This window comes from Salmo salar, chromosome ssa01, assembly GCF_905237065.1.
Source record: "Salmo salar chromosome ssa01, Ssal_v3.1, whole genome shotgun sequence".
In the NCBI taxonomy this organism is placed as follows: domain Eukaryota; kingdom Metazoa; phylum Chordata; class Actinopteri; order Salmoniformes; family Salmonidae; genus Salmo; species Salmo salar.
The window spans coordinates 51,962,504-52,034,592 of record NC_059442.1 but is presented as its reverse complement, the minus strand read 5'-3'; the positions used below and the strand labels follow the sequence as shown (position 1 = coordinate 52,034,592).

The 72,089-nt window shown below is 42.4% G+C and overlaps 1 long non-coding RNA gene across 1 annotated transcript; it reads left to right on the top strand.

Moving 5' to 3' along the window:
• The first annotated feature begins 16,460 nt into the window (after positions 1-16,460).
• On the top strand, positions 16,461-70,451 carry LOC123743248 (uncharacterized). The gene is made up of 2 exons (XR_006770056.1): positions 16,461-16,675; positions 69,768-70,451. It is a non-coding gene; the product is annotated as an uncharacterized lncRNA (long non-coding RNA).
• Positions 70,452-72,089: the final 1,638 nt, after the last annotated feature.

Here is a 72,089-nt window from a genome sequence, read left to right as displayed (position 1 = left end):
TAATTTATCAGACTAATTAATGACAGTTATTGCCTGGGTTGGGTGGTTGACGGCACACCAGGCTCCTGCAGGAACAGATCAGTAAGCCACCGTTCTGCTTGGATAAAAAAAACGACTGTGTACCCATGTGAAAAGGCACATCTTTTTGATTTGAGTTTCAGTTCACCGTTCTCAAATCCAAGCCTTGTATACCCTTTATAAGGCCTATTTAGGCCTGTATGTTGAGGGAAATGTGCTAATAAATAAATAGTGAAGCATCTATGAAGGCCATAAAGCCGTTAAGGTTGTTGTTCATCTAAAGTGGGACCCTGGTCAACACCTTATAGTGCAAATAAGAAAGTCAAATTTAAAAATGTCATTGTAGCTGTTGTTCATTTCAAGTGAGACCATACAGTCTACTAAAATATTCATATTTGTATACATTTTTTTTTATAGATTAATAAGTGGGATTCATGTCTAGAGTGTAGGATACTGTATAATGTGGCATTTGGCATGTGACACTGATGCCTCCATGTGACTCCTCCCTAATTACCATTGGTCCCCTTAGTCCTTTAGGACAGGTTGTGTGTGTGTTAAAGGGATCGTGTATCAGCGCTCAGGCTTGTTAATCTGAATGACAGAAGAGCTGAAAGAAAGGACATTCTGTTCATACGCTATAACGACTGGTTTAGACCTGAACGACGGTGAGGTTACAACTCCATTTTAACTGAAACCAACCTACCACAGAAAGAAAGCATTTCAGTCACTCCATTTGTCTTGGAGGGATGTATTTTTATGAATAAAGAAGTGAAGGACTCTCTTTCAACAGGTTCTGATGGAGTCAACAGACAGTGCAGTATGACTGTGGCTTTGTCACCACGTCAACTGAAATGGGAGAGAAAGAGGGATAGTTAGACCCGCAAGGGTGTACCACCAACACATACCAAGAATCAAGCATTCACTACAATCCAAGTTAACTGCCAGTGTGTTGCAAGCTAGGTATGTTGAGAATGCAGCTGTTTGAATTTGCCTTACGGCTTCATAAACCTTTGCCTCGAAAATAAGAAGCGGGTGGAAACCCTTACAGAAAAATATGTGAAAAAAGCATGTGAAAAGAACAGGTGAATTGATAAACGCACGTTCTTTAACCTCAAAGGCAACTTGTTTTGACATCAAATTGTTGTTTTAAGCTGTACAGATAATGCATTTTGGATGTTTTCAGTGTATTTTGAATGCTTTCAGACAATGCAATAAAAAATGTGTGCTCTAAAATGACTAAAAGTTAAATTTAGTTAACTGATAACTCTGACAGCACAAATTTGAACATGAAAAAAAGGGTAAATAAGGAGCACGCTAGCTTCTTCCAACGATCACTGACCAATGTAAGAAGAAGAGAAGCATGCGCCTGCAGCAGTAACACTCCGGATGGATGGCTCAGAAATAAACAAGTATTATTTTTATTATACTCAGGTAGGCTAAGTTACTTTTTTACAGAATAGCATTACAGAATTTGCAATTCCATATGTGGAAACATTGCTACTGCAACATGTTAACAACACCCTTTCACATGTGAGGAGAATAACACTATTTCACCACCACATGTGAACTTGCAATGTGGAGTTTTCTTACATGTGAAACTGCAAACTACATTTTCACATGTGACTGATTTTCACGTGACTGATTTTCACATGTGAACTTGCAACTCCACATGTGAAAGTGAGATTTTCACGAGAAACTTTTTCACATGTTTTACATGTGCAACTGAAAGTCACATGCAAATACGTGTTTTTCTTCTCACGTGAAAAGGTGGTGTTAACATGTGAACTCTAAATTTGAAATGTGAAAATGCGATTTCAAATGTGTTTTTTTGTAAGGGAACATTCTTTCCTACATTGTGTACATGTGTACACATGTAATGTGGAGTCAAGTGAGGCACTTACTTACTACAACTACAGATTTTCACAGGGTGTTGACACGTGGAAGGGACACAAAGCTATGTTTACATTCAAGTCTTCAAAGTTTCTACAGTTTTATACACTGAAATAGGATTCCATTCCTCAAATTTGATCACCTATCCTTTATGTCCTAAAAGCTACACTATAATCATATCCACAGTATTTTATGTTCATGCTTATGAAGCAATACAACTTAACAGGGGGCATCTGGGTGACCGAACAGAATAAAAAAGAGGAAACCCTAGAAATTGATTAGCATGGTCACTTAAGTTCATTGTGCTATAGCTTGGGGGCGATCAATGCCATTAGTTTGATTTGTGGCACAACCCCGTTTCTCTAAAGTGGAAAGTAATTTGCACCTCTGCATGGGTGACACCTAAGCATTAGCCTGGGAGTGTGTCAGTACCTGTAATTAAACCAGATGGTCAAATGACCCTGTCAAGACGGTTAACAAAGTGAGGCCTGAACAAGCTCCTAATTCCCTGTCTGTTTGCAAAAGAAAAGCTTCGCTTACCTGTGTTCCTCAGGCCAATTCCCTCAGCACGTTGTTACAGTGAAGTTGTTTGTTGCTGGGCTTCGATTCTGTCTTATTATGGCTGTGGGTACAGTTACCTTGTATAGTAAATACTGTTGGGAGAGGACATCAGGGAAGACATTTATTCGGCTGTCTTGCTAACATGCCAGATATAACCTCAAATTACTGTTAGAGAAGCTTGTTAATTGTAATATCTTCTGTTTCGGGACTAACTACCCCATAACAAGTTATAGAAGGTATGCTAAATCATATTCTCCTATATATGTATTACATTTCCTTATGCCAGACAAATGTCCTTTTAATGAAGCGGGTTGCTCTGGAGAGATGTTTATCTATTGCTAATGCTGGCTTTAGGCTGGAAAGTCACTCAAGCCAGTGGTACTTCCATATCCGGCTTATGGTCAACAAAGACAAACGTTTCATGCTATTAAAAGGTTAGAAAATGTAGAAATTTCAACATGAACTCAACTTGTTCTTTCAATTTGTGAGACAGACACTTTTGAGTAATATAGGTATCCAAGTGAAAAGTATGAGACCATGCCTACTCTCTGTTGTTATTACTATTTTCCTGTTAGAGGGGAAAATATTGTGTATTCACTAACACTGTGCAGCCAGTTACTGTGCTTTTAGACATGATACGACATAATACAGTATGTAATTATCCATTTCCTGAAGGTGGCTGTATGAAAATGCTCTGAGCTCCTCTATGCGCTTCATAATGTTTGCTTGGCAGTCAAATCTACAGACTGACTCACAGAGCTTATAGCTCCACATTACCCATTTACCCAGCTGGATCCTTACCTAAGCAAATTAAGAAGCTTCACACCAGCAAGGACACCGGTAGCTAAACCACTCTCTATAAACAGACAATCTAGTCATGAGCCTACTATTTGTAAAAGCAGAACTGTACAGAATGCCTGTATAAATAGAGTGGATGTGAAAACCGTTGAGAAACAGCAGTGTTTAACCCATAACTGAGGGCGGTAAAGGATGAGGATCAGACTTAAAGCTGTAAAGTCTGCTGTACATTAGGCTTCCTTGGCATTAGTGCTTTGTAACTGACCGGACTACAGTCGAGTCAAGCTCTCATCAAGGCTACGTCATTTATTTAGTACAGGCTTCTACAGCAGGCTTTATCAGACCGCCTCATCCCTATATACAACTGTGAACTGGTAGGGCTAACATGATATCCACATATTGTTTTTTTTTCTTCTTCTGAATGCACAAGATTACAGAATCTAAATAAACATAATGAGCACAGGCAATACTCTTGTTGCCCATGTCTTAACTAAAAATACTCTAGTGAGACTCTGATAGCTAACTACTCGATTCTTGGAAGAAGCCCTTTCTTAATGACACTACAGCAGACACAGGGAGAGCGGGCGGGAGAGGGGGAGGGTGAAAAGGGAGGGAAAGAAGGAGCGGGAGAGTAGAGCGGGAGAGAGGGGGGAAAAAAACCTGAATTATTAGCCCCAGTGGGATCTCTTATATTCTGTCTAGCCTGGACAACACCAATTAATACAGCAATTATTATCCTGGCCTATAGCTAAGGGTTGACTAAGCTGCCTGCGCCATCTGACAATTGTGTGGTGGGGTGAGTGGATGAGAGAGAGAGAGAGAGAGAGAGAGAGAGAGAGAGAGAGGCGAGAGACGCAATGAAACCAGATTACTCATCTCTCCCAAACCCCAGCCTTAATTTATTATGTATGCATGGATGATAGGGGCGATAGAGGCAAAGAGTAATCATTTAGTCCGCAGATTTCAACTCAGCATTACTGCTACACAATCTCCCCTGAGATTATTTTCTGTTGGGTGTCATCTTCAGGAGACTAAAGGGCCACGAGTAAGATAATGAGACTACAGAGAAGATGACATATTTGAACTTTTAGGCTATATCCAGGCCTAAATTCATTGTCTGAGTCCACTTCCTAACTCTGTAGGACAGGTGCTTCTTACTACTTCCCCATAACATCTTATTCTGACCCAGTCCCCCCATACCCTCTCTCCCTTTACACTTGTTTCCCCGCCTCTTAGCCCACATTTCATTCCAAAACATTGTCCCCTCCCCTCTTGCACACTTCTCTTCTGCTCGTGTACACTCCCCTTCGCAAATGTCAAACGCCTGGGAAGATGTATCAGCAATAGCTCCACCTAGTTTCAGCCCTATCCATTCCCATCAGCGCTGCAAAGGAAAGTAAACAGGGACAGATCGGAGGGAACAATCGTCTGTAATAGAATGCAGCCCTCATCATCCTCTTACTCTGGGGTAGTTTTTCGATAGAAATATAATTACTGGAATGGAAAAGCCCTGCAGACCACTGCAATTTGTCATGGCTACATTGACTTGAATAGGGATGCATGTTCTAGTAATTCTATTTCTGTGGGTTATCTTCTGTCTGGTACACTTCCTCGTCGTCTTTTTGGACACAAAGACTCTTTCCTTTTCATGTTATATTTTTGAGGCTGTTGTCCCTGTCCTCCCTCTCCAGCAGTGGCAGCCCTAGCTGGAGAATAATATCCCCCTCTTCCCACTAGCCACTGTAGAATCTATTCTGACAGCCAATGAAAACAACACTGATGCTTGCATGTTATCTTGACATGGCCATGTTAAGCTTCGCTCTCGTGATGCTAAATGGTCATCATAAACCTTTTAAGAGCTGAGCAGCCTAATGTGACCTCCCATAAAAACATTAGGCTGTGTAACATGTTTATGTTCAGCAAGGACTGAGGAAGCTATCGCTTCACGCTATAGTTCTCAAGGACTTTATTTATTGGACAATATACTTAAACACACGTCTATTTTATGAGAATTCACGTGAGCTGCTTATGGATTTTAGAAATTCAACTCCCTGAATTATATATTTATTATCTATGACTTTATCATAGAATTATCTATCATAGATTTTCCAATTGCATGTACTAACAACATTTATTATGATCAAATCTGGTTATTTATTGGAGTGTATGAGTGAATTTCTCTCGTTCCAATTGCATGCCATTGATTTTGTTTCCTATTCCAGGAGTTATCTAGGCTTTTCTACACGATCAATTGACAAAACAATTACATTCTGTTATATCTTGTCTAACAAGCCCCTGGTATGCGAAGAATGATTAGATGGTGGGTATTACATTAAAAAAAAACATCTTTGGATTAGTGATGAACACAATCAATTCTGAAATAAGTGGAGTAAGTACATCCCTTTCATGGAAGACGCTTAGGTGATTGCTGCCACAAGAGGATTTGTCAGCATAACATAGGATCTCAAACAATACTGTGTGTGTGTGATAGGAGACCATGGAACACCTTGCTTGCTGCTGTACAAATGGATTTCTCTGTAGTATGACTCACACTGGTTTAACTAACCTCTGACAGAATGAACTATATCATCATCGCCATAATCTTCCTCATTATCGTCATCATCTTCATCATCAGCAACAACTGCAGCTACTACTACTACTACTACTACTACTACTACTAATCTACTTCTACAAATGCTATTACTAATCCATACCAATGCCCTCAACAGATCACCGTTTAGTCAGTCCCTGCTGAGGCAACTTTCCAGGAGGCAGGAGTCCCTTCATTTATTTGCAGGGGTGTGTGTTGCGTCACGGACCCCGTCCCTGGTTGTCACAAAGCCGAGAGAAGCGGGCTCCTAAGAGGAGGCGCTGTCATTGTCACCGTGAGGTGTAGGATAACAGCTCTTGAGCAGGTTCTAATTAGAGTGGCTGAGGTGTAATGAGGGTGCAAGATTGCCCCTCACTATTTCCAGTGCCAAACTGGACCCGGTTGGAGATGGCACACACCATGGACTGGCATCCCAGCCAGACGGGTTTGCCACCTCGGTAGGTTTAGCTCAGTCTGGTATTCTGAGCTCTCATGAGCTCCGAGGAGACCCAGTCTGAAACACATTGAGTCTGTATCATGTTAGAGAGGGCCTGGATCTAATTCACAGAATATTCTCACCACACTGTGAACTGGAGTTCACAACAGGTGGTAATAATGATCAAATGTAAACAATATAGAATGGTGATCTAAATTTGGTGATTCGCGGACCAGTAATGGAGAGGAAACATGTTGGCAGTAGTAGATGCAATTAGTAAAGAATTGAAGTTTCACAAATCAAGTCAAAATCATGTCTGTTAGAACGCGATAGCCAACTACTCTTTTCCCATGGTAACATTTTAACTTGTGTTCACAAGACGTGTGTACCCCCCATCCCCATGGCTTTTTTTTTTTTGCACTCTTGGCAAAACGAAAACTTCTGTCAGAGTCAGATTGAAATTTATATCAGTGTGTCAGGCGCAAGCCAAAAAATGATCTTACACCACATTATTTTGATAAGTTTGGTGCCAGAGATAAATAATAATAATAAATGGAGGAGAGAGGGAGGAAAGTGCCCCACGCTCCACACACCAGATAAGTGCCGAAGCCAAGATTCCTCACACTACTCCATCAGTAAGCTCTCGACCTGACCCTAAAAAAAACTTTGGTTGGGTACGGCAAACAATTTTCTAAGGAATTAAATATAATCGATCCCTCTCAAAATAGTCTTGAACTATAAGACTGAACACTGCACTGTGTTTAGCAATCCTGGGGAGAAGGGATTCAAATCGAACTTCAGAAGTTAACTTTGCACCATGATTCCAGCAGTGTGGAACAGAAATTATCTGGTTTTCCATTACGGAAATCCAAAACAAATGTAATAAACACCTTAACATTAGTGCTTTACAATCTGCTTACATGGAGATTTTACACATGCTCAAGTATTGTTTGCGATTTCTTGTCAAGCTTAAACCCACACTCCCTAATAACCATTCTCAGAAGCCCAATACGTGTACATTACATTGCATGCTATTAGGCACGCACGTGCCCTTTCAGTCTCCAAAGTGCCCTTTTGGGTACTGGTATCATTTCCACATAATAGTTTATTTTTGGTCATTGTTGTTTGGAACCCACTGCCCTCAAGTTGTCGTCAAGTTCGCCACCCTCCACCCTGTCCATTGGTTGCGCCTGTTGATCTGCCCTGTACGCCTTTTTCCCAGTCTGACCTGTATGGAGATTACACACGTACAGTATCCGAATGTACATGGCTCGAGAGATACGGTCACCGGTCAAGCATGCATAGCTAGCTACCTAGTTTAAATATCAACAGCACTGCCACAGCAGCATAACATTGTATTAACACTTGATAACACTTGATTTAGCCTACATCATCATCAGTATTTGGTCTGGTTGGCTAATATGCATAGCAGAAACAGGCAGAAAGACATAGAGGTAAATTACAACCAGTAAAAGAAATGAAGCTAGCTAACTAGCAGATTACATCAATCATCAACATCAATGATTAGCTGATAGCCCACCTTTTCCCAATGTCAATTTCTTTAAGAGGCACCACCACTAGATTGCTTACAATTTGTGATGATGAGTAAGTGTGTTGTTGCAGAAATAAATAGGCTTATGCTAAAAAATGTGCTACAGAGGCATTTGGTTTGTTATGAATTTCGAGATATGAATTATGAAAGCTAAAAACATAAATTCAAGTGGAATTACAGTGCCTTCAGAAAGTATTCATACCCCTTGACTTAGTCCACATTTTATTGTGTAACAGCCTGAATTCAAAATGTATTAAATATTTGTTTCTTCTCACCCACAATGACACAGTGAAAACATGTTTTTAGAAATGTTTGCTAATGTTTTGAAAATGTAATACAGAACTATCTAATATGCAAAAGTATTCACACCCCTAGGTCGTTACATGTCAGAATCACCTTTGGCAACGATTACAGCTGTGAGTCTTTCTGGGTAAGTCTCTGATAGCTTTGCACTGTCACGGTTGTCGTAGGATGAAGCGGACCAAAGTGCAGCGTGATTATCGTTCCACATATTTTATTGAACTGTGAAACTATGCAATACATACAAAATAAACTGAATGAACAAAAACAACAAACTGTGACGAAGAGTGTGGCAGTAGTATTGGGCATTGGTTTGAAGTGTTAAATGACCGCTGAACATCGATCATTTGGTGACTTGCCTGCCATGTGATTATAATTGGACATTTTATCAGTTAAACCTGAAAGTCACCAAGGTTAAACATACACAATCTCCCACAAACCCAGGTGGGAAAAACACCTACTTAAGTATGATCTCCAATTAGAGACAACAATGACCAGCTGCCTCTAATTGGAGATCATCCCAAACAAAACCCAAACTAGAACATAACAACATAGAAAATCTAAACTAGAAAACCCCCCCGTCACGCCCTGACCTACTTTAGCATAGAAAATAACAGCTTTCTATGGTCAGGACGTGACAGTACCCCCCGGTGACGTGGATCGTCGCCGTGGATCCGGCGACGATCCACGGTCCGGTGACACAAAAGCGGAGGGATCAGCGGGCGGAGCGGGGGCTACGCACCGAACCGGCGCCACCACCAAGGATAGATGCCCACCCGGATCCGCCCCTATAGGTTCAGGTTTGCGGCAGGGAGTGCGCACCTTTGGGGGGGGTACTGTCACGCCCTGACCTTAGAGAGCCGCTTTATTTCTCTATTTGGTTAGGTCAGGGTGTGATGTGGGGTGGGCATTCTATGTTATCTATTTCTTTGTTTTGGCCAAGTAGGGTTCCCAATCAGAGGCAGCTGTCTATCGTTGTCTCTGATTGGGAATCATACTTAGGCAGCCTTTTCCCACCTGTGTTTGTGGGTAGTTTTCTGTTTTGTTATCTGTACCTGACAGAACTGTGCGCTTTCGTTTTTCCCGTATGTTATTTTGTTTGAGTGTTTTTTGAGAATAAAAATCATGAACACTTACCACGCTGTGCTTTGGTCCACTCCTTCTGACGAAACCCATTACATGCACACCTGGATTGTAGAATATTTTCAAATGATTATTTTTCAAATTCTTAACCTCTATGGGCTAGGTGGGACGCTTGCGTCCCACCTACTCAACAGCCAGTGTAATCCCGTGGCACGTTATTCAAATACCTTAGAAATGCAAAACCTTAAATTTTTCAAAAATATGACTATTTTACATCATTTTAAAGATAAGACTCTCGTTAATCTAACCACACTGACCGATTTCAAAAAGGCTTTACAACGAAAGCAAAACATTAGATTATGTCAGCAGAGTACCCAGCCAGAAATAATCAGACACCCATTTTTCAAGCTAGAATATAATGTCACATAAACCCAAACCACAGCTAAATGTAGCACTAACCTTTGATGATCTTCATCAGATGACAACCCTAGGACATTATGTTATACAATACATGCATGTTTTGTTCAATGAAGTTCATATTTATATCAAAAACCAGCTTTTTACATTAGCATGTGACTAGCATTCCCACCGAACACTGCCGGTGAATTTACTAAATCACTCACGATAAACGTTCACAAAAAGCATAACAATTATTTTAAGAATTATAGATACAGAACTCCTCTATGCACTCGATATGTCCGATTTTAAAATAGCTTTTCGGTGAAAGCACATTTTGCAATATTCTCAGTAGATAGCCCGGCATCACAGGGCTAGCTATTTAGACACCCAGCAAGTTTAGCACTCATCATAGTCAGATTTACTATAAGAAAAATGTTATTACCTTTTCTGTCTTCGTCAGAATGCACTCCCAGGACTTCTACTTCAATAACAAATGTTGGTTTGGTCCAAAATAATCCATCGTTATATCCAAACAGCGGCGTTTTGTTCGTGCGTTCAAGACACTATCCGAAAGGGTAAATAAGGGTGGCGAGCATGGCGCAATTCGTGACAAAAAAATTCTAAATATTCCATTACCGTACTTCGAAGCATGTCAACCGCTGTTTAAAATCAATTTTTATGCAATTTTTCTCATAAAAAAGCGATAATATTCCGACCGGGAATCTGCGTTTAGGTAAACAGACAAAAGAAAAGAAAGCATTCGGTCGACTCGGGCACGCGCCTAAGCCCATAGTACTCTGAGCGGCCACTTGCCAAAAGCGATAAAGTGTTTCAGCCAGAGCCTGCCTCGATATCGTTCAGCTTTTTCCCGGGCTCTGAGAGCCTATGGGAGCCGTAGGAAGTGTCACGTTATTGCACAGATCCTCAGTCTTCAATAAAAAGAGCCAAGATGAAACACTACTTCTCAGACAGGCCACTTCCTGCATGAAATCTTCTCAGGTTTTGGCCTGCCATATGAGTTCTGTTATACTCACAGACACCATTCAAACAGTTTTAGAAACTTTAGGGTGTTTTCTATCCAAAGCCAATAATTATATGCATATTCTAGTTACTGGGCAGGAGTAGTAACCAGATTAAATCGGGTACGTTTTTTATCCGGCTGTGTCAATACTGCCCCCTAGCCCTAACAGGTTAAAGCTCTGTCAAGTTGGTTGTTGATCATTGCTAGACAGCCATTTGCAAGTCTTGCAATAGATTTTCAGCCAATTTAAGTCAAAACTGGAAGTAGGCCACTCAGAAACATTCAATGTCATCCTTGGTAAGCAACTCCAGCATAGATTTGGCCTTGTAGTTTAGGTTATTGACCTGCTGAAATGTGAATTTGTCTCCCAGTGTCTGTTGGAAAGCAGACTGAACCAGGTTTTCCTCTAAGGTTTTGCCTGTGCTTAGCTCTATTGTTTTTCAGTTTTTTTATTTAGCTAGGCAAGTAGGTTAAGAACAAATTCTTATTTACAATGACGGCCTACACCAGCCAAACTCGGACGACGCGGGGCCAATTGTGCGCCGCCCTATGGGACTCCCAATCGCGGCCAGTTGTGATACAGCCTGCATTCAAACCAGGGTGCCTGTACTGATGCCTCTAGCACTGAGATGCAGGGCCTTAGACTGCTGCGCCACTCCATACATCCTACTCCATGCCAATGGCAAGCATGCCCATAACATGATGCAGCAACCACCATGCTTGAAAATACGAAAAGTGGTACTCAGTGATGTGTTGTGTTGGATTTGCCACAAAATGTAACGATGTGCGCTGAGAGTTGGGAAGCAAGTTCAGGGAGTGAGTGTTTTAATAAATTAAACATAATACAAAACAAGAAACACGAACAATGCACAGACAAGAAACTGAAACAGAAACAATGACGCCTGGGGAAGAAAGCAAAGGGAGTGACATATATTGGGAAGGTAATCAGGAAAGAGATGGAGTCCAGCTGAGCATAACGATGGTGACAGGTGTGCGGCATAACGAGCAGCCTGGTGACCTATAGACCGGAAAGGGAGCACACGTGACAGTACCCCCTCTCTGATGCGCGGCTCCAGCCGCAGGACGCTGACCAAACTGACAATCCTGGGGATCAGGAGTGGACCGGCCACCTCTGCTGAGGCACGGGAAACCTGTCAGTCCGACTGAGACGCGGGAGCATGGCGACCTAGAGCACCGGAGAGAGCACACGTGACGGTATCCCCTCCCCGACGCGTTCGGCTCCAGCCGTAGGACGCCAACCAATGGGACGATCCCAGGGATCAGGAGCAGACCGATCACCCCTGCTGATGCGCAGGAACCTGTCGCCTGCTGGGTTGTGGGAACCTGACAGACCGGCTGAGGCAGGGGAGCATAGCGATCCGGCTGAGGCATTAGAGCCTGACGAGCCGGGGGAAGCAGGGGAGCCTGGTGATCCGGTGAAGGCATGAAAGCCCGACGAGCCAGCTGTAGCAGGGGAGCCTGGCGATCCGGCTGAGGCATGAGAGCCTGACGAACCGGCGGAGGCAGGGGAGCCTGGCGATCTGTCGGAGGTATGAGAGCCTGTAGCTGCTCCCGGACCCGACGTCATTCCCACCGAAAGAAAAAAAAACACTCCCTAATGCTTTCCTTTGTTGAGGCGTCATTCTGTAATGATGTGCGCTGCGAGTCGGGAAGCAAGTTCAGGGAGTGAGTGTTTTAATAAATAAATGAAACATATTACAAACCAAGAAACACGAACAACACACAGACAGGAAACTGAAACAGAAACAATGATGCCTGAGGAAGAAACCAAAGGGAGGGACATATATAGGGAAGGTAATCAGGGAAGTGATGGAGTCCAGCTGAGCATAACGATGGTGACAGGTGTGCGCCATAACAAGCAGCCTGGTGACCTAGAGGCCGGAGAGGGAGCACACGTGACACCAAACATAATAACGCTTTGTATTCAGGACATAAAGTTCATTTCTTTGTTACATTTTTGGCAGTTTTACTTTAGTGCCTTATTGCAAACAGGATTCATGTTTTGGAATATTTTTTATTCTGTACAGGCTTCCTTCTTTTCACTCTGTCATTTAGGTTAGTATTGTGGAGCAACTACAAAGTTGTTGATCCGTCATCAGTTTTCTCCTATCACAGCCATTAAACTGTTTGATAGTCACCTTTGGTCTCATGGTGAAATCCATAAACAATTTCCTTACTCTCCGGCAACTGAGATAGGAAAGACACCTGTGTCTTTGTAGTAACTGGGTGTATTGATACACCATCCAAAGTGTAATAACTTCACCATGCTTAAAGGTCTATTCAATGTCTGCTTTTTTTACCCATCTACCCATAGGTGCCCTTGCCGAGGCCTCCCTGGTCTTTGTGGTTGAATCTGTGCTTGAAATGCATTGCTCGACTGAGGGACCTTACAGATAATTGTGTGTGGGGGGTACAGAGATGTGGTAGTCATTCAGAAATCATTGTAAACACTATTACTGCACACAGAGTGAGTCCATACAACTGTGACTTAGTAAGTAAATGTTTACTCCTGAACTTATTTAGGCTTGCCATAACAAAGGGGTTGAATACTTATTGACTCGAGACATTTCAGCTTTTCATTTGGAATTCATTTGTAAAAGATTCTCAAAACATAATTCCACTTTGACATTATGAGGTATTGTGTGTAGACCAGTGACACAAAATCTAAATGTGATCAAATTTAAATTCAGGCTGTGTGGACAAGGTCAAGGGGTGTGAATACTTTCTGAAGGCACTGTAAATAACATGAAAGAATAGTCTGAAGTACTCCGCACACAGTGTGTGTGTGTGTGTGTGTGTGTGTGTGTGTGTGTGTGTGTGTGTGTGTGTGTGTGTGTGTGTGTGTGTGTGTGTGTGTGTGTGTGTGTGTGTGTACACGTACGTACATGCATCTGTTGTGCGTCAGGGAGTTCTCAGAAGTTCAAAGCACCCATTACAAAATACGATCAAACTTTTAGTTTGATTAGTTGGAGCACAATGTTCCATCTGAATTTGGGGGGGAAAAACACCGCTCTGAAATTGTAATGAGACAGAAAAAAAAGCCTTACATAAAATACGTGTTGACATATCATTTTCTTCCCCCTTTCACTTATTTATTTTTTAATGAACAGAAACCTTTATCTGTGGCTGAACTGCCACCATGAAATTCATTTCAGCTCCTTAGTGGAGTCAACCACAGTCAGGCGTATCACAGTCACAGTAAAGTCACAACGGCAGCACACATTGCTGCTCGATACTGCTGTGCCAGTGCCACACATACAAACACAAACATCCATCCCATGTACATAGCAATCCCATACACCTACACATAGTGGGATTTCAGAGACGATTCACAAATATTGTACGTCCACAGTTATGACCTCTTATGTTGCATACAAAATAAAGTAACTCTAAAAGTACTCAAGGTGTACTTGTAATGTTTAAGCCCTGTAGCTCAGCAGGTCTGTACAGTCATCTTTTGCACAAACAATGGTAAGGTAGCATTGGGTATGGGTGTGTGAGGATGCTGGTTCGGCAAAGACACAGATTGATTTTCTCACCAGGCAGATGTAGTGATGCTGGATCATGTCTGACAGACATGCTGTAAAAGTGTAAAGAGTTAATGTCGAGATTGGCATGTGGCTAAGCCAGACAGGGGAAGGTATTTTACTATCCCATTGTGCAGGAGATAGCAGCCACCCCCAATCCCCCGTACACACACACATACAGTACCAGTCAAAGGTTTGGACACATCTACTCATTCAAGGGATTTTCTTTATTTTTACTCATTTCTACATTGTAGAATAATAGTGAAGACATCAAAACTATGAAATAACACATCATGTAGTAACCAAAAAATTGTTAAACAAGTCAAAATACATTTTATATTTGAGATTCTTCAAAGTAGCCACCCTTTGCCTTGATTACAGCTTTGCACATTCTTGGCATACTCTCAACCAGATTCATGAGGTAGTCACCAGGAGTGCATTTCAATTAACAGGTGTGCCTTGTTAAAAGTTAATTTGTGGAATTTCTTTCCTTCTTAATGTGTTTGAGCCAATCAGTTGTGTTATGACAAGGTAGGGGTGGTATACAGAAGATAGCCCTATTTGGTAAAAGACCAAGTCCATATTATGGCAAGAACAGCTGAAATAAGCAAAGAGAAATACTTGTCCATCATTACTTTAAGACACGGTCAGTCAATCCGGAAAATGTCAAGAACTTTAAAAGTTTCTTCAAATGCAGTTGTAAAAACCATAAAGAGCTATTGTCACGCCCTGACCTGAGAGAGCCTTTTTATGTCTCTATTTAGGTTTGGTCAGGGTGTGATTTGGGTGGGCATTCTATGTCCGGGTTTCTATGTTTGGGATTTCTTTGTTTCGGCCGGGTATGACTCTCAATCAGGAACAGCTGTATATCGTTGTTGCTGATTGGGAGTCATACTTAGGCAGCCTGTTTTTCCTTTGGGTTTTGTGGGTAGATGTTTTCCGTATAGCTACTTTGCCTTATGGAACTGTGTAGTCGTTGTTTTGTTTATTTTGTAAGTGTTACATTTTCTCAATATTAAAAAAGATGAGCATTCATATTCCCGCTGCGTTTTGGTCCTGTGTTCACGACGACCGTTACAGCTATGATGAAACTGGCTCTCATGAGGACCGCCACAGGAAAGGAAGACGCAGAGTTACCTCTGCTGCAGAAGATAAGTTCATTGGACTTAACTGCACCTCAGATTGCAGCCCAAATAAATGCTTCACAGAGTTCAAGTACCAGACACATCTCAACATCAACTGTTCAGAGGAGACTGCGTGAATCAGGCCTCCATGGCCGAATTGCTGCAAAGAAACCACTACTAAAGGACACCAATCGGAAGAAGAGACTTGCTTGGGCCAAGGCACATGAACAATGGACATTAGACCGGTGGAAATCTGTCCTTTGGTCTGATGAGTCCAAATCTGAGATTTTTGGTTCCAACCGCCCTGTCTTTGTGAGACGCAGAGTAGCCGAACGGATGATCTCTACTTGTGTGGTTCCCACCGTGAAGCATGGAGGAGGAGGTGTGATGGTGTGGGGGTGCTTTGCTGGTGACACTGTCTGTGATTTATTTAGAATTTAAGGCACATTTAACCAACATGGCTACCACAGCATTCTGCACCGACACGCCATCCCATCTGGTTTGCGCTTAGTGGGACTATAATTTGTTTTTCAACAGGACAATGACCCAAAACACAACTCCAGGCTGTGTAAGGGCTATTTGACTAAGGAGAGTGATGGAGTGCTGCATTAGATGACCTGGCCTCCACAATCACCCGACCTCAACCCAATTGAGATGGTTTGGGATTAGTTGGACCGCAGAGTGAAGGAAAAGCAGCCAACAAGTGCTCAGCATATGTGGGAACTCCTTCAAGACAGTTGGAAAAGCATTCGAGGTGAATCTGATTGAGAGAATACCAAGAGTGTGCAAAGCTGTCATCAAGGGAAAGGATGGCTACTTTGAAAAATCTCAAATATAAAATATATTTTGATTTGTTTAACACTTTTTTGGTTACTACATGATTCCATATGTGTTATTTAATAGTTTTGATGTCTTCACTATTATTCTATAACGTAGAAAATAGTAAAAATAAAGAAAAACCCTTGAATGTGTAGAGGTGTCCAAACTTTTGACTGGTACTGTATGCGCACACACACACACACACACACACACACACACACACACACACACACACACACACACACACACACACACACACACACACACACACACACACACACACACACACCCCAGCCCATAAACGCCATAATGTAAGCCATCACAGCAGCTAGCCCGTGTAAGTTGGACTACAGAGGAGCTTCCAAAATACCAGGGCAACTCTTTATTTTCCCTGTGCTCGCTTGGTGGCAGTAAGAATGTCAATAAGAGTGAAAGAATGTCTGGGGGAAATGTCGAGAGGATTAATCAACACCTGCACTGCACGGATGTGGATTTACAAATGGCAGATAGACTAAGAGGAAGGGAATGAAGGAAAGGTAAACAAAGAGCAAACTCAGCAGCATCCACCTCCTCTTATTCATCATATGCAGATAGATGCAGTGAGTAAACTTTACTCTAATTTGCTGCGGCATACATTGCAAGGGAAAGGTTTGTTTGTCAGACTTTTGGACTTTTGTCATCTTTGCAAGGAGATGTCAGTGCACCGGTTACTACTAAAGTTAATGTGTATGGAATGTACTGTATGTGAAGGACTGAGACTGAAATAGATTTAGCCATCCACATCAATGGACCTCTGGTAATGTGCTTTTTAAACGTTCTGGAACACGAAAGTGGTCTCCTGACTTGATGCATACAAATGTGTTGTTTGGACATCTATGACGTGACAAGATTTTGTGAGACTGTACTGAGCTTTATCACTAATTAGCATTACAGTTTCTTACAATTGCTAACAAGCGTTTACCTATACTTAAGATACTTTTTCTAAACTCTTAAAACAGCAACACACCTACATCACACAATTGGCCAAATAGTTAATTTTCTGCTCAAAACCACATTTTGTTCATTAAATACCACCTCTACATTTCAAAATGCTGAAAAACTTTCTCTACATACACTAACTCGATCAAAACATGGCAAACCCGACTCAATATCTAATCATTCTGTCAAAACACTAGCACATATTTTCTGTCCAAGAGGAACATATAGTCAATCATAGCACAACGACTTTCAAAATACTAACAGTTGATGGCATTACAAAAACTGCATTACTTTTCATGTTTAAGTTCTACCTGCATACAATAGACAATATGAAAGCCATAGTTTTTTTTATAATTCAGTTTCCTTTTACTGTAAACCACTCTAAATGTTTTTGGTTGAGTGTTGTTTATGTGCATTTTTGGCAACATACTATCTAAAAGTGAATGAGTCATCTTTACTTTATAGAATGTACAGTTGAAAAAAATAGCAATTGACAGAATTGCTGCAGTAAAAGCTTTATTAGCAACATGAAATTCCTGCCAATGATCAACAAAAAATCTAGCATACATGGCCTTTGGTTCCAAATGTGTAAAAATAAAACACAATTACAGTAAAAAAAAAAGGCACAGAAGGAAAAAAAAAAAATGCACAGTCCTTTTTGAATCTATACGATCTTCAGTATTTGGCCACATGTTCTCAACCACATCACATCTTATGTCGTCTCTCGCTATGCACCTTGGATGGAAACGCTTGGCATGCCTTATGGCAGTCTTCAGCTGAGATGTCTCTGCAGCCGGCATCCATTGCATTCAGGAGGGACATTTGGTCATGTGGCCGTTGATCATACACTTTCCACCTCCAGGCAGGAAACAATTCCTCAATGGGATTGAGGAAAGACGAGTAGGGGGGGAGGAAAAGGGAAACCGTTCTTGGATGTGCTGCAAACCAGTTTGTGATTGCATATGAATGGTGGAATGTTACATTTTCCCATGCAATCACAAATATCCTCATGTTTCATCCCACCTGTTCCCTTTCTGCTTCTGGCACCAGTTGTTGGTGGAGGTCATCTAAAAACAAAAGAAGGAGCTCAGTGTTGTAGGGACCCATCTGGCATTTCTGCAGGACCAAACCAGCACTCGAGATTGTAGTACACATTGTGATATTTGCTCCTCTCTGACCTGGCACATCAACGGTGGCCCTTCTCCTGATGACGTTTCTTCCCCGCCGATGTGTTTTTGCCAGGTTAAACCCTTCCTCGTCTACATAAACGATTTCATGTGGTGTCTGAATAGCTTCCAACTTCATGACTCTCTGAAAGAAATCAAACACAGTATGTGTAAATGCTTTTCAGTATGTCCTACTGTATGTACTGTAACCCATGTTAACATGTAGAGTAGCATAGTGTAAAACTCACTATAGAACAAGACATATTGGATAGACACCATACCTGGACTTATTGGTGCTGGAGTTCCCTGACCCGCTCACAACTGTACAACTGTTTCATTCCAACTCTGTGTTTGGTCAGAGTCTGAGCAATGGTAGTCAGGCTGATGCTTTCCACATTGTGAAATACCAGGTTGTCCTCTACAATTATAATCTGAATTTCTCTCAGTTTTATTGCATTGTCAGCAATGACCAATCCTACAATGGCATGCTCTTGGTCTTCACTGAGGAGCATTCCTCTTCCCCCAGAGGGAGGAAGATGTTGCGTCCTTTAGAGGAACAAAAATACAACACATGTATTTGCATTTGGACTGGTGGCCTACAGTTACTGTGGGACATAGCAACAGTAATGATAGAAGAAGCCCTTGTGAAATACATTACTTACCGGTTGGTTTGTTGAAAATGCTGGATAATGGAAGCCACGGTTGACCGTCTGAGATTAGTCTGGACTCTTTCACTAGTCTCTCTCAGTGATAGAACATGGTATTAGGCTGGACTCTTTCACCAGCCTCTCTCAGTGATAGACCATGGTTTATAACATGGTCTATGATGGTGGCTCTTATTTCATCAGTGACAACAGCTCTTACTCTCCTTTGAACATCACCATGCATTCTTACTCCTCTCCCCCTACCTCTCCTTCTCCCTTGTCCTGGTCCAACTACTCCTCTGCCTGGTCCAGCTACTCCTCTGCCTGGTCCAGCTACTCCTCTGCCTGGACCAACTACTCCTCTGCCTGGTCCAACTACTCCTCTCCCTGGTCCAACTACTCCTCTCCCTGGTCCAGCTACTCCTCTGCATGGTCCAACTACTCCTCTCCCTGGTCCAACTGCTCCTCTCCCTGGTCCAACTATTCCTCTCCCTTGTCCAACTACTCCTCTCCCTGGTCCAGCTACTCCTCTGCCTGGTCCAACTACTCCTCTGCCTGGTCCAACTGCTCCTCTCCCTGGTCCAACTATTCCTCTCCCTTGTCCAGACATATTTTGTGTTGTTCTGTATCCACATTGAACAAAATCAATCCAGAGTCCCTTTTCACTGTGTATGTCCATGTAATTGAAAGAACTTCAACACCTGGCTATGTCGCCGATTTAAGATTGGAATCAGCTGTGGTTGGTCTATTTTACACAACTTACAGTAAATCAGCTCTTTCTCAATGTTTCAATGATCTGTTCATTCGAAAATGCTTATCAGCTGTTTCAATATAGCTTTTGAGCTGCTGTTGTTGCAGAATTAGAGGCTTTATACTATATTTAAGGTTTTGAATATTAAGTCTTCATTTCCGCCATGCTGTGTGCAAGCATTTGTAAATAAGACAAGAAAGATCCATAATTTTGGTATTGGGTAAGCTTGTATGTAAAGAAAATGTAAGCATTTTAGAAACTTGTTAATTGGCTGCATGTTCTGTGAAAAAAAACACAAATTGTTTTAATGGTGTGGTTCACAACAGATGGATGTTGTGCTAATAGTGTTTAGAGTTTTGAAAATGTGACTACAGATTAGACAAAAGGATGTTAGCGATTGTAAAAAACAGTAATGGTGTGATAATGTAATGAACAATGCTGATATGGAACAGGTGAACTAAAATGGACTTGGAGGATTTGTGCTAGACTTGAGAAACAGTGACAACTGTTGGTGAACTGCTAGGTTCATTTATGCAGTATGTCACTTTAAAAAAATCTATGTAATTCATATTAAATCCTATTTGATATTACAGTGAAAAAGTTAGACGCATTTCACTTTCCAAGAAAAAAAAACATTACATATTGTCAAGATTTCAAATGTGGAATTTCACTTAATAAAATGAAAATAATATTGATCGCTGTTTCTAAAAAAAAGTAGGTTGAATTTAGCAAGGTTGAATCTGGTTAAATCTGGTTTGATCATAAAAGATAACATGGAACACTTGTCTTGCTGCCTCACTTAACATGGCAATCAGCAGTAAATCAAAGAAAATCAAATCAAATGTTATTTGTCACGTGTCAAATACAACAAGTGTAGACATTACCGTGAAATGCTTACTTACAAGCCCATAACCAACAATGCAGTTCAAGAAATAGAGTTAAATATTTACTAAATAAACTAAAGTGAAAAAAATAAAAATATTTAAAAAATAACACAAAACAAATACATAATTGCCTATAGCTCAGGCCCTGAAGCAAGGATATGCATATTCTTGGTACCATTTGAAAGGAAGCACTTTTGAACTTTGTGGAAATCTGAATTGAATGTAGGAGAATATAACACAATAGATTTGGTAGAAGAAAATACAAAGAAAAAACAAGCGTTTTTTTTTTCTACCACCATCTTTGAAATGCAACAGAAAGGTCCCAGTTCTAGCCATCACTCTGGTTGTAATTCCGATGGTGTCCACCAGATGGGAGCAGTGTATGTGCAAAGTTTCAGACTGATAACTTGAAGTATGAGTGAACTACATGACATTTAGTGTTAAGTGGGGTGGCAGGTAGCCTAGTGGTTAGAGCTTTGGACTATTAACCAAAGGGTTGCAAGATCAGATTTCTGTGCTGACAAGGTAAAAATCTGTCATTCTGCCCCTGAACAAGGCAATTAATCCACTGTTCCTAGGCCATCATTGAAAATAAGAGTTTGTTCTTAACTCACTCGCCTAGTTAAATAAAGTCACCCAGGTACATTTAGGCAATCGTGAAGGAGACATTTGCATTCATATACATTTTCTCTTCAAGAATATCGTCAAATCTGTATACATGGACTTTGATTTAGCTTTTCCAGTATTAGTAGCCATATTATAAGTTCCCGTAAAGCCCAGATCATTGGCTATTTAGCTTTGGTGCTTATTTGACAAAGTTAGAGCTGTTCAAGTGAAGACTGCCCGCGTCATCGGCGTGCCATGAAGGCGTTGCTCTCTGACCAAATATGGTGTCCTATAGGATATACTACACTCCTAATGATATAGTGAAGTCTGGTTACGTTCTAGGATCTCTGAGGAATACATACGAATGTGATTTGACTGGTTGAAACAACGTTTAGGGTTAGATTTTCACAGATTCCTTTCTTTGCAAATTGAACGAGTGGAAATACAAAATTGATCGTGCATGCTATATGGACCTTTTTAGGATATGAAAAATGATTTTATTTAACAAACGACACTTCATGTTATCTCTGGGATCCTTTGGATGATAAATCAGAGCAAGATTTCGGAATGTAAGTACACATTTCACCTTCAGAGGTGAATTTATCAAACCTATCGCATTGACAAAAGTGTTTTGTTGTTTGGAGCTCACCTCAAACAATAGCATGGCATGTCTTCGCAGTAATAGCTACTGTAAATTGGACAGTGCAGTTATATTAACAAGAATATAAGACACTTATATGTAGCAACATTTGTTGTTTCTCTAAAATCTGCGATCTTGACACAAGGCGCTGCATGATTTACAACTGTCCCGCCTTTTGGTCCTAGACTTGGCGCTCCGGTACCGCTTGCTGTGCGGTAGCAGAGAGAACAGTCTATGACTTGGGTGACTGGAGTCTTTGACAATTTTTTGGGGCTTCCTCTGACACCACCTAGTATATAGGTCCTGGATGTCAGGGAGCTTGGCCCTAGTGATGTACTGGGCCATACGCACTACCCTCTGTAGCGCCTTACTGTCAGATACCGAGCAGTTGGAGGTGATGCAACCGGTCAGGATGCTTTCGATGGTGCAAATGTATAACTTTTTGAGGATCTGGGGACCCATGCCAAATCTTTGAGGGGGGAAAGGTGTTGTTGTGCCCTCTTCACAACTGTCTTTGGGCCATGATAGTTCGTTGGGGATGTGGACACCAAGGAACTTGAAACTCTCGACCCGCTCCACTTCAGCCCCTTCGATGTTAATTGGGGCCTGTTCGACCCTCCTTTTTCTATAGTCCACGATCAGTTCCTTTGTTTTGCTCACATTGAGGGAGAGGTTGTTGTACTGGCACCACACTCCCAGGTTTCTGACCTCCTCCCTATAGGCTGTCTCATCGTTGTCGGTGATCAGGCCTACCACTGTTGTGTTGTCAGCAAACTTAACCCTTGTGTGGTGTTCGGGTCTGTGGGACCCATTTTCAATGTTTACTAAAAGAAAAATGATTCGATTAATTATTTTTCAAACCTGAGACTCATTGGCCTTGGCTCATTTTCTGTGATGAATATGTAAAATAACACATTTTCATTGAGTGCACACTGTGCACCCCCCTACACATTTTTATTACATGTGTGGTGTTCGGATCCACTGGACCTGAGGGTAATAAAAGTGTGGAAAAGTGTGTGTGTAGGTGAAAACAAGTAAAAATGAAACAAAAAGGTTTACTGTGTGCCTTCACTCTGTCTTCCTCCTCCCTGGGCCTGCTGTTTCAACATAGAACCAAGAACCTGTCTGTCTCCCTGCCTGTCTGCCCGTGTCCCGCTTTTCTCGCACTCTTTACCCTTTGAAGTGTGTGAAACTACACAATGTCTTGCGGGAACCTGCACAATGTAATTACAGTTCATTATTTTGATACATTGTAAAAAATTCTGTATTTTCCCACACTCTACCCCAGCCATGTGCAAATTGGGGGAGGGACACAACAAATAAATAGCTTTGCATGTTTGGCTCCTTACCACAATCAATCAGTATGGCAATAATAATCTCTTACATTTACATTTTAGTCATTTAGCAGACGCTCTTATCCAGAGCGACTTACAGTAGTGAATGCATAAATTTCATTTCATACATTTTTTTTCTGTGCTGGCCCCCCGTGGGAATCGAACCCACAACCCTGGCATTGCAAACACCATGCTCTACCAACTGAGCTACAGGAAAGGCCCTCTTCTCAGAGGGCCTTACAAATAATCTTTGCAGAGAGAGAAGCTAGTGTGGAAGGAGCCTCTTCCACTTTGGAAGATGAAGAATTTTCAAAATATGAGGATCATGTCTCTGTCAATTCGGAGTCTGACAGTGAGTGGGAAAAAGAGGATGAGATTAACCCTCAGCCAGCCCCAGGACCAGCCAGTTAGCAGCCAGCCCCAGGACCAGCTCATCAGCAGCCTGCAGGAGGAGAAATATGGATGTCAAAAAATTGTGAAATGTAATGGTCTTCTTGCCAAAGGAATGAGCCACATCGCATTGCTGCCAATATGATAAGGATGCAACCAGGACCAATGAGAATGGCGGTTACTCATGTGAGGACATAAAGTCTTCTTTTGAACTGTTCAGAAACTGTTCAGACACCATACAGAAAATCATTCTGGACTGCACTAATTTGGAGGGAAGGTGTGTTTTTGGAGAGAGATGGAAGGAGATGGACCAAACTCATTTACATGCATACTTTGGGGTGCTTATCCTTGCTGGTGTTTTCAGATCCAATGGGGAATCCACTGATCAGCGGGCGGTGTGGGGGCTACGCCCCGCAAACCTGAACCTATAGGGGAGGGTTCGGGTGGGCATCTATACTTGGCGGCGGCTCTGATTCGGGGCGTAGCCCCCACACCGCCCGCTGATCCCCCCGCTTCTGTGTCGCCGGAGGAACCAGACCGTGGATCAGCGCCGGAGGCTCTGAACTGCCGAACGCCGCTGAAGACTCTGGGCTGCAGGCCGCCGCTGAAGACTCGGGGCTGCAGACCGTTGCTGAAGACTCGGGGCTGCAGACCGTCACTGAAGACTCAGGGCTGCAGACCGTCGCTGAAGACTCGGGGCTGCAGACCGTCGCTGAAGACTCGGGGCTGGAAAGCGTCGCTGGAGGCTCCGGACTGGAGAGCGTCGCTGGAGGCTCCGGGCTGAGGAGCGTCGCTTGAGGCTCTGGGCTGAGGAGCGACGCTGGAGGCTCCGGGCTGAGGAACGTCGCTGGAGGCTCCGGGCTGGGGAGCGTCGCTATAGGCTCCGGACTGGGGAGTTTCGCTGGAGGCTCTGGACTGGGGAGCGTCGCTGGAGGCTCCGGACTGGGGAGCATCGCTGGAGGCCTCCTACGTGGAGCTGGAACCGGTCTCACCGGACTGGGGAGACTCACAGGAGACTGGGTGCGCAGAGCAGGCACAGGGCACAATGGGCCGTGGAGGCGCACCGGAGGTCTGGAGCTCAGGGCTGGCACACCCCGTCCTGGCTGGATGGTCACTGTAGCCCAGCAAGGGTGGGGCGCTGGTACAGGACGGACTGTGCTGCGCTGGTGAACGGGGGGTACCGTGCGTAGAGCAGGCGCAGGATAACCTTGGCCGTAGAGACGCACTGGAGACCAGATACACTGAGCCGGCGCACTTCTTCCTGGCTGACGGCCAACTCTAGCACGGCAACGGTGAGGAGCTTGCACCGAGCGCGCCGGGCTGTGATTGCGCACTGGCGACACAGTGCGCATCACCGCATAACACGGTGCTTGCTCGGTCACTCGCTCCCCACGGTAAGCACGGGGAGTTGGCTCAGGTCTTAAAACCGCCTTAGCCAATCTACCCGTGTGCCCCCCTTCCGTTGTTGCCTTGCCTGTTGATCTCGTCGCTGTACCTCCCTCGCTGCTTCCACCTGTTCCCATGGGAGGTGATCCCTTCCGGCCTGGATCTCCTCCCACGTCCAGGATCCTTTGCCATCCAGGATGTCCTCCCATGTCCAGTCCATCGGCCCACGCTGCTTGGTCCTTTGGTGGTGGGATCTTCTGTAACGTCTGCCCACCCCACACCCTGACCTAACCACATAGAGAAACAAACCCTCTCTCTCAGGTCAGGGCGTGACACCTGAGGGGCCACAGTGTTGAGGAGCAGCGTGGCAGATATGTTGTTGCCTACTCTTACCACCTGTGGGTGGTCCGTTAGCAAGTCCAGGATTCAGTTGCAGAGGGAGGTATTTAGTCCTAAGGTCCTTAGTTTAGTGATGAGCTTTGTGGGCGCTATGGTGTTGAACGCTGAGCTGTAGTCAATTAAGCATTTTTTTAGAAGCATTTCGCTACACTGCTAACCATGAGTATGTGACCAAAAACATTTGAACAGCATTCTCACATAGGTGTTCCTTTTGTCAAGGTGGGAAAGGGCAGTGTGGAGTGCGATTGAGATTGCGTCATCTGTGGATATGTTGGGGCGGTATGCGAATTGAAGTGGATCTAGGGTTTCCGACATAATGGTGTTGATGTGAGCCATGACCAGCCTTTCAAAGCACTTCATGGCTACCGACGTGAATGCTATGGGGCGGTAATCATTTAGGCAGGTTACCTTCACTTTCATGAGCACAGGGACTATGGTGGACTGTTTGAAACATGTAGGTGTTACAGACTCAGTCAGGGAGAGGTTGAAATGTAGGTGAAGACACTTGCCACTTGGTCCATGCATGCTTTGAGTACACATCCTGGTAATCCATCTGGCCCCTGCGGTTTTGTGAATTTTGACCTGTTTAAAGGTCTTGCTCACATCGGCTATGGAGAGCGGGATCACACAGTCATCCGGAACAGCTGATGCTCTCATGCATGCTTCAATGTTGCTTGCCTCAAAGCGAGCATAAAATGCATTTAGCTCAATCTGGTAGGCTCGCGTCACTGGGCAGCTCGCGGCTGGGTTTCCCTTTGTAGTCCGTACTATTTTTCAAGCCCTGCTACATCTGACGAGTGTCAGAGCCGGTGTAGTAGGATTCAATCTTAGTCCTGTATTGGCGCTTTAACTGCTTGATGGTTCGTCTGAGGGCATAGCGGGATTTCTTATAACCGTCCAGATTAGTGTCCCGCCCCTTGAAAGCGGAAGCTCAAGCCTTTAGCTCGGTGTGGATGTTGCCTGTAATCCATGGCTTTTGGTTGGGAAGTGTACGTACGGTCACTGTGGGGATGATGCCGTCATTGCACTTATTGATGAAGCCGAAGACTGAGATGGTATACTCCTCAAGGCTATTGGATGAATCCCGGAACATATTTCAGTCTGTGTTAGCAAAACAGTACTGTAGCTTAGCATCCACGTCATCTGACCACTTCCGTATTGAGCGAGTCACTGGTACTTCCTGCTTTAGTTTTTGCTTGTAAGCAGGAATCAGGAGAATAGAATTATGGTCAGATTTGCCAAATGGAGGGTGAGGGAGAGCTTTGTATGCGAGCATCTGTTTGTGGTGGTAAGTAGACGGCTACGAATAATATAGATGAGAACTCTCTTGGGAGATAGTGCTGTCTAGTGCTTATCATGAGGTATTCTACCTCAGGTGAGCAATACCTCAATACTTAATTAATATTAGATATCGTGCACCGGCAGTTATTGACAAATGACACACACCCCCGCCTCTCATTTTACCAGATGTAGCTGCTCTGTCCTGCCGATGCACGGAGAAGCCAGCCAGCTCTATATTATCTTTGTCATTGTTCAGCTACGTCTTGGTGAAACATAAGATATTACAATTTTTTATGTCCCGTTGGTAGGATAGTCTTAATCGTAGATCGTCAATTTGTTTTCCAATTATTGCACGTTCGTCATTTACATTTTGAAATGTTTTATTTATCTAGGCAAGTCAGTTAAGAACAAATGTTTATTTACAATGACGGCCTACCCTGGCCAAACCCGGACGATGCTGGGCCACTAATTCGGAGGGAAGTGGTGGTTTACCTACTTGTCAGCGAATTCTTACAAGGCACCCCTTGTAAGAATAACAGCAATAACAGCGATTCCTCGTCCCTGTTTCGGTAAAAGGCTGAGGGATGGGGTAAAGGAAATGTAACCACTGTCAAGTTCATTGACAGAGATATGGATGCAGGGATTAACCATCCATGATATCAAAATTATTGTTTTAACCTTGTTTTGAGGCTGTAGTATTTGTTTAAAAAAAAATTGTTTACAAACATTGGAATAAAACAAGCTTATATTTTGGGTTCTGATGGGGTACGACAGTTGGATTAAGCTCATAAAGCATTCATAAGTTATATTCTTTAAGAATCAATGGGCACATATCATTAACAACAATTTAGGTAGCGGGGCGTCAGGTAGCCTAGCGGTTAGAGTGTTGGGCCAGTATCCAAAAGGGTGCTAGATTGAATCCCTGAGCTGACAAGGTAAAAATCTGTCGTTCTGCCCCTGAACAAGGCAGTTAACCCACTGTTTCTAGGCTGTCATTGTAAATAAGAATTTGTTCTTAACTGACTTGGTCTAGTTAAATAAAGGTAAAAAAATATAAAATAACTGCTGAATGTCCTTTTCAAGGCTTAGTGCAGTCAAAAATGTGATTTTTCTGTGTTTTATATATATTTCCAGTTTCCACACTATGCCGTCAGAGTAATACTTTGAAATTGTGAAAATGATGATAATGCTCTTTCAGTGTAAGCGCTGCTTGAGAAGACTGTCTGAAATTTCTGCCTGCTTTGGTGGGATGGAGTTTTGGCCTGCCTGGTGACATCACGAGTTAATAGACCAATAAGATAGAGAGTTCATAACCTCTCCGCCAATAACAGCTAGCTTTCAGTTTTTCCCTCCCCACTCACAGACAGTCCTAGCAGAATTCTTGCTTGAGAAATAGCTTTTTGCTAAGAAAGGTATTTTTGTTTATTTTTGACCATTTTAATTGAGAACAATCACAGTACTTAATTTTTACCCAGAAAGGATTTGATATTGAGATAAAAACGGCTGCGTTGGACCTTTAACTGCCTTTTCACCAGAGTCTATCCAAAGGTCAGTCAGAGTGGTGAGAACATTGAACAGAAACGTGGAAGTCACAGGACACCAGTCAACATTTCCTGGAGGCTTTCCCAAGCAAGGTGCAGCCACTGCACTGCTGTCACTGCCCACCTCTTTATTGCTTGCACCTGCTAAAACATTTTAGGTATTTGAGCAGCAGGGCAACACATTTGCTTTTCATTTAACCTGCCTTTGAAGTACATAATGGCAGAGTAGCAAAGGTTTCTCCCCCCTTAATCATTCACCTAGTGGAGGCGCATTCTCTGCAGCTAACCCATCAAGCGGAAAACGAGTTTGGCCCGCTATTTATTCCTCCTCTCCACCCCCCTCCCTTTCTCTTTTCCCTCTCCCTCCCTCTCTCTCTCCTTTCTCTCTTTCTCTCTCTCTCTCTCTCCATTTGTGTGACCCTGCGTATAGAGTCAGAGGTATGTTGGTTGGCACAACATGGTTAATTATCTTTAGCAGCCACTCATGGACTAGTTTATTGGTGCAGCCTACACTGGCTTTCATTTGATGCAAGATAATGATCCTTTTGTGCCTTCACATTAAATGACGAGAAACATGCAAAGATCTGGAAGTAAAGTCGAGCTGGGAATAGAGCCAAATTTGACATAAATGTTTAATCATCTTCAATGATGATAGCATACGCTTCAATTTGGGCTTGCGTCTGCCCTTATTAGACAGATGGGGTTTTGTGTGTGTGTGTGTGTGTGTGTGTGTGTGTGTGTGTGTGTGTGTGTGTGTGTGTGTGTGTGTGTGTGTGTGTGTGTGTGTGTGTGTGTGTGTGTGTGTAGGGGGAAGAGGGAAAGTAATTAATGTAATTCAATCATAATTGTAATTTGATTATTCTGTACTGGATGAAGCTTTTGTCTTTCCTTTTCTCTGTTATCTGTGTGTGTTCCATTAACCCTTGGAAGGAGAGGAGCTGCATTCATTTTGGATGAATCAAGCATTACTATATCACCACTTAATGAGTAGTCTTCATTTGGTGCAGATGCCAATGCACACTGCATATACATATGTCAAGGAGGCTACTTTATGACATTAGACAAGAAAGAGGAAACATAAAGATGATTTGTATGTTTGGAGAAACTGTTGTTGCTACATCCATTGTTTGTACTTTTAAATGAATGAATGATGTACTGTATGTACCCATTAATTCTTGAATAATATAACTTAAATGCCTCATGAGCTTAGTTCAACTGTTGTAGTCCATTAGAACCTAAAATATAAGCTTGTTTTAGTCCATTGTTTGTAAACAATGTGATCGTAAACAAACACTGTACAGCTTCAAAACTATACTTTTGATACCCTGGATGGTCAGTCCTTGCATTCATAACACTTTCTATGAATTTGAGAGTGGTTTCATTTCTCCAGCTCAATCCCTCAGTCGATTACCAAAACAGTTGAGGGGTAATCCGCTTTGTCATAGTTTGAACTGCAGATTTTCCCTTTCAGTAGAAACAAAATGCACAGAAGGTGTGTAAAGCATGAAACACACCGAGAATTTGACAGCCGATAGACTGGACGATAGACTGCCGATAGGTACTTATCACAGTAGAAGGCCGTTCCTTCTCTTGCCAGAACAGACGTACCTACTGCGTACCGACGAACCTGCCGTTTCTACTTGTAGAATCGCAATGCTCTGCAGCGGCCGACAACTTGACTTTGAGCTAATCAGAAAGCACAAACTTTCACGTGGAGGAGCCGACAGGAGTGACAAGAAAAAGGGAAATAAACCACCTTTTCATCAAAATTATTCTAAATAAAACAATAAAGCTGCATCAGTCTACAACTTTTTTTTTTAGAAAGCAAGTCTTTACATCTTTTACGTCTAGCTGAGGAATTTTGTGCTTGCAGGCTTTTTTGGTAAGGTTTGATAACGTGCACTAGCTTATTAGTTAGCTAACATTTGCTTGCTAAATGAGCAAAGCTGTCACACACATGGATGGGGTGGAAAGTGCAGCACAATGCACACAACACTAAATGCTTTACCAAGCTAGATATTTGGCTACTAAGATCATAATTAAATCATGGATTTGTTTCCATGAATCAGCTGTAGCTAGCTGCTGAGAGTCAATGCACTGTTTTTATTTTACCTAGCTAGCACAACAGCTAGCTAGCAGAACAGCTAGCTAGCGAATCATGCTAACCATTTAGCTAACGTTAGCCAGCTGGGACATTCCTACTGGGACATTCCTACTGTGCAGTGATTTTTCAGTCCCCAGGAAATATCTCTTCTTATTTAGTGTAAAATGTGGATTCCAAAAGGCTTTAAATACAAGGTCAGGTATCCTTTACCTTAACTTTTTGTCAGTGGATGTAAGCGTTTTTGCCATGTCCCCGGATGTTATTCATCAAGAAATATAAGCCACAAAATAATACAATATTTTAAATCTTTCTTTATAACTTTATAGTGGGCTCCCGAGTGGTGCAGTGGTCTAAGGCACTGCATCTCAGTGCAAGAAGTGTCACTACAGTTCCTGGTTCAAATCCAGGCTGCATCACATCTGGCTGTGATTGGGAGTACGATAGGGCGGTGCACAATTGGCCAGGGTTGGCCGTCATTGTAAATAAGAATTTGTTTTTAACTGACTTGCCTAGTTAAATAAAAAAAATAGTGCTAGTTAAATTCTCTCTCATCAATGTTTTTTAATTGTTATTATTTAATTTTCCATCCTGTTAGTTTGTTGTAATTCTCCATTTAAGAAAACAACCCCTTCCTACAATGGTCAAATTCGTAAGTTCGCTCTGGCTATCTACTCCGATTTCAGAGAACTCTCGTCTGAGTATGCCAGAGCGCAGAATAACTGATGAATTTACAAATGCTCAACACCCATTGAATATGGCCGGTGTCAGTAAACGTCGGCAAAAAAGCGTATTTAAAAAGTTTCCAGCAGCACAGTTACAGTCACCAATGCTCTAGATAACATGCTCTGCTAGGATGAGTAAAATGGTCAGAGTGAGGTGTTCTTTCATTTATGTCTGGAAGTAGCTAGCAAGCTAGCCAAACTTAGCCAGTTAGCTTGGGTGCTTGACTGCCATTGTGTGGTCAGAAAGCTCGGATCAACCCTACTCCTGGGCCAGAGCGTCCAATGTGCGCTCTGAACGCCCCGAGAGCGAAACGCTTTGAATTTATGAACGGAAAATATGACAACGCTCTGAATTTACAAACGCCCAGAGCACACTCTGAGCGCGCTCTGGCACTCCAGAGTGAATTTACTAATGCACCCAGTGACACCACATTCAGGAAGTGTCATCATTTCTTTGGTGGGAAAACAATGGTGCAAAGATAAATAAATATAAACACTCAGTTTAATCTATTTTTCCATGTTTCATGTTGTTAGTCTGTAAATCTCATAAATCTCCACCTTGTTAGGCTACATTATAGAGAAAATGTAAATATGTTTGAAAGGGAGATTTAAATACTTGAAAGGGAAGTTTAAAGTTTTCACTATTATGCTAGCTCAATCTTGCTCACTCACAGAGCTATGGCTAATTTAGGCTCCAAAAGTCTAACCTGTTAGGTTCCACCCTGTTAGGATTATGCACCTAACAGGTTGGAAAATGCACCCAAAAAAATGTAAATGCCCTCGCTTGACCAATATGTTTTTCTTTTTAAAGATATACTTTTTCCCCAAAGGTTATGAGGTCCAAAAGGCACTGCACAGTAGGAATGACCCAGCTAACTAAAATGTATCTATGGGCTGTATGCGGTTATGGAGAGTGAATTAAATAGTTTCTCTGTCATCTTGCTAGCTAGTTATATCGCTGTGGCCATCTGGCTAGTACATACAAGAGCTTTCTACAACAATAGCAACATTAGCTCAGCTAGCTAGATAGCTAACATTGACTAGACCATAAAGCAACACATTTCCAAACAACGCTACTGCCACCTTCTGGTTTGGAGTATTTTAACAAGGCTGAGTCGCTGACGACATCAAGGTCTTTGCTGTGTGAACATAAACGAGATTGACTGCCGACACTCTGTTCAGAGGTGCTAAGTACTGTCAGCAGGCAAACATTTGACAAAGATTGTCTGAGTTCCAACATAATTTAGACACACTAAACTCCTGATATGTCTTTAAAAACAGGCAAGGTTTAATTCATGTCCTAAATGTAAATATGGGCTAAGGAGAGAAAATAAGCAGTCGCATTTTGAGGAGTATCTGTTCACACCGGTTCTTCCAGCACACACAGGGTTTTTTTGCCCTATCATTGTCAATCACATCTCCACATTCACATTTTACCAGGATTCTTGAGTGGTTCCTCTGAGGTCTCAATTTAACGCAATCACCACACGATAGGATCACCTCCACCTTGGCCAGCTGGCTCAGTCCTCTCACAACCCCAGTCCCCAATGTGCCTAGTTATGACCCTGTACGTAGTTTAGAACAACTAAGAACTGCAATCTCACCGAGACTCTTAAAGCGAAAGTTAGAGGCACTAGTAGCGGCATCCCCCGAAGTGGAGGCTGCCTGACTTTTCCCTTCTTGGTACTTGTTTGTGTTGATAATGCACGACTCCCTCTCTTTCGCTTATGTCAACCAGAACTAAAGGGACAGTTAATAAGGGCCAATCTTCCTCTTATCTATAAATCCTAAATAATAGGTTGAGGGGGGGAAAGATCAAAAAGGGACATGGGGCTCAAAATCAAATAAATCACACCTGGAATCCGTGGTAGAAACTGGCACAGGGCTCCTTATATTACACTCAAATTACTTCATTTGTTCCTGGAGATATTTTAATCCCGACTGACCTCAAACTTCCCATGAACCAGGGCCTGAACAAAAGGCCGCCCACTGTCCTTGCAGTAAATCTGTTGTCTCCCTTCTGGGCCCTCAACCGGGGATCATAGATCACCACTGCGCTGCAGCTTGCTTCAATTTACTCAATTAACTCTGGTAAAGCACTTGTAAGTTCTGCAGATGTTGGTTTATTATCAGGTCTAAAATGAACAAGTGAGTTCAGGAGCCCAGGGTTGTGGCAAGGTTGACGGAGGGGGGATGGGCGATCAACCCCTTTCTCATATTAACTTTCTGTGTCTGAAGAGAGAGAGAGAGAGAGAGAGAGAGAGAGAGAGAGAGAGAGTAAGCATGGGTGTGTTTGTGTGCACAGATGGTGAGAATTGTTTCATTCCGCGTAATCTAGAATGCACTTAATTTGCTGTTCATTCGGAAAAGCTCATCTCAGATCAGAACATCAAGAGAAACCATGTTCCATGTTGTATTTGGAGAGTATAGGCTACACAGGTTGAGAATTTTCCATTGCGATATTTAAGGTTGGTGATTAACAGAGATTTAATTGAGCCATCGGAATGACAGATAACTTCACTAAAGATGAGCACAGACCAAGTCAATTATTACCTGTGGCGCAGCTGTTGGACTTCCAACCCAGCCTCCACGGATTAAATGTACCTCTGACGATCTTAGTCACGTGAAATGGCTTATTCCTGAGTTTGAATCATTTGCAGATGACAAATCTCGAGAGGCTGCCCGTAAATCATTATCAGGATATTATTGCAATGCTCACAGTTGTCTTAGAAATGACCTTGAGCAAATATCATTTGTAAAATATAGATGTTTATTTATTTAGTGCGAGCTATCGGAAAATCAGCAATATGATTAAACATAAAACATACGTTTTATCTCCTGCTAACCTCTCTTTGGATAAATCAAAGTAAAATGGACATGTGGAATGTAAAGTATACAGTAGGGAGGATGCTAATATAAAACAGGTGTGGTCACCATCACCATAAACCATTCTGCCGACACCAGCCATGTGTGCCCATTATTGCCCCCACTCGCCAACTACATTTCAATTAAGAGCGACAGCACAGGATGACATTCATGGTGCTTTAAAATACGGTTTTGACAAATTATTTTCCTTTGTCAAAGTAAAACACCAACTGCAGGCAAGGCTGCGCAGAGACAGAGGCTTTATCTTTGGCCAGTGGGTGATACAGTGCAATGGAAAGTTATTTTGGGGAGGCTCTGCACTAGTTTAATGGCTTGCCAGTTGATTTTTTTATGAGAACAACCTCTTTATGTGCGTGGTTAGCCTCCGCGAGAGAGCTGACTTCTATTACTTTGGTTCTTCACACACAAATCAAACTTATGTCTTGGTATGGTATTTATCTGAGCTGGCTCATTTTCTCGGTCAAGACGACTGGTTTTATCAACTTGGAAGGCACCCCCAGTTTTTTGGTTGGAGACTGTCAGACAGGCAGACGAAGATAATCACTTTCAGGGTCACTCATTCAGTGCTAAGTTGATCCTTCATGCATAAATCAAGAATAACATATCAATTATATTCTTATATGAATGCAAGTAGCTCACATTTTACATTTTATATTAGTGACCCCACTACCTTTCATTGGGATGTTTAGCTTGCAATTAAGAGGATATGTTATCCAGAGCACGCACTGTGAAATTGATTACCTCTATGCAAATACACAAACTTTGACAGAGAAGGCATTGTAAAAGAGTATTAGATATTTTTCTTCTCTTTGAAATATGAAATGTGTTGCCAAGTCTTAGGGGGAGGCAATAAGATGAAATTCACTGCTAATGATATTCCCTGTGGGAAGAATGTTAATTTATTCATGTTAATGCGCCTTATTTTCTGTTCGAGGTATATTCTGCCGAATTACCAAACAAATTTAATTGTTAATCTATCTGCATTGAGACAAGCAACATCTTGTTCAATAATCCGTGAGTCAGCTTGATCCAATTATGCTAGAACGGGGACATTTGTAATCATTCGCCATCCATCCAACCAAGCATCCAACTAACCCCCCTCCCCCAACCAACACACACGCACACACACACACACACACATACACACACCATTTTCCATTCCTCATCTGTTTGTCAGAGAAGAAGCATCAAAGTTGCGCTTTGGGGAACACAAATTAATACAAGTTGAAGTTGAAAGAAGAAGCTGACCCTTTTGAGAGGAGGTCAAGGGTGTGAGGATTGTAAATGGCATTCTTACCCCTGGGCCTCCACTAATAGGTTTTGGAGAAGAGGACAGGGTCTGCTCATTTCTTCACTGTCTTCATTGACAGGTCCTCGGGGAGTGATAGGGAAGTATGTAGAAGTGTAATGAACTTGTTTGCCTTTTCTAAAGCCCTAGCTGTCATCTAAATCACGGCTTCAGCGAACTGGCCACCATTCTCTCTTTCACTCAGCTATGGGCGCCTTACAGCGTTCTGCTGCAGGAGCAGCGTCCAATCCATACACTATAGAACTGAACTTGGTCTGAGCACTACTAAACTGACCAAATTAGGAGAAATTGTGCACAGAAATGTCATATTTGATGAATAACCTAGGTGTAATAATCATCAACCAATCATCAACCAATATTTACAATGATTTGAAGTCCTAGCATATACAGTAAATAAAACATTTTAGATGAAGGTTTATAACTCAGTAAAATGTTTTTAGCGATATAGGAGATATCAGTTAGTCTGAAGTGTCAGATTGCAACTGAGGCTGTTTCACACCCTACTTAGAGGAGAAAAGGAATGGGATGGAGTGTCATGAACATAATAGGCTGGCAGGTCTGCTCTTGGTTAGCAGGACAAATCTTTTTCTGAGGGTGGACTGGGCCCAGCATCTGTGGTATTCCAAGCGGATTGATTGGCAACATTCCTCTGTGTTCCCTCCTCCCCTCCCCTGTGCCCCTCCCATGATGTAATGGTATTATCAATTAGACGCCATCAATTTAGCAAAACCAAATAAGCACCTCAGTGCACCTCCCTTTGAGCATATGGTTCTTGTTTCCTGATCTTTATCAGTTGCCGCTGTTTGGTTAATCCTTTGGCCAAATTGGCCTGTCTGGGAGAGGTTATGCCTTCCTCCTCTCTCTGTTCTCTTCTCTTTCCCTGGACTGCTGTCCTGAGGTCTGCAGCCCTTGGGATGTCTGCTCTCCTACCCGAGTCATTTTTGTTTGCTTATCCTTGCAGTAATCTGAAGTGAAGCTGGAGGCACATATTTGTACATTTGTGATTGGTTTGCTATTGCCAATGAATCTTAATTGGGTGTTTTTGAGTAGGCCTCTTACTGTTGCCATTACTTCCTTTTTGAATTAACCAGATGTATTACGTCAAAATGTTTTATGTACAGCTGTAGTGACAAGAAAGCATTCCTCTACATATTTTTTTTTATGTGAGTGGCCTAATACAAATTTACGCCAATTTAAATCATCATTATCCAAGTAGATTATTATGAAAAGAGATAAAATCATTAATGACTGTGAACATTTACTCATAGTAATCCTGAATATGGTATGAAATATGTCATGGGTTACTTACAGTGTCAATAGGCAGTCACTGTGGAGTATGTATTTGTTTTACGCAATATCAATGTGAATTAGAAACGCAAAAAAGAGCCTGAGGAAAGTTGACAACCTCCTCTGTTGAACCCCAAAGCTCCCAGAGGGACTGTTTCATAAGTTAATACTCCACCCCTGCAGGAGACTTGGGCTTTTCCCCCTGTATCTCACCAAAACATAAACCAATGGCACAAAGGGTATAGAAAGCACAGGAAAGCAGCCTGCTTTGTATACTAATAATGAGGTTAAGACTGACGTTACTAGATTAGACCACAACGTCTGGCTGTATCGTTACACAAAGACCAGAAATGGACCCCCTTCTCCTGATTGCGAAGTGTTAGAGAAGAAAAGGAGCTTCTGATCATTTGATTCTGGCTGCTGTTGAAATAAACTCACCCGCTGGCTCTGCTCTGGACTAGGCTCCTTTTGGCTGGTTCAATCGGCTAGCCGTTTTGACCGCTGTTAGAAGTCCTTTCTTGTAAAAATTAGGCTACGTTTTTGTTGTTTATTCCACAACTTTATTGCAGTTTGCCAAATAACCAATATACCTTGTTTAAGTTTATACTTGTATTAAATGTGGTTTCTCTTTTGTTAATTTTCTCCCTGTGGGTGCACAGGATGAAGCATATTTAATTTAGATGTCAATCTATTGACAGAAAAATTGTAATAGTTTAATTTCAGCTGCAATGTGTAGTGAACAATTTTTTTCTTTTACCTTTATTTAACTAGACCAAGTCAGTTAAGAAGAAATTCTTATTTACAATGACAGCCTAGAAACAGTGGGTTAACTACCTTGTTCAGGGGCAGAATGACAGATTTTTACCTACCTCGGGGGTTCGATTTTGCAACCTTCCAGTTACTAATCCAACACTCTAACCACTAGGCTACCCTACCGTACCACAATTAATGAGTCATACAGTGAATTTTCCACATTTTGTTACGTTACAGCCTTATTTCTAACATTTATTACATTGTTTTCCCCCCTCATCAATCTATACACAATACACCATAACGACAAAGCAAAAACAGGTTTGTTGACATTTTTGCAAAAAATAAATGAAATATAACATTTACATAATTATTCATACCATTTACTCAGTACTTTGTTGAAGAACCTTTGGGAGTTTGGGAGATTTTCCCATTCTTCTCTAAAGATCCTCTCAAGCTCTGTCAGGTTGGATGAGGAGCGTCGCTGCACAACTATTTTCAGGTCTCTCCAGAGATGTTCGATCGGGTTTAAGTCTGGGCTCTGGCTGGGCCACTCAAGGACATTCAGAGACTTGTCCCGAAGCCACTCCTGCATTGTCTTGGCTGTGTGCTTAGGGTTGTTGTCCTGTTGGAAGGTGCACCTTCACCCCAGTCTGAGGTCTTTTTATTTTTATTTAACCTTTAGTTAACTAGGTACAGTGAGGGGGGAAAAGTATTTGATCCCCTGCTGATTTTGTACGTTTGCCCACTGACAAAGAAATGATCAGTCTATAATTTTAATGGTAGGTTTATTTGAACAGTGAGAGACAGAATAACAACAAAAAAATCCAGAAAAACGCATGTCAAAAATGTTATAAAATGATTTGCATTTTAATGAGGGAAATAAGCATTTGACCCCTCTGCAAAACATGACTTAGTACTTGGTGGCAAAACCCTTGTTGGCAATCACAGAGGTCAGACGTTTCTTGTAGTAGGCCACCAGGTTTGCACACATCTCAGGAGGGATTTTGTCCCACTTCTCTTTGCAGATCTTTTCCAAGTCATTAAGGTTTCGAGGCTGATGTTTGGCAACTCGAACCTTCAGCTCCTTCAGCTCCCACAGATTTTCTAAGGGATTAAGGTCTGGAGACTGGCTAGGCCACTCCAGGACCTTAATGTGCTTCTTCTTGAGCCACTCCTTTGTTGCCTTGGCCGTGTGTTTTGGGTCATTGTCATGCTGGAATAACCACCCACGACCCATTTTCAATGCCCTGGCTGAGGGAAGGAGGTTCTCACCCAAGATTTGACGGTACATGGCCCCGTCCATCGTCCCTTTGATGCGGTGAAGTTGTCCTGTCCCCTTAGCTGAAAAACACCCCCAAAGCATAATGTTTCCACCTCCATGTTTGACGGTGGGGATGGTATTCTTGGGATCATAGGTAGCATTCCTCCTCCTCCAAACACGGCGAGTTGAGTTGATGCCAAAAAGCTCCATTTTGGTCTCATCTGACCACAACACTTTCACCCAGTTGTCCTCTGAATCATTCAGATGTTCATTGGCAAACTTCAGACGGGCATGTATATGTGCTTTCTTGAGCAGGGGGACCTTGCGGGCGCTGCAGGATTTCAGTCCTTCACGGCGTAGTGTGTTACCAATTGTTTTCTTGGTGACTATGGTCCCAGCTGCCTTGAGATCATTGACAAGATCCTCCCGTGTCGTTCTGGGCTGATTCCTCACCATTATCATAATCATTGAAACTCTACGAGGTGAGATCTTGCATGAAGCCCCAGGCCAAGGGATATTGACAGTTCTTTTGTGTTTCTTCCATTTGCGAACAATCGCACCAACTGTTGTCACCTTCTCACCAAGCTGCTTGGCGATGGTCTTGTAGCCCATTCCAGCCGTGTGTAGGTCTACAATCTTGTCCCTGACATCCTTAGAGAGCTCTTTGGTCTTGGCCATGGTGGAGAGTTTGGAATCTGATTGATTGATTGTTTCTGTGGACAGGTGTCTTTTATACAGGTAACAAACTGAGATTAGGAGCACTCCCTTTAAGAGTGTGCTCCTAATCTCAGTTTGTTACCTGTGTAAAAGACACCTGGTAGCCAGAAATATTTCTGATTGAGAGGGGGTCAAATACTTATTTCCCTCATTAAAATGCAAATCAATTTCTAACATTTTTGACATGCGTTTTTCATGATTTTTTTGTTGTTATTCTGTCTCTCACTGTTCAAATAAACCTGCCATTAAAATGATAGACTGATCCTTTCTTTATCAGTGGGCAAATGTACAAAATCAGCAGGGGATCAAATACTTTTTTCCCTCACTGTAAGTCAGTTAAGAACAAATTCTTATTTACAATGACAGCCTACCAAAAGGCAAAAGGCCTCCTGCGGGGACGGGGGCTGGGATTAAAAATCTAAAATATAGGACAAAACACACATCACGACAAGAGAGACACCACAACACTACATAAAGAGAGACCGAAGACAACAACACATCATGGCACCAGTACATGACAACACAGCATGGTAGCAATACATGACAACAACACGGTAGCAACACAACATGGCAGAAGCACAACATGGTAGCAGCACAAAACATGGTACAAACATTACTGGACACAGACAAGAGCACAAAGAGCAATAAGATAGCGACAACAATACATCATGTGAAGCAGCCACAGGTCACAAGTCAGTCTAAAGTCTGCGGTGTGTGTGTATGTGCGTGTGTGCTGGAGACGAGCAAAAGCTTGGGAGAGAGGGGGGAATGTGGCGGGGGTACCTGTACCAGACAGGGGGAGACAGGCCAGGGAACAGATTGCCAGGTGGGATCAGCAGCGCAACAGGCAACGGGAGTAGGTGTCACACCCGCTTGGGAGAAGCTTTTTCGGGAGGCTGAGGAGGAGAGGCGGCGTTCAACCTTACCCGACAGGTGCATGGTAGAGCAGATAAAAACGTCCAAAGCGAAAAACTTGTTGAAAAAAAGTGCTAAAATTGGCTTGAGTTTCGATATTCGCCAGACATTCGGGCCATCAAACATCAGCTCGCAAACGATTTACTGAGATGTGGATATTCTACACGCATCAGACTGGAAGCGCTCTGGAGCAGGTTTTCATCAAGGATCTCTCTGTGCTTTGCTGCGTTCATCTTTCCCTAGATCCTGACTAGTCTCCCAGTCCCTGTCGCTGAAAAACATCCCCACAGCATAATGCTGCCACCACCATGCTTCACCGTAGGGATGGTATTGGACAGGGGATGAGTGGTGTCTGGTTTCTGATTGGTGGTGTGCTGCACAGATGGTTGTCCTTCTGGAAGTTTCTCCCATCTCCACAGAGGAACTCTGGAGCTCTGTCAGAGTCACCATCGGGTTCTTGGTTACATCCCTGACCAAGGCCCTTTTCTGCCGATTGCTCAGGCAGCCAGCTCTAGGAAGAATTTTGCTGGTTCCAAACTTCTTCCATTTAAGAATGATAGAGGCCACTGTGTTCTTGGGGACCTTCAAACCCTTCCCCAGATCTGTGCCTCAACACAATCCGGTCTCGGAGCTCTACGGACAATTCCTTCAACCTCATGGCTTGGTTTTTACTCTGACATGCACTGTCAACTGTGGGACCTTACATAGACAGGTGTGTGTGCCTTTCCAAATCATGTCTAATCAATTGAATTTACCACAGGTGGACGCCAATGAAGATGTAGAAACATCTGAAGGATGATCAATGGAAACAGAATGCACCTGAGCTCAATTCTGAATCTCATAGCAAAGGGTCTGAATACTTACAGTATGTAAATAAGGTATTTCTGTTTATATATATATATATATGCAAACAATTCAAAAAAACTATGTAGATTGATTAGTTTTTTTTATTAATCCATTTTAGAATAAGGCTGTAACGTAACAACATTTTTAAATAATGAAGGGTTCTAAATACTTTGCATATGAATACACTGTATATGTTATTGCTCTTGAAGACATACTCTGGGAGCTTTGGCGACTAGCAGTAGTTTTTAAACCCTCGCTTTGGGCTGGATGTATCAATATGTAGTTCATGCATAATCAATGAGCAGAATTACTGTCTTACCTCAATTAAAATGAAATCTGTCATTTGAAAGTGACTGTGTACTGGAAGCATTTTCCCCACATTTTCCCCCTCGTGTAATAGGCCCCTAGCAATTCGATTTCCAGCCAATGAGCTTCAGCCCATCGCCATATGAGTGACAGCGAGCAAGACGCACACTCAGCAGAGAGAGAGAGAGAGTAATGACGTGGTGCACATATCTGAACATATGTGAGTACGCAATTTTTGGGGACCACTTTTGGCTCGCGAGCACTAGTTTCAGAACAACTTGCTAAAAAGTGCACAAAAGTACCGGAGAATCTCTTTAAGTGCTCTTGAGTACATGACATTAAAATATGTATATATACACACTCCAGTCTCCTTTTCACCCCATTTATCCTGTTGAGGGTAGGGGGCAGTATTTGCACGGCCGGATAAAAAACGTACCCGATTTAATCTGGTTATTACTACTGCCCAGAAACTAGAATATGCATATAATTATTGGCTTTGGATAGAAAACACCCTAAAGTTTCTAAAACTGTTTGAATGGTGTCTGTGAGTATAACAGAACTCATATGGCAGGCAAAAACCTGAGAAGATTCTGTACAGGAAGTGCCCTCTCTGACCATTCCTTGGGCTTCTTGACTCACTTTATTGAAAATGTAGGATCTTTGCTGTAACGTGACACTTCCTACGGCTCCCATAGGCTCTCAGAACCCGGGAAAAAGCTGAATGATGTCTTTGCAGCCCCTGGCTGAAAAACATTAGCGCCTTTGGTAAGTGGTCTATCAGAGGACAATGAGACTGAGGCGCGTGCACGAGGCGACCCCATGTTTTTATTTTCTCTCTCTTTGAACGTAAACACGGTTTCCCGGTCGGAATATTATCACTTTTTTACGAGAAAAATGGCATAAAAATTGATTTTAAACAGCGGTTGACATGCTTCGAAGTACAGTAATGGAATATTTATAATTTTTTTGTCACGAAACGCGTCGGGCGCGTCACCCTTATTTACACTTCGGATAGTGTCTTGAACGCACGAACAAAACAGAGGATATTTGAACATAACTATGGATTATTTTGAACCAAACCAACATTTGTTATTGAAGTAGAAGTCCTGGGAGTGCATTCTGACGAAGAACAGCAAAGGTAATAACATTTTTCTTATAGTAAATCTGACTTTGGTGAGGGCTAAACTTGGTGGGTGTCTAAATAGCTAGCCCTGTGATGCCGGGCTATCTACTCAGAATATTGCAAAATGTGCTTTCACCGAAAAGCTATTTTAAAATCGGACATAGCGAGTGCATAAAGGAGATCTGTATCTATAATTCTTAAAATAATTGTTATGTTTTTTGTGAACGTTTATCGTGAGTAATTTAGTAAATTCACCGGAAGTTTGCGGGGGGTATGCTAGTTCTGAACGTCACATGCTAATGTAAAAAGCTGGTTTTTGATATAAATATGAACTTGATTGAACAAAACATGCATGTATTGTATAACATAATGTCCTAGGATTGTCATCTGATGAAGATCATCAAAGGTTAGTGCTGCATTTAGCTGTGGTTTGGGTTTATGTGACATTATATGCTAGCTTGAAAAATGGGTGTCTGATTATTTCTGGCTGGGTACTCTGCTGACATAATCTAATGTTTTGCTTTCGTTGTAAAGCCTTTTTGAAATCGGACGTGACACTTCCTACGGCTCCCATGGGCTCTCAGGAGGCGGCAAAAAGCTGAATCGTGGCTTTGCAAGCTCTGGCTGAAAAAAAGTAGCTCGTTTGGATAGTGGCTGGTCACAGTACTGTGAGACTCAGGCTCTTGCCCGAATTGACCCCATGCTTTATTTTCTTTCGTCTTTTTACCTAAACGCAGATTCCCGGTCGGAATATTATCGCTTTTTAGCTCCCCGCACTAGCCCTGAGGTGCGTGTTACTAGTCTGGCGCCTCCAAAGCCAGCCCTACGCATCAGGCCTCTAGTGCGCCTGTCCAGTCCAGTACGTCCTGCTCCTGCTCCGCGCACTAGCCCTGAGGTGCATGTTACTAGTCTGGCGCCTCCAAAGCCAGCCCCACGCATCAGGCATCTAGTGTGCCTGCCCAGTCCAGTACGTCCTGTTCCTGCTCCCCGCACTAGCCCTGAGGTGCATGTTACTAGTCTGGCGCCTCCAAAGATGCACTGGTGGCCAGATGCGCTGCGCCGGCGCACTTCTCTCTGGCTGCCGGCCAACTCTCGCCCGGCAACGCTGCAGAGCCCTTATTGACCGCACTGAACTGTGTGTGCGTATGGGTGACACAGTGCGTATCTCCGCATAACAAGGCGCTTGCTCGATCCGTCGCTCCCCATAGTAAGCACGGGGAGTTGGCTCAGGTCTCCATCCTGACTCTGCAAAACTCCCCGTGTGCCCCCCCAAAATTTGTTTGGGGGATGCCTCTCGGCCTCAAGTAGCTCCCTTAATTCCCTCTCCCAGAAACGTCGTTCTGCCCTTACTGCCTCCACTTCTTCCCATGGACGGCGATTCAATCCCTTCTGGATCTCCTCCCATGTCCAGGATCCCTTGCCGTCCAATATTTGCTCCCATGTCCATTCTTGCTGCTCCTTCTTCCGCTGCTTGGTCCTCTTTTGGTGGGTGGTTCTGTCATGGGCATTGTAAGGATTGGACCAAGGCGCAGCGGGTAAAGTGCTCATCTTTTTCATTTATTTAAAGAAAACACTTAAACAAAATAAACAAATGACGAAAAACAGTTCCATAAGGCTCCCAGGCTATACAGAAAATAACCACCCACAAAACACAAGTGAAAACAAACCCAACTAAATATGGCCTCCAATTAGAGACAACAACAACCAGCTGCCTCTAATTGGAGGTCATTGCCAAAACCCAACATAGAAATAGAAAACTAGATATACACATAGAAATAGAAAATATAGAACCTAAACCAAAAACACCGAAACACACAAAACAAACACCCCCTGCCACGCCCTGACCAAACTACAATGACAAATAACCCCTTTTACTGGTCAGGACGTGACAACCGGAGCATGTCTTTAATTCTTAATTTAATTATTCCGAATAAATACGTAAACTTAACCATGGAGTTAACCTCTTACATCTAGACGTTCCGCTAGCGGAACACCTGCTCCAATATCCAATGATAGGCGTGGCGCGAATTACAAATTCCTCAAAAATACAAAAACTTCAATTTTTCAAACATATGACTATTTCACAGCATTTTAAAGACAAGACTCTCCTTTATCTAACCACACTGTCCGATTTCAAAAAGGCTTTACAGCGAAAGCAAAACATTAGATTATGTCAGCAGAGCACCAAGCCAGAAATAATCACACACCCATTTTTCAAGCTAGCATATAATGTCACAAAAACCCAGAAGACAGCTAAATGCAGCACTAACCTTTGATGATCTTCATCAGATGACACACCTAGGACATTATGTTATACAATACATGCATGTTTTGTTCAATCAAGTTCATATTTATATAAAAAAACTGCTTTTTACATTAGCATGTGACGTTCAGAACTAGCATACCCCCCGCAAACTTCCGGGGAATTTGCTAACAATTTACTAAATTACTCACGATAAACGTTCACAAAAAGCATAACAATTATTTGAAGAATTATAGATAAAGAACTTCTCTATGCACTCGATATGTCCGATTTTAAAATAGCTTTTTGGTGAAAGCACATTTTGCAATATTCTAAGTACATAGCCCAGGCATCACGGGCTAGCTATTTAGACACCCGGCAAGTTTAGCACTCACCAATATTAAATTTACTATTATAATATTCCGACCGTGAATGTCCATTTAGCTTAACAGAGGAAAGAAAACAAAGCTTTCGGTCGACGCGGGCACGAGCCTGAGTCTCACAGTACTGTAACCAGCCACTACCCAAACGCGCTACTTTGTTTCAGCCAGAGCCTGCAAAGCCACGATTCAGCTTTTTGCCGCCTTCTGAGAACCTATGGCAGCCGTAGGAAGTGTCACGGGACAGCTAAGATCCTCACTCTTCAATAAACAGAGACAAGAAGAACGACACCTTGTCAGACAGGCCACTTCCTGCATGAAATCTTCTCAGGTTTTTGCCTGCCATATGAGTTCTGTTATACTCACAGACACCATTCAAACAGTTTTAGAAACTTTGGAGTGTTTTCTATCCAAAGCCAATAATTATATGCATATTCTAGTTACTGGGCAGGAGTAGTAACCAGATTAAATCGGGTACGTTTTTTATCCGGCCGTGTAAATACTGCCCCCTATCCCCAACAAGTTAATTTGTTTTAACGTTATCCCAAACCACGAGCTCCGGCTCCGAGGGTTGCTTATTCAATCCCAATACTGGACACTTTTTTTGTAGTTTTTTTACCCTATCCCAAACCTGAACCCCTTAGACCCTTGGGAATTGGCCTATATGGATAGGGCTAAATCGAAATGTTTCTTACAGAAGAAATATGGAAAACATATGCACAATCATGGTAGCAATTAAAAGGGAACAAACATAGATTATGGGGAAATTATTAGACTAAAGGTGAGGACACAACAGTTCACCTGACACAATACTGAATCCAAACACTACACTGTTTTTGATTTTATGTGCGTTTTACATTTATTGTACTTTTCGCTGCATTTGTTGATAAAGAAATCTGAAAATACTCTGGATACATTCACTAATATGATAAAAAATATTTTTTGAACATTTGGGATAGGTGCAACATCAGACCAAAAAATTTGAAGGGTTTAAGTGAGAGATCTAACTGGTGTTTCCAAGGTGCCACACACCTCTCCAAAGTGTGCACAGTTCCTAAGTAATTTCAATGCACTTTTATGACTCAAAGAAGAGTCTACAGCTATAAGGTGCTTTTCTTTTTTTTTTCTCTCCTAGCTGTGCCGTTGAGGAGCTAGAGCAAGCACACTTGTAGTTGTTTTCTTTGGAACACAGCCCTGCATCCCTGTCTTTAACACAATTACTGTTGTTGTTTACACAATCCAAAAACGGTCCATTATAAATCACTATCTGGGTCAGGTGGCCATAATTTCATAGCTTGTTCTATTGCCAACATGACTACAGTAGCTAAATTATAAAATACAATCTTACAGTATTAGACTTTCACTAGGCAATTCGGAGAAGCAGATCCTAATTCTGGTGCACATATAATGGAGTCATGAGTGCATTCAAATCAAATCAAATCCAATCACATATTATTTGTTACATGCTTCGTAAACAACGGTTGTAGACTAACAGTGAAATGTTACTGGCCCTTTCAAACAATCCAGAGAGAAAAAAAGACAAATAAAACCAAAATAATAACACGAGGAATAAATACACAATGAGTATTGATAACTTGGCTATATACAAGGGGTACCACTACCGAGTCGATGTGCAGAGGTACGAAGTAGTTGAGGTAGATATTGAGTGTACATATAGGTCGGAATAAAGTGACTAGGCAGCAGGATAGATAATAAACAGTAGCCGCAGCATATGTGATGAGTCAAAAGAGTTGCCAGTGCTTAATATGAGTCGGATCCTGCCAGAACATGATCCGGCACTTCTCCATTTTGGACGGTTTTGTTCCTGAACCTATTTGACCGGATCCGGTACCTCTCCTGGCATAACGTTTGTTTCTCATTTTGCAATGTAAAAATTCGAACAAAAGAGATCAAAGATCATTCGAGTTGACAATTCGTTATTTATCCAGCGCCCACAAAAAAAGTCATGTGAAAAAGTCCATTTTCAGCCCATGCCTAATATTCTAAGAGTTCATTCGGTTTGGGCAGGCCCGGGTTTATGGTTTGCGCAACATTGTAACCTATGTTTGAGACCAACGGGTGGCTGTGTGAGAAGCGCGCCAGTATCTCTCACATAACTAGAATGAGATTCACTTTCTATGATCCCTCCCTGCTCTGATAGACATGAGTCTGCAACTCTCATCTTTCCAGGGTTGCACTTCATCAGGGTTCTGCGAAGGGTTCTGAAGGAACTGCAGCACCCCTGATGAATTTAAATACATTTGCCAGTTATATAATCACTGCTGTCTGTTCAGATATAAATTAAATAATTCAGAATTGCCTACTACAACATGAGAAGGCCTATAATTTAGCCAAATAGGATCAATCGTTTAAAATATATACACTGCTAAAAAAAATAAAGGGAACACTTAAACAACACAATGTAACTCCAAGTCGATCACACTTCTGTGAAATTAAACTGTCCACTTAGGAAGCAACACTGATTGACAATACATTTCACATGCTGTTGTGCAAATGGAATAGACAACAGGTGGAAATTATAGGCAATTAGCAAGACACCCCCAATAAAGGAGTGGTTCTGCAGGTGGTGACCACAGACCACTTCTCAGTTCCTATGCTTCCTGGCTGATGTTTTGGTCACTTTTGAATGCTGGCGGTGCTTTCACTCTAGTTGTAGCATGAGACGGAGTCTACAACCCACACAAGTGGCTCAGGTAGTGCAGCTCATCCAGGATGGCACATCAATGCGAGCTATGGCAAGAAGGTTTGCTGTGTCTGTCAGCGTAGTGTCCAGAGCATGGAGGCGCTACCAGGAGACAGGCCAGTACATCAGGAGACGTGGAGGAGGCTGTAGGAGGGCAACAACCCAGCAGCAGGACCGCTACCTCCGCCTTTGTGCAAGGAGGAGCAGGAGGAGCACTGCCTGAGCCCTGCAAAATGACCTCCAGCAGGCCACAAATGTGCATGTGTCTGCTCAAACGGTCAGAAACAGACTCCATGAGGGTGGTATGAGGGCCCGACGTCCACAGGTGGGGGTTGTGCTTACAGCCCAACACCGTGCAGGACGTTTGGCATTTGCCAGAGAACACCAAGATTGGCAAATTCGCCACTGGCGCCCTGTGCTCTTCACAGATGAAAGCAGGTTCACACTGAGCACATGTGACAGACGTGACAGAGTCTGGAGACTCCGTGGAGAACGTTCTGCTGCCTGCAACATCCTCCAGCATGACCGGTTTGGCGGTGGGTCAGTCATGGTGTGAGGTGGCATTTCTTTGTGGGGCTGCACAGCCCTCCATGTGCTCGCCAGAGGTAGCCTGACTGCCGTTAGGTACCGAGATGAGATCCTCAGACCCCTTGTGAGACCATATGCTGGTGCGGTTGGCCCTGGGTTCCTCCTAATGCAAGACAATGCTAGACCTCATGTGGCTGGAGTGTGTCAGCAGTTCCTGCAAGAGGAAGGCATTGATGCTATGGACTGGCCCGCCCGTTCCCCAGACCTGAATCAAATTGAGCACATCTGGGACATCATGTCTCGCTCCATCCACCAACGCCACGTTGCACCACAGACTGTCCAGGAGTTGGCGGATGCTTTAGTCCAGGTCTGGGAGGAGATCCCTCAGGAGACCATCCGCCACCTCATCAGGAGCATGCCCAGGCATTGTAGGGAGGTCATACAGGCACGTGGAGACCACACACACTACTGAGCCTCATTTTGACTTGTTTTAAGGACATTACATCAAAGTTGGATCAACCTGTAGTGTGGTTTTCCACTTTAATTTTGAGTGTGACTCCAAATCCAGTCCTCCATGTGTCGATAAATTGGATTTCCATTGATCATTTTTGTGTGATTTTGTTGTCAGCACATTCAACTATGTAAAGGAAAAAGTATTTAATAAGATTATTTCATTCATTCAGATCTAGGATGTGTTATTTTAGTGTTCCCTTTATTTTTTTGAGCAGTGTATATATAGCCTAGCTGTGGATTGTAGCCCAATAACAACGAATAGCCTACAGTCGGGAACGCGCAGCAAATCTGTCAGTGAAAAAACAACATGCAGACAGAACATGCCTTTCGCAATATTTCAAATACAATCGAGGGAAATTACAGGTTGGAAAGCAAATGGCTCCTGCTGAAAAGAGAAGACTATGCTGCACGGGCTACCAAAATATTTGATAAACTTCCAAAAATAGTTTTACAAAATAAAACAAGAGAGTTATGTTGGCATGAGCGCATCAGCCATCACCAGCGAGTGAGCTACGCATCATTGGGTGAGTCAGTGAAACTGGAAAGCAATTTTAGGACTATAATTTCCTCCTCATATTGTAGCCTACAATATGTATATCCACACCCCTAGGCCTAGGCTATTGATGGAGTTAAGACAAGGTCGTTTTTATTGATCTCATAATCTCAGTTTGTTTGTGCCAAAGTCTCCTGTCATGTAAAATGACGTAGAATTGCATGAAATGTGTTTATAAAAGGCCAAAAATGCATTACAGTACCTCAGAACTCCCCAGGCCACCCTCCTCTTGCGCTCACTTTTTGTTCCGGCACCTCCCGATTTACAAATTGCAAAAAGGGCAATGCAGATTGTCAGGGTAAGTATTGGTTAACCCTATCAGTCCCAAGACCCCGGCAAAAATCGGCTTTTCATTTATCAGACTTTCATTTATCTGAACATCCAGCCCTTATATTCAGCCTCATTATGAAATGTTTTTACACATTTTTTTTGAGGACAACCAGGTCAAAACAATTTGACATAAACAGATGTATTTATGAGTTTTACTGACAAAAAAACAAGGTCTGCCAATGCAAAAACCTGACAAAAATAATTGAAATGAATTCTGTACATACAGACATTTTTGATCAGTGGGAAATTAATATCCAACTAGTCAATGACAACTGTGTGGAGTTTGTAGTTTGTGACAGCAATGATATGACTTTATTACAGTATTATAGACACTATGTCCTGGGATTTCCTATGATTTTCTATGTAGAAGAACTACTTACCTTCTACTGACTCTTGTGTAGCTTGTGCGTGTCATAGAGCAAGACATGTTCTTGTAAATGTGCATGTTCATGAGCATCTCAGCTTTTTATGAATAGCATTTTATAGTTTGTAACTCAAACCATTCTGACTCACAGATGTTTTTGTAAAAAAAAACAGCCCAGGGCTTCGGGAGCCGCTTTTTTCTCACAAACACCGCTCCAGCTCAGCCCTCGTTAATCACATAAACTAGTGGTTGGTATGTGCGGATGCAGAAGAAATCGCTGAATCCAATGGTAAAACCCAGAAGTCTCAAGCACATAATGTTTAAAAGTGCAAAATGAACCAGTGTTATGGTGGATCTCATTGGATTAACTATTTAACCAACTATTTAGCAGTCTTATGGCTTGGAGGTAGAAGCTGTTCAGGGTCTTGTTGGTTCCAGACTTGGTGCGTCAGTACCGCTTCCCGTGCGGTAGCAGAGAGAGCAGTCTATGATTTGGGTGGCTGGAGTCTTTGACAATTTGTACGGCCTTCCTCTGACACTGCCTGGTATAGAGGTCCTGCGTGCTCAGCCCCCTCCTGTACTCCCTGTTCACTCATGACTGCATGGCCAGGCACGCCAGGCACGACTCCAACACCATCATTAAGTACCAGGCGGTGTCCACATCACCAACAAACTAACATGGTCCAAGCACACCAAGACAGTTGTGAAGAGGTCACGACAAAACCTATTTCCCCTGGGAAACTGAAAAGATTTGGCATGGGTCCTCAGATCCTCAAAAGGTTCTACAGCTGCACCATTGAGAGTATCCTGACTGGTTGCATCACTGCCTGGTATGGCAACTGCTCGGCCTCTGACCGCAAGGCACTACAGAGGGTAGTGCGTACGGCCCAGTACATCACTGGGGCCAAGCTTCCTGCCTTCCAGGACCTCTGTACTAGGTGGTGTCAGAGGAAGGCCCTAAAAATTGTCAAAGACTCCAGCCGCCCTAGTCATAGACTGTTCTCTCTGCTACCGCACGGCAAGCAGTACCGGAATACCAAATCAAGTCCAGGTATTTGCATTGCCCCCCCCCTCTTTTACGCTGCTGCTACTCTCTGTTTATTATCTATGCATAGTCACTTTAATAACTCTACCTACATGTACATATTACCTCAATTAACTCAACTAACCGGTGCCCCCCGCACATTGACTCTGTACAGGTAACCCCTGTATATAGCCTCGTTATTGTTATTTTACTGCTGCTCTTTAATTATTTGTTACTTTTATTTTGGTATTTTTTTGGTATTTTTTCTTAAATCTGCATTGTTGTTTAAGGGCTTGTAAGTAATCATTTCACTGTAAGGTCTACACCTGTTGTATGTGACAAATAAAATTAGATTTGATGGAAGGGAACTTGACCCCAGTGATATACTAGACAGTACGCACTATACTCTCTGTAGTGCCTTGCGGTCAGATGTCAAGCAGTTGTAATACCAAGCGAAGATGCAGCCAGTCAAGATGCTCTCAATGGTGCAGCATTATAACTTTTTGAGGATCTGTGGGCCCATGCCAAATCTTTTCAGCCTCCTGAGGGGGAAGAAGTGTTGTCGTGCCTGCTTCACGACTGTGTCAGATATATATATATGAAATGTATTACATTTTGAGTTTACATCCAATATTGGGTTCCTGAGGGGCGCAGCAGTCTAAGGCACTGCATCTCAGTGCAAGAGGGGTCACGACAGTCCCTGGTTCATATCCAGGTTGTATCACATCCAGCCTTGATTGGGAGTCCCATAGTGCGGTGCACTATTGGCCCAGGTCGTCCGGGGTAGGCCGTCCTTGTAAATAAGGATTTGTTCTTGACTGACTTGCCTAGTAAAATAAAGAACTAATTAGATTTTATATACATCACAGCAGACTGAAATATAACGAAACTGTTTGACATAGAAACACCAGATTTTCATCATTTTGTTTTTTAAATAATTGTTATTAATTATGAAATTATTAAAAATATTAATAACATTCCACCCATGAGGCCAAAGAGGGCGCTTTTGGTCATTGACTGCAGGAAAGGGCTACAGAAATGTAACTCAAATGTTTTTCAAAGCATGACTCCAACAAAATATAGTTTTCTGAGTAGCAGTTTGATGGTCAGGGTCATCTGCTATCCCCCTACTAATCCCTCTCTAAATGTGTATGTCAGTCATTTGCACTCCATTTTCCTATGCTGATGCCTCTCCTGTTCTCTGAGTGGTGACTCACAATGGACTGACATACTCAGAACACCATGACCCTTCTCTACACTGAGAGAATGAGAGATGATTATTCATGGTTCATTTGTGAATCTATAGGCATATTGCTTGTTTTAAAAAAAGCTGTGTCTAAGAAGTGCCAAAAAGTGGCGAGAGAGATCCTTAATGCGTCTTCATATAATTCTTATTGAACTTGTTTATCACTCCAGGGTGGAAATGGTAAAATAGTTTATCTGAAGACCGATTAAATTAACCAGCAAGGATTTTGTTCATGACAAAATCTTAATCTAGACTCCTGTGTTTTCTTGATAGCAGAGCATGTGTTGGTTGTGTGATTGCTTCCCTGCCTATCCTATTTACTTTAGACTGATGGAACACCAAATCTTCAGCCCTGTGTCTTGCCTCTCTCACTGTTTTGCCATACAGTAATTCCTGAGGAGAAGTCAAGGACCCTGAAGCGTGTTAATGCTCACATATTGAAGTCTTACAGCATGGTTAAGATACAGTACCTATGAGGAAACACACAGATAAGAAGGAGTAAACAGCGATGTCAAGTTTCTCCAGTGCATGTTCATGTAATATTGCGTTTAATCACTTAAAAGGTGATTTGACTCCTCTTTGGAATTTGCACCTTGAATGTTGTGAGTGCAGTCTGTAGAACATATTTCATCCAGATCAAGCCATTTATGACCTCCCAGGCATACTGTATATTGGCTGTAGAGTTTGTGGATGTAAGGACTAAGTATAACACAAAGCTGTTTAGGTGCTGAGGACTTTTTCCATTCATCAGTTGCACTGCAAAGTCAAACACATTCTGTCTTACTCACTGATGATGGTGGATAAATTGCAATTGTTTCTGTTGTTATTTCTCTGGGAGTGAGGCATCATTGCAACTGCCACTAATAAATGCAGTTTGTGTCTGTGCACACTTGCTCCTCTTCCTCACCTTTTAAAGTCACCAGCTGCCACTGTCAGAAACGATCAAAAAAGTTCTCAGATTCCAAATCCTAACTTGTGTGACAGCCACTCGGTTTATAGTTTTTGTAATGTTCATAAACTACTCCGTTCTTATTCTTTCCCTTCTCACCTATCCACAGCTGCATGCACTGTCTGTGGGATGTGGGGAGTGGAATTCCTGTTCTGATTTATATGATGGACCTGGTTTTAACCCAACCGTATGTGCTGAATGCATGCCATCACAGTGGCAGTTATTAGTTTGCTGTTAAAGGTGACCAGATAGCATTTTACACTGGGTTTGGTTCATGCTGGGCGTGTTGGGTGTTTCAGAAGTGGAGGGCCTCACATCAGGTGTGTGAGTAAATCTGTCACACTCCCATGCTGCACCACTCAACATTGACAGGAAGCACTCACATTATATTGCCTTGCTGAAATTATGGAGCTTGGGAGGAAATGTATTGTTTCATATTTGGCCTTTGGCTTCAGAAAAGTTCATAGTTCAGAGGACATATTTAGACACACATTTCTTGACTTGGTTGTTGTTTGGAATACAGTTGAAATCGGAAGTTTACATACACCTTAGCCAAATACATTTAAACTCAGTTTTTCACAATTCCTGACATTTAATCCTAGTAAAAATTCCCTGTCTTAGGTCAGTTAGGATCACCACTTATTTTAAGAATGTGAAATGTCGGAATAATAGTAGAGAGAATTATTTATTCAGCTTTTATTTCTTTCATCAAATTCCCAGTGGGTCAGAAGTTTACATATGCTCAAGTAGTATTTGGTAGCATTGCTTTTAAATTGTTTAACTTGGGTCAAACGTTTTGGGTAGCCTTCCATAATAAGTTGGGTGAATTTTGGCCAATTCCTCCTGACAGAGCTGGTGTAACTGAATCAGGTTTATAGGCCTCCTTGCTCGCACACGCTTTTTCAGTTCTGCCCACAATTTTTCTTTAGGATTGAGGTCAGGGCTTTGTGATGGCCACTCCAATACCTTGACTTTGTTGTCCTTAAGCCATTTTGCCACAACTTTGGAAGTATGCTTGGGGTCATTGTTCATTTGGAAGACCCATTTGCAACGAAGCTTTAACTTCCTGACTGATGTCTTGAGATGTTGCTTCACATCATTTTCCTTCCTCATGGTGCCATCCATTTTGTGAAGTGCACCAGTCCCTCCTGCAGCAAAGCACCCCCACAACATGATGCTGCCACCCCCATACCTCACGGTTGGGATGGTGTTCTTCGGCTTGCAAGCCTCCCCATTTTTCCTCCAAACATAATGATGGTCATTATGGCCAAACAGTTCTATTTTTGTTTCATCAGACATTTCACCAAAAAGTCCGATCTTTGTCCCCATGTGCAGTTGCAAACCGTAGTGTGGCTTTTTTATGGCGGATTGGAGCAGTGGCTTCTTCCTTGCTGAGCAGCCTTTCAGGTGATGTCGATATAGGACTCGTTTTACTGTAGATATAGATACTTTTGTACCTGTTTCCTCCAGCATCTTCACAAGGTCCTTTGCTGTTGTTCTGGGATTGATTTGCACTTTTCACACCAAAGTAAGTTCATCTCTAGAAGACAGAAAGCATCTCCTTCCTGAGCGGAATGATGGCTGCATGGTCCCATGGTGTTTATACTTGCGTACTATTGTTTGTACAGATGAACGTGGTACCTTCAGGCGTTTGGAAATTGCTCCCAAGGATGAACCAGACTTGTGGAGGTCTACAATTTTTTTCCTGAGGTGAGGTCTTGGCTGATTTCTTTTGATTTTCCCAGGATGTCAAACAAAGAGGCACTGAGTTTGTAGGTAGGCCTTGAAATACATCCACAGGTACACCTCCAATTGATTCAAATTATGTCAATTAGCTTATCAGAAGCTTCTAAAGCCATGACATAATTTTCTGGAATTTTCCAAGCTGTTTAAAGGCACAGTCAACTTAGTGTATGTAAACTTCTGAGCCACTGGAATTGTGATACAGTGAATTATAAGTGAAATAATCTGTCTGTAAACAATTGTTGGAAAAATGACTTGTGTCATGCACAAAGTAGATGTCCTAACCGACTTGCCAAAACTATAGTTTGTTAACATGACATTTGTGGAGTGGTTGAAAAGTGAGTTTTAATGACTCCATCCTAAGTGTATGTAAACTTCCGACTTCAACAGTACATGGTTTGTGGAAGGTGTTTGGTGGGTGGGCTCACTTGTGGAGTTGAATGGGACGACACCTTCTGCTGTCCACCTTGCACTAAGCCATTTAAAAGTTCACAGATCATGCTAATGGCAACAGAGTATTAATGGCAGTCATAAATCATCACAATAATCCAATTACAAACCACATAACATTGAAATTGTCACACCCTGATCTGTTTCACCTGTCTAGTGCTTGTCTCCACCCCCTTCCAGGTGTCGTCCACCTTCCCCATTATCCCGAGTGTACTTATCCCGAGTGCCCACTGACAAAGAAATTATCAGTCTATAATTTTAATGGTAGGTTTATTTGAACAGTGAGAGGCAGAATAACAACAAAAATATAGAGAAAAACGCATGTAAAAAATGTTATAAATTGATTTGCATTTTAATGAGGGAAATAAGTATTTGACCCCCTCTCAATCAGAAAGATTTCTGGCTCCCAGGTGTCTTTTATACAGGTAACGAGCTGAGATTAGGAGCACACTCTTAAAGGGAGTGCTCCTAATCTCAGTTTGTTACCTGTATAAAAGACACCAGTCCACAGAAGCAATCAATCAATCAGATTCCAAACTCTCCACCATGGCCAAGACCAAAGAGCTCTCCAAAGATGTCAGGGACAAGATTGTAGACCTACACAAGGCTGGAATGGGCTACAAGACCATCGCCAAGCAGCTTGGTGAGAAGTTGACAACATTTGGTGCGATAATTCGCAAATGGAAGAAACACAAAAGAACTGTCAATATCCCTCGGCCTGGAGCTCCATGCAAGATCTCACCTCGTAGAGTTGCAATGAGCATGAGAACGGTGAGGAATCAGCCCAGAACTACACGGGAGGATCTTGTTAATGATCTCAAGGCAGCTGGGACCATAGTCACCAAGAAAACAATTGGTAACACACTATGCCGTGAAGGACTGAAATCCTGCAGCGCCCGCATAGTCCCACTGCTCAAGAATACATATACATGCCCATCTGAAGTTTGCCAATGAACATCTGAATGATTCAGACGACAACTGGTGAAAGTGTTGTGGTCAGATGAGACCAAAATGGAGCTCTTTGGCATCAACTCAACTCGCCGTGTTTGGAGGAGAAGGAATGCTGCCTATGACCCCAAGAACACCATCTCCACCGTCAAACATGGAGGTGGAAACATTATGCTTTGGGTGTGTTTTTCTGCTAAGGAGACAGGACAACTTCACCGCATCATTTGACGGGGCCATGTACTGTCAAATCTTGGGTGAGAAACTCCTTCCCTCAGCCAGGGCATTGAAAATGGGTCGTGGATGAGTATTCCAGAGTGACAATGACCCAAAACACATGGCCAAGGCAACAAAGGAGTGGCTCAAGAAGAAGCACATTAAGGTCCTGGAGTGGCCTAGCCAGTCTCCAGACCTTAATCCCTTAGAAAATCTGTGGAGGGAGCTGAAGGTTCGAGTTGCCACACGTCAGCCTCGAAACCTTAATGACTTGGAGAAGATCTGCAAAGAGGAGTGGGACAAAATCCCTCCTGAGATGTGTGCAAACCTGGTGACCAACTACAAAAAACGTCTGACCTCTGTGATTGCCAACAAGGGTTTTGCCACCAAGTACTAAGTCATGTTTTGCAGAGGGGTCAAATACTTATTTCCCTCATTAAAATGCAAATCAATTTATAACATTTTTGACATGCGTTTTTCTGGATTTTTTTGTTGTTATTCTGTCTCTCACTGTTCATATAAACCTACCATTAAAATTATAGACTGATCATTTCTTTGTAAGTGGGCAAACGTACAAAATCAGCAGGGGATCAAATACTTTTTCCCCCCACTGTACCTGTGTTCTCTGTTTGTCTGTTGCCAATTCGGTTTTTTTCATCAAGCCTACCAGCGGTTTTTCCTGTCTGTCTGTCTGTCTGTCTGTCTGTCTGTCTGTCTGTCTGTCTGTCTGTCTGTCTGTCTGTCTGTCTGTCTGTCTGTCTGTCTGTCTGTCTGTCTGTCTGTCTGTCTGTCTGTCTGTCTGTCTGTCTGTCTGGTTTTCTAGCTTTCCTGGTTTTGACCATTCTACCTGCCTGTCGTTCTGTACCTTGCCATACCACCCTGGATTACTGACCTCTGCCTGCCTTGAGCCTGCCTGCTGTTCTGTACCTTTCGGACCTGTCGTTTGCCTGCCCCCCTGTTTGAGTAATAACTTTTGTTACTTCGAAAGTGTCTGCATCTGGGTCTTCTCCTGAGCCTTGACAGAAATCACCATTTGTTTTAAGTTAAATAATGCAAATAAATGGTACTCTGATTCAGAGGGTTTGGGTTAAATGCGGAAGACACATTTCAGTTGAAGGCATTCAGTTGTACAACTGACTAGGTGTCCCCCTTTCCCTTTCCTAATGGGAACACATCATGGGATGTTCAATACAAATAAAAGGGAATGTAATGGGAATAAATTATGGAAAGGCCTGTTGGTAAAGACTTTAAGAAAGCCAACGAGTACAGCCATTTGTTATCCTCACTGGATCACTGGAGGACCTATGCTAAACCCTAAACCCTACCAATGAGCACTTGTAAAATGTCTGTTGGTAAGCTCTGTAGTAGCTGAATAAGTTGAAGAGGAACCTAATAATAAATCAAATGGATTATGCACTCTGAAAGCCTCCATCTTTGCCCTACAGCCGGCTGGGTATGTCTCCTGTCTGTATGATAATAGCTTTTGTCAAGGCTCATGACCCAGTTGGTACAAAGCGGGAAATTACATCATTTGCAAATGTGCTTTCATTCCATGATAGTGTATAATTGTACAACTGAAAAGAGATTATCTCTCTAGTCCTCTAGTCCTCCACAAACAGCAATCCATCTTTATAGGGAGGATTGGAAAAAAGTGATAATTTGCCAAAAAACCCATGGCGTGGAAGCATGTAGTCAACCTTGGGCCCAGGTTATTTTAAGGGAAGCCAATCTTTGATCAGCCAAGCTGAATGGCTAAGATAAGTGGGAGCTACATCTCGCGGCAGGACCGCACTCCGCTCTGTTATTGCTATTTCCTTCCTGGTTTCTCGAGAGCGGTAAATAGCGGCTACCCCCTCCATTCCTTCTTCCCCTGCACCCCCTCCCGTCTCCCCTCCCTCTTATCTGATCCCCACTTTCTTCTGGAGATCTCTGTCACTTTAATCCACAGTCTGCCGCTGGTTAACAAGGAAATCCTGTGTCAATTATCACCAACCACTTCCTGCTGGGAGAGCGGTGGGGAATCAAACGGGCCTGAGTGTCTTTCACACCAGAGAGGAGCAGTAGGCCTAATTAAATGGCCTTTGTGTCCTGCTGGCTACTGGTGGCCGGGTGTCAGATAGCTCGGCCCAACGACAACCTCTTTTAGCTGACGATTGTTTTGATAGGGGAGCTAGTGGGCACGTTAGGCACCCTAAGGTTGGTAGATTGGGACCCAGGAGTCTAAATTAATATTTGCGTCCAAAGCGCCTGGTCCTAAGTGAGGCCAATGATGGATGAATACTAAGGAATGTTTAAGTGTAGGGGTACTATGCGTGACAGTTCATGACAAGTCTGTCAACAGTGATAGCCTAGATGGTGACTAAGTAGGAAAACCCACAGCCATGCTTGTCATCAGCTGATTCGTTTTGTATGTCATTTTCAATTTTAACAAGCAGACTTACATTTTACATGCTGAAATACATTTATAAACAGTCTTCAATTAAATTCCCTCTTTCCAATTGTTTTGAGATGGAGAGAACACCTTACATTGTCTAGTCTTGCATGTTGGATCATGTGAAACTGTCAAAAAGGAACCAAAATAAAGTTTAGCACACTTCATGTTTTGACCAAACTTTGCTTTTATCAAGTGTTAAAGGCATGAAAGACACCAAGAATCTCACTGCAGATAGACTGCTGATAGGTACTTTTCACAGTGGGAGGCCGTTCCTTTTCTTGCTAGAACAAAAGCGGTACGTGCTGGGTGCTGACCGGTAGCAACGAACATACCATTTCTACTTGTAGAATCGTAACCCTCGTCAGTGGCCAACATCTTGACTTTGAGCCAACGAGAACGAACAGCCACATAGGGGTGTCCTAAAAAAGGGGGGCACCCACTGGGCACAGACGTCAATTCAACATCTATTCCATGTTGTTTAAACGTAATTTAATTGAAATTATGTGGAAACAACGTTGATTCAACCAGTGTGTGCCCAGTGGGCATTTTCTCCGTACATCCACGGATGAGCCAGTCACACTTCATATGCAATGTAGGCTATGGGATGGTAGATAGCTAAGTGCACAGACGCAATGCACACAACACTAAATACTTCCTCCAAGCTAGCTAACCACTGCAGCTAGTATAGACATAATTAAATCACAATGGGTTAACTAGTTTCCATGAAACAGCTGCCTGTGTTAGCTGCCAAGTTTGTGCAGTGTCCTTAGCTAGCTAGGTAAATAGCTATGTTGTGCTAGCTTGCGAACATACTAATATATATACTTTGGCTATGGGCTGGCACTGGCAGTATGGGATTATGGAGATAATAATTTATTTCTACAAAATAGCAACATTAGTGCAGCTAGCTTGGAATCTACACCATTAGCAACACACGGACATGCATTGCCAAGCAACGCCACAATGCCACCTTCTGGTTTGGTGTATTTTAACAAGGTTGAGCTGCTCACGACTTCCAAGGTCTTTGCTGTGTGAACACAAAAGAGATTGACTGCCTACACTGTTCAGAGGCACTAAGTACTGTTGGCAGGCAAACGTTTGACATTCCTACCAGTCTGAGCTTTAAGTCATTAACTACAGTATGAGGGCGTGCAGATTCAATTGTCACTCACTTATGCACAGTTCAGATGACGAACTTATTCAGTGTCAAACTGAATAGAAATTAAGAGCGGGCTGGCACGGTTGAGAGCTTTGCCTGACGTACTGATTCGTTCCATACAATCGCTCTCAACATTGCAGGCTTCCTCTTTGGTTTTGGGTCAAATTCAGGAATGATAGCAACCTCTTGTGTTATAGCTCAGACACATGGAGAAGACTGACCGTTGATAGGTACTTAGCAAAGTAGGAGGCCGTTCCTTCTCTTGGTAGAACAACCTGAGAAGGAACCTGAGATGCAACCCCCTGTTGCATATCGACCTGGTACCAACGAACCTGCCATTTGTTCATGTACAGTCGAAATGCCCTTCAGTGGCTGACAACTTGACATTGAGCAAATCAGAGAGCACGGACCCCCCACGTGGGGGAGCCGAAAAGGAGTATGAACAGAAGACAATAAAAAGGGGGGAAAAAATCATATGAAACAAATGGGGTGGTAAGTGCAGCACAATGCACACAACACTAAATACTTTACCAAGCTAGCTATATAGCAAGATGATGAAGACATCATTTAATTCACTGTCCATTATCCCACACTGCCTGTGCTAGTTCACTTGCTAGCAAACGCCAGCTAAACAGTTAGCATCGCCGTTTGCCAGTTAGCACAACAAAGCTAGACAAATAAAGACGATTTACACACCAGTGCAGCGCGGAAGTTAATGTTTGAAACAGTGAATATGATCGGTTTAATGTGTCTCGGTTAAAGTAACTTGTCTTCAGATTTTATAACTCCCTTTTACTAAGGAATCACGAAGAGTCTCCTCATCCCTGATATAAACCTTGAGATCTGTCACCAATATTAGGCCTACTTGCGACATAGACCATTGATTTTCTCCCAAGACTGCAAAACAATTCATATGTTGATGTAGTGCCCATCGGTTATGAATATTTCAGTGTTGAGAAGTCGTATTTTTACCATCATTTCCTGGTTTCAAAGAGCACCAAAAATGACACTAACCATGAGCCTTAGCATTTCTACCGCCACAGAAACAGACACTGGGTCTGTTCTAACGCAACCACCTGCTAATCCGAGGCCATGATTGTGCTTCCGTTGTGGGTCTAGTAGCGAAGCAACCTTTATTTGCATGCAAATAACATGCCTTCGGAAAGTATTCAGACCCATTGACTTTTTACACATTTTGTTACGTTACAGCCTTATTCTAAATAGGATTAAATAAATTAAAAATCCTCAGCAGTCTACACACAATACCCCATAATGACAAAGCGAAAACAGGTTTTTAGATATTTTTGCAAATGTATATTATATATATATATATATATATATATATATATATATATATATATATATATATATATATATATATATTTATTTATTTTTAATTTTTTTTAAGTACTCAGACCCTTTGCTATGAGACTCGAAATTGAACACAGGTGCCTCATTGATCATCCTTGAGATGTTTCTACAACTTTATTGGAGTCCACCTGCAGTAAATTCAATTGATTGGACATGATTTGGAAAAGCACACACCTGTCTAAATAGCATCCCACATTTGACAGTGCATGTCAGAGCAAAAAACCAAGCCATTTAAAAAATATATATATCTTTTTTATTTCACCTTTATTTAACCAGGTAAGCTAGTTGAGAACAAGTTCTCATTTACAACTGAGACCTGGCCAAGATAAAGCAAAGCAGTGCGACACAACAACAACACAGAGTTACACATGGAATAAACAAGTGTACAGTCAATAACACAATAGAAGAAAAGAAATAGGAAAAAAGTATATTTACAGTGTGTGCAAATGGTGTGAGGAGGTAAGGCAATAAATAGGCCACAGTAGCGAAGTAATTACAGTTTAGCAAATGAACACTGGAGTGATAAATAGCAGATGATGATGTGCAAGTAGAAATACTGGTGTGCAAAAGAGCTACGAGACAGGATTGTGTTGAGGCACAGATCTGGGGAAGGGTACCAAAACATTTCTGCAGCATTGAAGGTCCCCAAGAACACAGTGAAGTTTGGAAGAAGTTTGGAACCACCAAGACTCTTCCTAGAGGTGGCCACCCGGCCAAACTGAGCAATCGGGGGAGAAGGGCCTTGTTCAGGGAGGTAACCAAGAACCCGATGGTGACTCTGACAGAGCTCCAGAGTTCCTCTGTGGAGATGGGAAAAACTTCCAGAAGGACAACCATCTCTGCAGCACTCCAATAAGCAGGCCTTTATGTTAGAGTGGCTAGACAGAAGCCAATCTTCAGTAAAAGGCACATGACAGCCCACTTGGAGTTTGCCAAAAGTCACCTAAAGACTCTCAGACCATGAGAAACAAGATTCTATGATCTGATGAAACCAAGATTGAACTCTTTGGCCTGAATGCCAAGCGTCATGTCTGGAAGAAACCTGGCTCCATCCCAACGGTGAAACATGGAGGTGGCAGCATCATGCTGTGGGGATGTTTTTCAGCGGCAGGGACTGGGAGACTAGTCAGGATCGAGGCAAAGATGAATGGAGCAAAGTACAGAGAGACCCTTGATGAAAACCTGCTCCAGAGAGCTCAGGACCTCAGACTGGGACGAAGGTTCACCTTCCAACAGGACAACAACCCTAAGCACACAGCCAAGAGAACACAGGAGTGGCTTTGGGACAAGTCTCTGAATGTCCTTGAGTGGCCCAGCCAGAGCCCGGACTTGAACCCGATTGAGCATCTCTGGTGAGACCTGAAAATAGTTGTGCAGTAACGCTCCCCATCCAACCTGACAGAAATTGAGAGGATCTGCAGAGAAGAATGGGAGAAACTCCCCAAATACAGGTGTGCCAAGCTTGTAGCGTCATACCCAAGAAGACTCAAGACTGTAATCGCTGCGAAAGGTGCTTCAACAAAGTACTGAGTAAAGGGTCTGAATACTTATGTAAATGTTTTATTCATATTTTTTATTCATATTTTTTTAGCAAGAAAAAAACAAACAGTTTTTGCTTTGTCGTTATGGTGTATTGTGTGTAGATTGATGAGGAGGAAAAAAACGATTTAATCAATTTTAGAATAAGGCTGTAATCTAACAAAATGTGTAAGTGGTCTGAATACTTTCCGAAGGCACTGTATATTAATATGCATGACCATTTTTCGACAGTGGAAGAACTGCTCAAGCTGCTGAATGAAACAGAGGCGTGCTTCACCCGCACTGCGCCAAAAGAGCGGCAGAGACTGCCGAACTATCGTCAAAGGTCAGACGAGGCGCACTGCAATATTTCAGAAGAGATCCCTGCTTCTCCAAAGAGAAAGTGGCATATTTTTTAGTTTGGTGTAGCAATAGAGCAGTGCTTGAACAAAGGTTTACTTGTTTTGGTAATGGTTTTCAGGGTAGTTTCAGCTGTAGCCACTCTCTCCTACGGTATCTCCACCTCAGCATCCCTTCAAGAGTTACTGGCACAACCTCTTTCATTTGTGCACAATTTTTTATTGATTGGGAAGAACATTTATGTAGCAATTTGAGAACATTACTATATATTTCAAATATTAGTTAGAAATTATAATACATGACATTTTGTACATAGGCCTACTGAATTCCAAAACGTCTTTCTCTGTTGGAAAAAGGCAAAAGGAAAGAGGCTATTTGAGGGCAAACTATGCAGCACTCAAAATGATAATTCTCAGACATCTTTCAAGTGGAGGTCTGAGAAACGGCAGCTCAAGGTTCAAACTGCTGTTTATAATCTTTATCATCATAAGGGGTCAGCAATTCGCCAACCTGCTTACCTTGTAGTAGCCACTTCACTCATAACTGTCACTTACAGGTATCTGGTGTCGCCTGCATAATGGCAGATTATGCTAGCACCCAGAGTCACCACAAAAAAATATATATCTTTGCATGTATTCATTAAAAAAGATAACTGTTAAAAAACGCACCTGAATTATCATTTCAAACTTGTGGTAGTATATGAGATATGCAGTATATGTGCTGACTTCCAATGCTTGATAAAACTGGTCATTTAAGAGATGGAATGAAGCGAAAGAGTATAAACATTAGTGCAGGCGTCACACAATCATAAAAATGTTTGGTATTGAATTAAAGATGAACAGCATGGAAAAAGATATAACTCAAACATTGTAAGCAAATGTAATAATATTACAAATAGAATAATAACACATTTGTTTATACATTGAGATGTATTTACATATTACCAAACAAAAACCAAAAGACCTGCTAGCTCTCCCCTGTTTTGTCCGTTTCACCCCATCTCAGCCTCTGCTGAAGGGTCCCCCTCTGAGCACCTAGGCCACCTTCACATTTTCATATGGAGAGAAGTGGGGATGCGGAAAAACCAATTTACCAACAGAGCGACATCATCTGTTTGGCCGTTTATCTCTGACACACCACCCCTCAGTCCAGTGTTGACGGTACATGATATTCCATTAATCTGCCTAATGAAAATTTAACCAGTGTTATAAACAAATAATTGGCCATTATCCTCTCAAAGATCCCGAATAAATTACTTGGGCGTTTTTCATGGGGTTCTGAAAGAAGAAGCCGGCCCCTCCTGATTGATGTTGGAATAAATGCGGGGCCCGCTCCGTCTCTGCGAGTGGGTCTCGGCTAAGCCTGTGATTGACTTAATGAGAGTCTTTGGGGTGAGTAAATGTTCCAAATTGCTCAGTCATTAGCTTTTGCTCGGCTGTCTGAAGATACCCCCGGATCTACAGCGCAGGTCTCTCCTCTTGTACCATTCCGCCTGCAATTACATTTTCATTTAGAGCAAACCTCTGAAGTCCGATAGGCAGGCCCCTTTTCATTACGCTGGCCTCCTTTTTCTTTTTTTATCTAAATGGTGTGAAATGTCTCTTCATTTAGACCAATTAAAGATGAAAAAGACTGTGCTGTAATGAATTATCATACAAATTATTTACTTAATGCCACAATCTCGTTCCCTCTCTCCCTCTCCTCCTCTCTCATTCTTCTCTCTCTGGCTACGTGGATGCAGAGAGCCAGGCAGACAGGGAGAGTGGTGAGAGGGAGGATATGGTGGGAGTCCACTGTGAATCTTCTTTGAAATGGAAACTTCTCCCCTCAAATATGTACTCGTACAAATGGCTAAGGTTATCCCCTTTTCAGGTTTTATCTAGGTTTTGCATTAAAGGTGGGCTGTGGCTACTGTATTCCAGAATGGAAGAGGGAAGGAGCACCACTAGACGAACAAAGGAATATATCGTCAACATTACTCTCATTTCAGGAATTTAATTTCAGGAGATGTCTAAGCTCCTCTTAATTAAGAACAAGCTTATGCTTTCAAATTAACTCATTTTAATTGAGGGGAATGTTTCCCGTCTGCAAGATGATGTGGAGAATGTCTCAAGTCTCCTTCTCTAGGCTGCTGGCTGACACACAAACACTGGGAGAGTTCAGAACTATCACAGCAGCCACATCCACTCCACTGGGACTGCCTCTCTCTATCCTTCCACACTAGGGTACAACGCTGCCAAAGGCTCCTCCATTAGCCTGTTACACCATCACATCAGCTATTTAGTGCAACATTCTTCAGCCACAATACAAGGCAGCAGCAAAATGCACCCACATTGGGCTTTTCTTTAGTAGCAGACACAATAGGGAGGGAGAATGGTGAAACTGTATATTATTTATTGTAATGTTTTTGTTTTGCATCAGTCTGAATCAGAGCCCAGTAGCACTGGGCAAAGCTAGTGGAGCTGAAGTGGCTTGTCACCATGGAGACTGCAGCTCCAGCTCCGTGCCAGAGCAGTTTTGGCACAGGCCCCAAGATGAGGGGGCAGCAGGAGGGGGCCACCAGGGTGTCCCTGTTCACCCCAACCCTCCTATAAACCCCCACTCCTCTCCAAACAAGAGGGGAAGCTTGGCCTCAGCGAGAACCCAGATACATCGCTTTGGGCCATATTTAAACAACAATGCATTTGAAAACTGGTCTGGATGAATTCCTTTTAAGTTTGATGAAATCTAAATGCTATGCGGGGAAATAAACCTGAGAGAGGTCAGATCCAGAGGAGGTGTCAAAGTGTTGTTAGACTCACAGGGCAATAACGTTAAGTGCTCCATGATTTGTGCTAATCGGTATGAAATCACCCACCATGCTTAAGTGCAGCTACCGCTGCTGTTAAGCTGGCTCTGTTCAGTGTCAGGGCCAATTCGTTCTGACAGCTTCAAAATACAAATACCAAATCGCCATATGGATCGCCCACTTCGAGACCTTTACTCACAGGTACAGCGGAGCAGATTTAGAACAGCATTGATTCCTCATTGGCTTGATTCTCTTTGGAATTGTTTGCATTGATCTTGCAATTACACTGAACAAAAATATAAACGCAACATGCAACAATTTCAAAGATTACAGTTCATATAAGGAAATCAGTCAATTGAAAGAAATTCATTAGGCTCTAATCTATGGATTTCACATGACTGGGAATGTAGATATGCATCTTCAAAAAATACCTTCAAAAAAAAGATTGCGGTGTGGATCAGAAAAGCATTCAGTATCAAGAGTGACCACCATTTGCCTCATGCAGTGCGACACATCTCCTTCCGTAGAGTTGATCAGGCTGTTGATTGTAGCCTGTTGAATGTTGTCCCACTCCTGTTCAATGGCTGTGCAAAGCTGCTGGATATTGGCGGGAACTGGAACATGGAACACGCTGTCGTACACATCAATCCAGAGCATCCCAAACATGCTCAATCGGTGACATTTCTGGTGAGTATGCAGGCCATGAAAGAACTGGGGCATTTTCAGCTTCCAGGAATTTTGTATAGAATCGTGCGACATGGGGCTGTGCATTATTATGCTGAAACATGAATTGATGGCGGAGGATGAATGGCACGACAATGGGTCTCAGGATCTCGTCACGGTATCTCCGCGCATTCAAATTGCCATTGATAAAAGGCAATTGTGTTCGTTATCTGTAGCTTGTGCCTGCCCATGCCATAACCCCACCACCACTATGGGGCACTCTGTTCACAACGTTGACATCAGCAAACCACTCGCCCACACAACACCATACATGCTGTCTGCCTGCCAACTGCCCGGTACAGTTGAAACCGGGATTAATCCGTGAAGAGCACACTTCTCCAGCATGCCAGTGGCCATCGAAGGTAAGAATTTGCCCACTGAAGTCAGTTACAATGCCAAACTGCAGTCAGGTAAAGACCTTGGTGAGGATGACTAGTATGCAGATGAGCTTCCCTGAGACCGTTTCTGACAGTTTGTGTAGAAATTCTTTGGTCGTGCAAACACACAGTTTCATCAGCTGTCTTGGTGGCTGGTCTCAGGCGATCCCGCAAGTAAAGAAGCCGGTTGTGGCGGTTCTGGGCTGGCATGGTTACATGTGGCCTGCGGTTGTGTGGCCGGTTGGATGTACTGGCAAATTCTGTAAAACTATGTTGAAGGTGGCTTGTGGTAGAGAAAAGTACTTTCAATTCTCTGGAAACAGCTCTGGTGGACATTCCTGCAGTCAGCATGCCAATTGCACACTCCCTCGAAACTTGAGACATCTGTTGAATTGTGTTGTGTGACAAAACTGCAGATTTTAGAGTGGCCTTTTATTGTCCCCAGCACAAGGTGCACCTGTGTAATGATCATGCTGTTTAATCAGCTTCTTGATGTGCCACACCTGTCAGGTGGATGTATTATCTTGGCAAAGGAGAAATACTCACTAACAGGGATGATAAATGTGTGCACAGAATTTGAGAGAAATAAGCTTTTTGTGCGTATGTAAAATGTCTGGGATCTTTTATTTTAGCTCATGAAACATGGGACCAACACTTTACATGTTGTGTTCAAATTTTTGTTCAGTGTCAAATAAATGTATGAATATGAGACCTAAAAGCAATAAAAACATGATTAATGACTTCAACTGCAGTGATTTGGGAAGGCCTCTGAATGGGCCAAATTTAACTGTAGGAATAAACTAAAGAGGTTTTATAATGTAATAATCACCATATATGTACATTTAACTGACCTCTGTTGAACTCAGGGAATGACAGACAATCACTATCATCTTAGGCCATGAACATCATTCTGAAAACAAATATGGTGACAAGCATCTGTTAAGTGGTTAAACACTAGAGTAAGGGAAATGGTCTGAGAGCCAATGCAAAAAAACCCTGCTCATTTAGATGTGTCAAAGGATAGGTAGGCTGTCCCGTCAACATACATATGGCTAGACAGGGGATGTTTGCTCAGTCAAACACAAAGCAGTCTGGGTTATCATACTCAAGTCAAGTGCCTTGGAATTATGCATGGCAGTGTGCACCTACAGCTTATGCATGCTAATGGCTAATTGCTAGTCCTGTGTTTTCATGGTCAGGAATAAGATAGCAAAACTGTATTTTCTGAAAAACGCAGAGGAATAGGCTGCACATATTCTCATATATTTCTAATATATTGTCATATATAAGCCCATATTCTCTTTGGAAATAGTTATTCTAATATTGTATTGACGTTTGCAGTACACTTTCATTGTGTTATGCGAGAGCACAGTTCTGGCTTGTATTTCATATCTCCTGGATGAATTAAAGTAACTGTCACCATGCACATGATAGCATCAAGTTGTTCATGAACGGATCAGATAAGTGTGGGGAACTACCTTACAAATGCCCCTACATACAGTGTCTGATCCAAGCCTAACAGTCGTAATATAGCACACTTTCCATATATCAGTAAAATGCCACTTTCTTTGCCATGTCTCAGAATCAAGGTTTCCAACCTTTCAATAAAAAAAGAGAACGGTAACTCTTGTATCCTCTCTTTCCTATCTCACCATCACAGAATATGTGGATGTTGCACATTGTGTAACGACACATACAGTATATGGTCCAGCAAAATGTGTTAAGAGAGTGTGTTAGACAACAAATACTTCGTCATATAAAAGTTTCCTTTGAAAAAATGGTGTCAAGAATTGTATGGAGATGCCAGCGTTTGTTTGAAGGTGGTTGAGCTTTTATGACTTCATTGTGCAGTGAGGTAGATCATGGCAGAAGAAAGTCTCTATAAACCTGCAGGATCACATTACCTACCGCCCACCTGAACACAATGGGCTTGTTTCTTTAGTATTAATAACCAAGCCTCACCTATACAAAATCAATTTGAAAGTATGCATGTGCTACTGAATGGAACTATTAATTAAAAGTGGAACAGGTTCTTATTTTAGTGGAAAGTAGAAAAATTATGAGCCTTTGTTGAGGAAAGCCCAGGAGCAAAGCTTTCATTAGCCTACATGCATGGCAAAAGCAATTCATCAACTATAATTTTCTCTCAATGGGCAAAAAAGGAGGGATCAACCTCAATATGCTATTTATGGAGATTTACGGAAGTCTAGGAAATGCTAATGTGATTAACATTTATGTACAACATGTTTCGAAATGGCCCTCATGTCCATATTTGCCGCTAGATTAAGTATTGCACTTACTCCCAGAAAAATAAAAAAAGATATGCAGTGATATCAAATCTGTTTTGCAGTGCAGGAGTAGCACAATGTTGATTTTTGGGGAGAATTCTCTCTCACATTAGAGGAGGATTTCTTCTTCTCTCTCTCCCCCCAACCCCATCCTCACTCTCTAAATATCTCTCTTTATGTGTGTCTGTCCCCAGATGAAGGCGCGGCGAGCAGAGCGGATGCTTTTGTGCAACCGGAGTGTCTCTCTCGAAAATGTGAACTGTTCCACGGATTAGCTGAGCAGAGATTTATTTAATGCATCCTCGTAGAGTATTGTTGAATTCTATTTTGGGATACGGGGCTTGCCAAGCTCTAAGCCTGGTAATATATGCCTGCTTCAGTTTAAGAGAGAGGGTTCGCAGACCCACTTTATGTTGGGATCATATGGATCATACAGAGTCATTGAATATGAAAATATTGAGGGTCTGGTAGCACATTAATTGTTTCCCAAAGGAACCCCTCATAGCGTGTTTCCAGCATTCTCCACGGTCTATTGTTTGTATGGCTTGTTTAAATATTTAATGTCCTAGAGAATGTTTGTGATATTCTCCAGATAAGGTACTGCAAATGCATATGCCACGAGAGGCCCCTATTTAAGATGCCGGCTTACGATTTCTGAGAGGCCAACAAAGCCATGGATGGAAGAGCCATGGATGGATTTAGGACCAGCGAGAGAATAATGAATAATAAGAATGTATCTTATTTAAAATGCTAAGTATTTACCATATCTTTTAATTTGATCATTATTAAAATATGAGTATGATCATAAGACATTTGTATTTAACCATTCATCTCAATTAGATTTTTTCTGTACTAAACATTAAAATACATTTCCTTTACTTGCAATGAAATATATATTTTAGCTCAATTTACACCATACATGTAATTCTAACAGTCTTTCATGTTTCACTCAATATTAAACCATCATCCATCTGCACCGGCAGATCTCAGTCTACTGTAGTCTAAGACTGAAGCTTAGAATTCTCGAGCCATGTTCCAACTACATTTCCCAGCATGCGTCAAGGTTTGGAATCCTTCTCCTCACAGTGAACTGTGGGCAATGTGACAGAGAGCGACACAAAAGAGGAAAGCCAGGGGGTGCGCAGGAGTGGGGGAGAGGGAGCCGGACAAAAGGGGAAGACATGGGCTTTGCACGGAGGACATGATAAAGCCAGCAGCATTATCGTCAGTGTGAAAGATGGGGGCCATACTTCAAACAGGATTTTCTATCCATGACAGGATACTCCACTGACGCAGTGCAAATACCTCTCTGTAGCAGCAGCATATAGCCCAAGGGCTTCTAGGGTCCTTTGTACATTCAACACAACTACAATGTTATAGAGAAACCCTAGAATGTTTCAAATATATGTAATAGTTGTCCAGATCGCTTTCAAAAAATATTGAACGGAAGACTGTTATGAAATGAAGATATTCCATAAATGAACGGTGGTTTTCACTTTTGAATCTCAACACAGCTATATTCTTGATTTAATATAAATGTTTTCAAGGTGCAAAATATCCTAACACATAACAATGAAAGATGCCTACATTTCTTAGAGAGGCATTCAGCTTGACAAAATATCCCTCTTGCAAAGAAGCCACAAGGTTCAATCAATTAGTCTGTGATTATTATTACTTCTGTTGTTATTACTAGTCCCACTAGCCTGGCTGTTATGGTAACCCTAGACACAGTCCACAGTACTAATCCTTGCCCCTTCCCTAACCCTAACCTTTACTCTCTTAATCAAAATCATATCGTGAGCAAAGGGGCAACAATATTTACATGTTAGTTCTCGCTATGTTCAGTGAGAATTCACTCTCAGTCTGGGAATTTTACATTCCAGTTGTTTGTGTGGGTGTGTATGTATGATTTTGCCCCAGTTCAGTTGACAGCTTCCGCTCCTTTCTCTGGGTTGAAATTCACAAGGACATTACAATCCAAATAAATGAGTAGAAGAAAGGCTTTTAGTTGTAGATGGGTTGTTATGGGTGTGTAGGTCTGTGTTTTATATGACTCTGTCTTGTACATTACGGCTGTACTACCACCCTAGTAATAGAATTAATAGACTAGGTCTTAAAAGTTGTGGTACAATACCATATATTGTGACTAAATAAAGACAGAAAAGAGAGCAATATACGGTATACCCTAACCACAACTAAACAAGTTTATGCCACTTGCCAGACAATGGGTAGGCTGTCTTTTCATTTTGCTCAATATTCAACCCATCTGTCTTTTCGGCAGCAAAATGATTATTGAGGAAGTTTGATCCAACAATAAATATGAACTGGACGGCAAGATAAAGGAAAAGCACGAAAACTGCAGCAAGCATGCATGACAGCGAGACAAAGATATTTCCTATGCAAAGCTTGCACACAATGTCATGTGTGATAGCGACGGATCCTGTCCAAGTTACACGCAGGGGGGGATACCGAAACAAGGCCGGCCGCCTGCATCTTCCATTGATTCCCCCACACTT